A 72,089-nucleotide genomic window follows, 5' to 3' on the forward strand; every position below is an offset into this window, starting at 1 on the left:
GTCCGTAGAAAATTTCATTACTTTATGGCCAATAGTTTGATTTTTAAAGCGGAAATCAGGGGCCTAGAGCCAGTGAAACATCCTGTACATGCAATCTGTGGCTTGTTTCAAAATGTTCACATTTATTAATTTTGAAATAATAACTGAAACCAGTTAGTTTTTCTACTTATTTAACTTATTTCGTCCTTTGTTACATTGGGAAGATAATTTATAGGAAATTTAGAGAAGTACATAAAAGAAACAGTCACATAAGGAATGTTATTTTCAAAAAAAATATATAAAATGTTACACATAACGTACGGGTTAGAATATTATAATAATTAATGGATCCCAGTGGATTTTTTTCAAATACCATATTGATTAGAAATACAGGGTGTCCCAGTTAAAAGTAGCCCGGCTTCGATCAACAGTTGCATGCCAAGGATCATGAAAAGACATTAAGTGTGTGTACTTGCTGATTACAGAAGATTCTGAAAATGATGGCCTGGAGAGTCAAAACACATCTTGGGGCGCCTGAACATATTCTGCTGTACCTTATGCAATTCTCTTCACTTTGCTCACAGAGCCACTTCTGCATCAACTGTTGAAAGTATCGTATTGATGGAACACTTCTGCCAGGAAACGTGATGCTGAAGAAAACAACACCTGAAGTATTGTTCACTTGCCTTAAGGAAAGAATTTAACATTTCTGCAGTCTGCAACTGCAATGCAAGATGTGTCAACGTTGCGGAAAAGGGGGGGGGGGGGGTGCGGGACGGGAAATTTTTTTAAATCCCGACATTCGGGTCTGGAAATTTTCGAAATTTCCCGAAGATCTGGAAATCTCGAATACTACACGTCATTTTCACCGCAAGTGATTATTTTTGCATTTCTGGAATAAGAATTAACAATTTCCGATAAGTTCCAGAAACGTACAATGCGGAAAACTTTGAGAAATAACGACTATTTTTCCGGATAAGTCGGGAAGCCATTTCCCGAAGTCGGGATCGGGACGGGATTTTTTTTCCGATCCCGACCCCGACTTTTCGCGATCCCGCACACCCCTATTGCGCAATAATCATACGCAAAGGGAATCTGAGCGCGAGGAAAGTGCAACTGACCGGCGAGTAAGCTTTGCACCTTTGCACAATAAAATGTTATTTTCCAACATTGAAAAACGTCCCTACGTTTTCCCTCATTTGGCAAAATCTGTCCTTACGCCGGCAAAATATAGTGAACAGTCCCTATGCGTAGGGACATGTCCCTACGGTTGGCATCACTGACAAAGGCCTCCACAATGGAAATTCTTTCTTGCAATGAATACTCCATGCCTACACCCAGTGTTGCCACAATCTGAGGGGACAATTACCCTATCCAAGGGGCAAAATTTACCTTCTCAGACAACTTTTTCCCTTCACCTATAATAATAATAATAATAATAATAATAATAATAATAAATGGCAGCAGCACCAGTAGCAGTAATTATTATTATTAATAATAATATTACTGTCCTCCTCCGTAGCCGAGCGGGTTAAGGCGTTCACTCGTCATCAGATCGTTCGCTGCGGGACGGCGTAGGTTCGAATCCGGCTCTGGTCGGAATTTTTTCGGCCTACGTATAGGGCCGGTGGCAACCCACCATCGTGAGGAAATTGGGGAGCTCCGAATGAGTGAGCGGTAACCAGGTCGAGAAGACCTACAACGGCTGGGGGTTTGTCGGGCTGACCACCCGTCACCCCAATACTGGTCTAAGATCTCCACGCTATAACAGGTGACGGAGGAACAGTGTGGGAGGGAGACCAGCAGTCGGTAGGTAAGCCAAGGCTCAAGGGCTGTCGCGCTATGGGTTATTATTAATAATATTATTATTGGTGGTGCTTGTGGTAATAGTAGTAGCAGTAGTATTTCCGTTGGTCTATGTTCGTATGAACAAAAAATGTTCAACTTTTGACATGTCAGCTTCATTGCTTCCTGGCCAGATGTCAGGTTTAAATCGTGGAAAGGAATCCATGAAATCGTTAATGTTCATCGTTGCAGAAAAGCAACGTACAATAAACTTAACAAAAATATAAATAGATTCAAAGGACCAGCAATAAGAAAGAACAGAAAATAAATAAATAAAATAATGTGAATATGCAACTGTAAACTAAACTGCAATATTGTAAAGTCAGATGTCTTAAAATTTCCCTTAAATTGTGTTATATTCCAACGAAATTCCCTTTTGGCTAAAAATCCGGTAAGAATTTCCCTGCAAAAGGGAAATTTCCCTTCATGTGGCAACACTGCCTCCACCTCAACCATCTCTGCTCCACTGAATGACTTCAAACACGGCAGACAGGTCCTGTGCCCGGCGCCACTTGTGCGACGCTAGTGCCTGATTGTGTGCTGCTAGAGAAGGGATTTTAAGGTGCAGCAACTTTCCAAAAATATAGCTGTTTTCATACCGATCATTTGAGAGATGTATTTTAGGACATCTTTGTTGCACCTTTTCGCGAAAATAGCACATGTATCCCCTTTTTACCCCATCTTTGATGCTTTAGCACCTTTTCCCTTCCTTTTGTTTCACGTTTTGTTAAAAGAATTGGACAGAAAAATAAACGATTTTCACTCTTCTTGAACAGCTACATAAAATCATATAGTCTCATTTTGTAGAGCAGAACGAGAACTATAAAATTGTATAATATAATCATTGTAGCCCCAATAGTTCCCAAGCTAATGTAGCAAAACCCGCGAGAGAAAACACAAACTTTAACAAAACCTATTTGGCAGATCCAAAGTTCTCTCTTCGGTCCGCGCGCAACCACAGTTCTCTATGCGGTCCGCGCTAATTATATACAGAAGGCGCAGAAAGAGAGAGCATTGAATAAAGGCATTTTAACAGCACCTCTTCGTGCACCTTTTTGAAAACATTTTCAGAACCTTCTTTTCCCTTTCCTGGCCTTAATTTTGCGCCTTGAAATCCTTTCCCTACTGATGACCTTCAGTACATACCCCGGTTCACGGTTCACGTTACAATGGACTATTCCATTATACTGGTGCAATATAGCCGTCATTTGCCTCATAGACAAATGTCCTTGATGCGGGGTACTTTTAACTGGGACACCCAGTAATTGCGAACTAGTAATTTGATCCGGATGCACACGATACCCTACACGCACGCCTCCTAAACACAAGACTAGCCTTTTGACGTCATCGAAAATTTTATCAAGGCCCGTAGCATCCCGAAGGCCTTGGTTAGGGAATAGGTGGTCATAGCGACTTTTACAATTTTTCTCTCTTAATCTATTTCTCTATCTCTCTATTTTCCTTCCTTCTTCCTCGATCATTTCTTTATTCCACAGCTCTCTTCCCCTTTCTCTTCGTGTGTTTCTCTGTCTCTCCCATTCTGAAATGTAATTCCACCCCTTCTCCCTCTTTAACCCCTGCACGCGGGTGCTTCGTGCTCTTGGTTCTCACATATACTCTGTCCGGGGTATCTCTGGAGCGCACAAACGAAATCAAGCCTCTGCGCAAGTAGTGACTCAAGAGAGCTTGACCAATGAATACGTGAGAGGAAATGGGATTGCGTGGAGGGGGAAAAGGCGACTTCAGTGTGTACTGCTTCGCTCCGTTCACTTGGTTTCTCCACTCCTCTACCGGTATGCGCGGCATTGCTCCAGACATTCCCGGGATAGAGTATAGGCTCTTTGGGGGTGGGCAGGAAAGTAGGTTGAGACTATTTCTGGAAGCTGGAGCGAAGATGCCCGGGACAAAGTATACTTCTCTGACGCTAACTTATTACTTCTTGAACGAAAGCCAAATATTTTTTATGCCAATATATTTCTGAATTACTCACCGTGCAATGTCGAACACCAGGTTAATGAAGTGTGTTGGCTAGCACAAGACAACGCTAACGTTTCCAAGCAGAAAAACAAGCTATTGTGACGCCTGAATCCCTGTTACGTCACACATCAATATAATATTCTTCTGTCACCGTAGTATTATCGTAAATAAATAATAAATTGACGATTGCTAGAAGAACCGTAATCATTTTCAAACTGCGATAGATATTGACTTTAGTGTTCCTGACAAAAACAGGTAAACGTTATTGTAAACATATTAAATGTTAATGACTTCTATATATGAGATCCCCAATAGGGTATTGGCAAGCCTTGTAAACAAAGAATGTTGGACTTGATTTGATTTTTAAGTCCACTTTATGCACAGTAAGGCTAATCGGGACTTCACCTACAGTTTAAAGTGGGATCCGAACCACTATGTGCTTCCACTGGGTATCGAATCCTGGACCCCTTGATTACAAGGCGACGACGCTACCGAATTGAGCTTGAACCCCATCGAAGACACATGGAACGGTGGTACGAATTCGACTTTATGCTGGTGGACAACTCTTGATTAGACAATTTGAACATAACATGAACTTTAAAGAAGCACTTTGGGTGTTTCGGGATGTACACACGTGCACACGCAGATACATATTTTGCTTCCTAGTGTATTCGGTTATTGCCGACCTTCGTTGCAAAGTGGCTAGCATAGCACGCTACGATGCCAGTGATCCTGAGTTAGAACCACGTTCTGGGCATGGATGATCTTTGTGACTGTCCCTTCATCAATTTCATGACATCACTCATCTTCATCTTCGCCATTAGCCAAAAGCGCCAGAAAAGCGAAGTAAAATAAACCAAATAAATCAATGTATTCAGTTATTTTGCTTCCTCCCCTACTTCTTGGGCTGCCGTTCCGCTTGTGCAGTGTTAAGCGAGTAAAAACATCTCAAGGTCAAGATTAATTATGCAGTGTTAAGCAATTAAAAACATCTCAAGGTCAAGATTAATTATGCAGTGTTAAGCGAGTAGAAACATCTCAAGGTCAAGATTAATTATGCAGTGTTAAGCGATTAGAAACATCTTAAAGTCAAGATTATTTATGCAGTGTTTAGCGAGTTGAGACATCTTAAAGTCAAGATTATTTATGCAGTGTTTAGCGAGTTGAGACATCTCAAGAGGCCAAGATTCTATGTCTCAACTTGGAAAATATATCTCTACTATTCCTCCGAACACAGTGATCTAGATCCATTGTTACCAGTGGCATATTGCCCCGCACCTTTCGGTCTATGTAAAGGTCTCCTGGATTTCAATGGTTTATGTCACTCCCCTCATTCGGACTTTTGTGATTAACCTTACATTACATTATTTTCAATGCGTGTTGGAAAACGTATGTTGAATCTAATGTCGTCTTGTGTTGAGTTCTAACGTACAAGTACATTTGACATATTACAACAATGTAGTTCGGAAATAATACACTTCAAACACGATTCATATTTTAATCTTTCGCTCTTCAAGAAATTTCAACACATTTTTTCACAATAATTAATATAATCAACATCAATAACTTTAATCACAGCAAAGAGATGACATTCAGCGAACAACTCCCCACAATTCATTGCCCGAAATCACTCTCCGCCGCCATATTTCGGGCAAACAGATCAGATCATGCGTTGAAATAATAAATGTAACTTGGCGGGCACCCTGAAATTTTCAGGTCTATTAACATAGAAACGTTAAAGGGACTTTTGTTAACCTAGTAGGACCCGAGGAGCCAAGTAATTTTTATGATTTCACAAATGTAAAAGTTAGCAAAATAGTCCTGGCTGGATGCTATTTTTATGGGAAAGATAAATTTTCGGTTCCGCCCTCCTCCAAATTTAACCCCAAGTTCGACTCTGCCCCCCAAAGTTAAACCCCTAGTTCGACTCCCCCAAAGTTATGTCCCAATTACGCCCATGGTTGAAAATATGCGGTAAGCACTGTTCGTATGATCTTTGCCGAGCTGATTCAAGGTATGGTTATCATGATCATATGAGGAGGGCTCCCGCGTAGCCAAATGGCTAGCGCTCTCGCCTTTGGTGGGAGCTGTCCCGGGTTGGAATCCCTGTCGGAGCTACCAAAATTTAGGCGTTGACCAAGCGTCGTGATGAAAATTGGGGAACTACTTGAAAGAAAGAAAAAGCGGGCTCCGATCTCGAAAGCCAGAAAACAGCGGCGATGGGACTCGATGCGCTGACTCCTCGTCCCCCAAAGAAAAAGCCGCTGTGACAGGACCTCGCCCTTCGAGGGCTGTTGCAGTATGGAGTCTAGTTTTAGCCTAGACCATATGAGTAATGTGTACATGTAAAATATCTCGCAGTTCGATCTTGAAGTCGTGGACTAGAAGTAAAAGTCTATCGAATTGCACTTCGACTGCAGCGCCAAATATGATCAGTAGATAAAACTGAGGACACGTTGTTCACCATATACATCACATATCATTTAAAATGTTCTCACACATACATTTTCACACATAGAACAACTACAACCAACAACTTGCTTACTTTCTACCGCCTTGATTTCAAACAAATGAACACAGAGTTCACGAGTCCTGTACTCAAGCCTGCAACGATGTGTGATCCGTACTGTGGTCTCGATTGCTCGTTTAACGTCACTTCCGACAAGATCACACTACAAGTCTGCTCTTTGCACCTTTCGGACAGAGCGTATGTAGCACTTTTCGCAGCAAGATATTCGATACGGTGGGATCCATTAGTATCACCGTGCAACTTGTCCACGACTATTTTCATTCATTTTTCTCACATCCTGTGTTTTTAAGTGTTGGATTTTTGTGTATGATGGTGCAGAAGTTGTCAATAGCTTGTTTTGAGTTTTCTTTTCATTCTTGAAGCTCTTATTGGGTCAAATAAAGTGCACGAACATGGTGATGGACAATTTGCACGGTAATACGTTCCACTGCCACCACAGACTATTCCGTCAAACTGAAAGTTAGTTAAGATGAATTAACGATTATAAACAAAACAGAATCCGGTGCCTTTGTTTCTGACATTGAAATGGACCATTCGACCACTGCTGAGCGATTCAGGCTCATTTCAATTTTATGTTGAATATATGTGTATGTTTGTAAATTCTAAAGTTATACGAGTACGGACAACTAATTTAGTAATAAGATGTGTTTTATACAGCGTATATTGATACATTTGCAGGTTGAATTGTATCTTCTGTAAATACGCTGTATAAAGAAACAAACTGCCGGAGTACTATGTGAGGCGAGTGTTCAAAATGATGCAATATAATGTGATCCCCACAAGCAAGCCACTTTTTCCATATACACGCCCACATGCAAACACAAACACAATATTGCTAGAGAATAGGGATCGAATGATACATAATTCACACTGTGCTGTCTGTAGTGACAAGAGAGGAACAGACTGAAACAATGTCTGGCGTATGCAGCTACCGTATACTTCAAGAGGATATACAGGGTGTATCAAAAATAATCATCTGATTTAAAAATGCTATATTTAGGAAACCAATGGACATAGAACCTTGCAGTAAGTTGTAAAATACATGTTGGAAAATAAAGTTTTATTTACATAATGTTTACAATTGCTCTATATGTTTACCTCTGGATGCACAGCATACAACCACACAATAGTGAAATTCATCCCATACTTGAGGGGCATGTCTGGTGTTACTGCAGTCACTGCTGCTGTTATGCAGTTTTACAGCTCATCCACAGTTCTTAAAGGGAAGGGGAGACATATACGGTGTCTTTCATGAATCCCACACAAGAACAAATCACAGACAGTGAGATCTGGCGACCTCGGTGGCCAATGGTGTGAAGCCAAATCGGTAGGCTTCCTATGGCCTATCCATCGTTGAGGAAGCTCATTGTTAAATGAATGAACATCCAGGTGGCAGTGGTGGTGCAGTTGGAATATGAAAGGCATCAGAGTGTGCTTGTAATTGCGGGAGAAGCCAATTCTGCATTTCCAGATATGACTGGATAAAGGTGCAAAAGACATTCAGTTTGTCGCTCTTTCCCGAAAAAAGGTTTACGGTCTGTACTTCCTATTGTAAGTAAAACTTTATATTCCAACATGTATTTTACAACTTACTGCACGGTTCTATGTCCATTGGTTTCCTAAATATAGCATTTTTAAATCGGATGATTCTTTTTGATACACCCTGTATATCTTGCACACAAATTCAAGATGATAGATTTAGGACGACATGAGCCCCGTGTTGATTTCAGGAGTGTATTTGTTTAATTCATATTTAAAACTCATCTAGGCTAATAAAAAGGGCCAGAATTGACAATACCGGAAGCCTCTATAATTTGTATCCTACTTTTTATACTCACGAAATAATTAGTGGCGGTGGTTTATCTGATGTTCACATGTTAGAGTGAAGTGAAGAAATTAATTATTGAGCTGTAGGAGTTGTATAATAAGCTTCTTCATTTTGGCATTCATTCTCCGTATAGAAGTATGTAAACCATGTTTGTTGACATAAACAATTGACGATCGCAATCTGTTACGCTGTCTACAGCGTTGCAAGACTGTTGACTTGAAACTTGGAAATCAAGGATCGTGCAGGAATGGCGGAAGATAAGAGTAAGAAAGTTTTTAATGTATCACAGATCGTGAAATGGAGTATGGAGGAGGATGGACGAGGACTAATTATGATTCAACGTAAATATATATGCGAATTTCAAAGAGAATTCAACTTTTTTAAAATCATGTTTTCATTCGTATTCTTCAATGTTTTCATTAGAAGGGACTCTATAGAAAAAGGCGGGGCCGCTGTAGCGGTAGGGGGCGGTAGGTCAATTACCCCAGGGGCGGAACTCGGAATCGGGAGGCAATTAATACTACTTGTTTTCCAATTCCGATTCTTTCTTTACCTTAAATTTTACATTTATGGAATCCTTGATTCATAAACTTTCCGATGTATCAAACATAGTATTTTAAGAGGGATCGATTCGACATCTTCAAATCTTTGATTAAAAGTAGGTTTGGCAACAGTGCATCGAGCATACAAATTTGCTAGTTACGAAAATGTTACGTCTTCCGTGTAGAAACCTTGAAGATATAGTACTACTAAATTAAGATTTTTCAATCGGTAAGTGATCGCAAATTAGCAAATAGGTTAGTTTAGGTTATGTTATGTCGTGGTAATATCAAGAACATATATTTTTGGCTCCGAAACGTAAAATATTGCGATAGACATTGTTTTCGTGGAAAAATCCAGAGTTTGTGTTCGGATCAGGGAGAGCTAAATTTAACTTATTTCGAAATTTCCAGACGTGACCCTCAAATTTTAACTTCATATTCGTGATTAGAAGGTCTCATTTAGTGTGTACAGAAAATATTAACAAAATCGGAGAGTCTTCCGGTATTGTCAATTCGCTCCATCAAAAGATTTAAAGCCTCGTTCAAACTACATTTATAATAGTTTTTCTTGTATGTGCGCATTGATTCCATTGTTGAATTATTTCTCTTCTAGTCTACGGTTATTACAAGCATAAAAATACAGGTTTTCGTTGTGACGTTTCAGGAGAACACACGCTCCCTTCATCAGATATTTATTTTTAGTTTGACTAAAAATACAGTTATAACAATGGTTAACAATATTTGTTCACATCTATGGTAACTTACATCCAGTATGGAGTTTTCTTTTCCACAAGTGGAGTAAGCCACCACCTTTAAAATTTAATGTAACAGAAAACATCAACAAACTCTGTGAAAGCAATGATGATTTTGAATTGCCTGATGATATTTGGGATTCATAATTTTTAAATGATAAATAATGTGATCAAAATTTTTATCTGAAATAAACATAAAACAGACTGCTTGTTTTCACAGTTAAGTTGCTATATTACAACAATATAACATTGATAACATCCATTGTGTAACTAATTCTTTTTTGTTTAAAAAATTGTTAACCATTGTTATAACTGTATTTTTAGTTAAACTAAAATTAAATGTCTGATGAAGGGAGCGTGTGTTCTCCTGAAACGTCACAACGAAAAACTATGTTTTTATACTTGTATTAACCGTAGACTACGATAGAAATAATTCTACAGTGTGTATAGAAAATATTTCTAACAAAAACTAAACGCAGGAACAACTTGAAAACACATCGTTACACTCATAAACAATCCTTGTCCGCATCACTATATGAAGCCATAGGCTTTAGATTCAAAATCATGAATGAGACAGGGATATGCCATTGCCCATCCTCTATCCCATCAGCCCATCATCATCGTCGCGGTTAATCAAGTAAGTACACAAGCATCGCATAATGAACAAAATTGAAATAGAGACAAGTCTTTACAGACTAGATGATCCATATTTTATCTGTGTGTTTTCCCATCGACTCAAATCCAGGTACACACAGATGTAGTTTTCAACTTATGCTTCGAAAAACTCTACGCCATCTCTCCTTCTCTTTCCATACGTCACTGAATTTTATTTTATGTCCACAAAAATATTGTAAATTCCTCCTGGAGTTACCTCATTTCTACAACGCGAATAAATTTCTTGGCGTCAGTTTTGGCAGCAAGCCTAGAATCAGGCCAGCAGCTAGAATTGATCTCCAGACGGAGGCCCCTCACGGGTTTGTAAACCTAGTCAATTTTCTAAGAGATTAACAGTATTAATTGAAGGTAATTTATGTGTGTGGGGGTGTGATTTAAGTTTAACTATAAAACATAAGTATCTGCCTATAAAATACACAGTTTAGAAATATCATCCACATACTACAGTTTTTTCTAAGACGTCTCTTGAAGTGTTAATTGCCTTCTGCTGAGATCATCCCTTACTGCACACTCTATACCACCTTTGATGATAACAGATATTTATATTATACAAGATAAACTGTACAATATTCAATCATAGTGCCTACCGCACATTCCACCCGAAGCATCCTTTCATTAGCAAAAAAGCTGTTGACCATTGACGCAGATGTGGAAGGAATGTGGATGATATTAAAACCACAAATTTCTTTCTAAAAGGAAGGCAGCAACGGGGGCAGCGAAGGTACAGAAAAAGAAGCTCTTCTATGAAAGAACTTTGTAAAGTCTGGAGAATCTTCTAAATACTTGCAGCTACTTAGGCTTCAGCTCATAAACAAGATGAGCAAATGTAACAGTTGCTGTTCATATTCTGTAAATTTATCTTTCACCATGTTGCGAGCAAAATAATATATACTGTCTACAATTTCACTCTTCACTGCAAATAAATTATACAAAATAGTTTTACCTAACGTCAGTGGGGCTGTGCCACAGGGAGCCCAGCCCCCCATGGCCCATTTCTGGCTTTGGGCTGCCTAGAATGCCTGTAGTTACTCTGTTGGGGAGAGAGAGCACACACGTTTTTCCTGAAATGAACTAGGCAAGGGAAGAATCTTCGCAGCTACGTCATTGAGAAAGGTGCTCAGCAACATGCGCAATAGTCTCCTAGCGCATGCGCAGATTGAGAAAAGCGTCAAGTACTCAAGTTGTAGAAGCCTCCTCACATCCAGTGCACATAAGGCATGGCCACAAATGTTGCCAAAGTTATCCATCTGTATTCAGTTCAGGAAATAATATCAGAAAACTCAAAAACTCTCTTAATCATCCTCTTAGATTCCATTGTTAATCAGCTTACTTTCTATTTCATGATGAATTCTGATTAATAGAAACTTCACAGTATTTTCACTCTTCCTGTTTGCCTGCCAGAAACCCTTCCCACTTCTTGTCCATGTTAGTCAGATGGTTATTCCAGTAGTAAGCGTTGAAGACCATGAAAGCCAGGGGGAACACGAAGAGTGAAATGGCATCAAGACATCCTTCTCGACGTAGGATATTGCCGAAAGCACGGCGCCATCTTCCACACACATTGGCACATCTCCATCTCTTTTGGGATATTTTCTTCTGCAACTAAAAGAAAAGAAAAGAAATGAGAAAATTGAGACCTCTGAATCATATAACAGTTAGCTTGTAACCAAGATAGGAACAGACAAAACTTGTATTGTTGTGACAATAGGTAGGTTGGTTAGTTTTCATCTGCAATGATACGTTGGTACTTACTATTGCATTCAAATAATTGAATTGTGTACTGGTTAATGAAGATATTTTGAGCCAATGATACATCAAGTTTCTTTCAAGCACCGAATATGGCTTGAGCATAATTCTGCTTAACGTTTTTACAAAATAATAATAATAGGAAAATTAATAAACTATATGATTTCTCAGAGAAATATCTGACCACACCTGCAAATTGAAGAACTCTGAACTCTAACGCGCCAAGTGTTATTGTAATTTTAGCTTCATACCATAAACAAAATCTTCAAGGCAGCAGCACAATTCTTAAACTCATAAATTCGGATAAGCGGCAGAATAAACTCACAGATGAGGAGAGACATAACGGTTTTTGATCAGGAATCAAGAACTTGAAGAATTCCTATAGTCGGGAAACAACAAAGTATCAAACTTTAATTATTTCCAAGGCTGCGAAATTTAAATCCTTCGGTACTTTCCAACATCTCAGAATTTAGGACAGTTTTAATATCTCTCAATGTGTTCCCAAGTATAAGACCGCAATGACAGTGTTATATCTTATATCTATGCCAAAATTCCTTTGTTCGAATAGTGTGTTCCAAGCATCTGTTTCATCTTTCACCATTTCGGTTCGTATTAACATAGAGGCAAAACCAGTTTAAAACTTCAGTACTAGACTTTCCATCTTCTCATGTGCCTCATCTTACTTTTTTGAGGAAAACGAGGACAAATGGTAATCCCTAAGCTCCACTAAGCACGTGACTACCCAAGCACCCTAAGAGATAAGAGAAAGTGAATATTTGCATAGCTGAAATGTTCTCTAATTTGTTCCCAAAAATTACAAGAAGTAGTAAGCAGATAAACCTTAGAAGGAATTTAATTTTCATTTGCACTAGTTCATGAAGTACTTTCGAGCTTCAGTTTGCAAATTCTTCCGGAAATTCAAAAGTGAATACAAAATACTTGTATCATCTTATCAGGCCCAACAACCATAAGTAGTGTATATTAGTTGTTTCAAAGTAGTACTTGGCAGGTATCCTCTTTTTTTATCAATTGAATATCATTTTTTGACATATTTTGACAATTTTTTGTCGATGTTTTAGCGTTTAGCAATGTTTTTAGTACAATTTTCACTATACTCATTTTTCCCCCACTCGTACTTGGTAGGTATTCTTTTTTTTTATCAATTGAATATCACTTTTTGATATATTTTGACAATTTTTTGTCGATGTTTTAGCGTTTAGCAATGTTTTTAGTACAATTTTCACTATACTCATTTTTCCCCCACTTGTACTTGGTAGGTATATTATGATCTTACGTGATACAACTTAACCTATCCTTTTTTTACGATTATTTAATTTTTTTTACGATCCTAAGTGATATAACTTAACCTATCATTTTTTTTATTTATGCACTGTTTGAACGTCATCATTTGAGGATCATATTTTGTAGGTATTTTTTTTTATCAATCGAATATAAGTTTTTGACATATTTTGACAATTTTTTGTCGATGTTATAGCGTTTAGCGATGTTTTAGTACAAATTTTCGCTGCACTTATTTTTTCTATTTATACTTGGTAGGTATATCACGATCTTACGTGATACAACTTAACCTATCTTTTTTTTTTTTACGATTTTTTAATTTTTTTTACGATCCTAAGTGATATAACTTAACCTATCATTTTTTTTTATTTACGCACCGAACTAACCTACAAGGGACTCTGTTTGTTTTAATATTTCAGTATTATAAGGTTTTCACAAATTTTATATAACCTAAAATGTGTTGGATGTTGATTTTTAGTATGTGGCAATTTTTTATGAATTTTAAAACTGCTCCGTGACCCTCTCGTTCTTCACGTCGTAGGCGAAGGACTTCTCTGCAATCAGGATGACACTGCATAGGGTATCCTCGGGCAAGGCATCGTGGAACTCGCAAACACCCACTCTACAAAAATTCTACTATATGATTTTTCACTGGCTAAGCTAACCTACAAATAGGAATTGGCAGCACTGACTTATAAACCCACTGGGTCTTCTTGGCATGTTTTTTCATGATGTGTTGCCAGGCTATTGAGCATCTTGGCGTATACAATGTATATATTTTGAGAGGGGGGTTATAGTTTTTTATGCTGTACGAATACTAAAAACTTGACAGTGACAACCAACAGAGTAAATAAACCTACATGCAGAAACTAACAACACTAGTTTCTGACAGTGAATTTGAAATAAAATATTAAACAAAATACATGAGTAAGCACTGTGATTACAAATAATACCAGTGTTATGCCCCCCCCCCCAACTCCAACTGGGCAACTGGGAAAATAATTGTACAACAATTTGTACCTAATTGTACAATACTTGTACCTAATTGTACAACATATACACAGACATAAAAAGAGAGCCTTCCCGCAACTTACTTCATGTACAATTTAATATGATTTTACAACTGTGAAAAGAAAGCATATGTGTTCTGTATGCACACATTCATTCTTATTTTTCGAAGTTGAATGAAATCACGTGTTTTTACGCTCTCGTAATACTGACCTTGCCCCAGTGATTTTAAATTGCTTCCATCCGCTTTTTTTTTTCCTGTGTTATTTCCGCATGCACGCAACATTCGCTTTCAATAGAATAGGAGTGTTAGTTTAGCAGGTTTTGAGTTTACAATTTATTAAATTAAACAATAATTTATGTAAGAATATACTTGTACTTACCGAACACAAAATAATAAAAAGCACATGTGAATCTTTGCGTGTGTTCATGTTATATGACGACTGAGTAAAAAAATAATGTTGACTCCCCGAAAGATAAAAGTTCCTGGTTCGACATCAGATGCATGCAAATTTTATGTTTTGCTCTCCAAAATCTTGATTTTTATGTTTGTGCTATTTGTCATACAGCAGAGGAGAAGAGGGGAGAGGGGAGGGGAGGGGGTACTATTAGCGCCATCTATTAGCAAACAATAGAAATAAAAAGTAGGGTCAAACTTTTTCAACACCCAAAAATTTTAAACGTCCTCGCGTAGTAATACGATCTAGCTGAAGATGTTTGAAGGAGTACTCTTAGTCGACGAAGCTAATTGCTAGGGCCCATATATTGCTAAAATGTTCTTTAATTTACATATTTCTCATACCGCCATATGTTGTTCTAGTTGACTTCTTCCAAAAAAATGCTAATTAGCGAGAGTTAATTAAGCAAGGCAAGTAAAAGAAGCAAATAGGACAATATGTGGTGGCGTGGAAATATGTAAAAATTCGACTCGATTCGAATTAAAATTGGGGGATATTTTGCATTTTTTCCTATAATGTACAAAACATTTACCGTACATAATTTTTTCTATTTACAACAGTATAAAATAAGAGGAATGTGTGACAATATCCATATTAATTAGGAAGGTATGTTGTATGCTAGGTTAGCTAATTGTGTCACTGTATAGAGGAAAGATGGAAAAAGAGAGCTCTACGGAAACTAACGCTCTTAACAATATTGTATGCCCCGTGAAAATTATATATAAATAAGGATAAGCGTATTATCTGCTTTCATGTCAGATTTTCCCGAGCTGTGAGCTGTAGTGTTTAGGCGACAAGCGGCTCGCTCAAATATAATACCGTTGACAATATTGTACGCCCCGTGAAAATTATATATAAATAAGGATAAGCGTATTATCTGCTTTCATGTCAGATTTTCCCGACCTGTGAGCTGTAGTGTTTAGGCGACAAGCGGCTCGCTCAAATATAATACCGTTGACAATATTGTACGCCCCGTGAAAATTATATATAAATAAGGATAAGCGTATTATCTGCTTTCATGTCAGATTTTCCCGACCTGTGAGCTGTAGTGTTTAGGCGACAAGCGGCTCGCTCAAATATAATACCGTTGACAATATTGTACGCCCCGTGAAAATTATATATAAATAAGGATAAGCGTATTATCTGCTTTCATGTCAGATTTTCCCGACCTGTGAGCTGTAGTGTTTAGGCGACAAGCGGCTCGCTCAAATATAATACCGTTGACAATATTGTACGCCCCGTGAAAATTATATATAAATAAGGATAAGCGTATTATCTGCTTTCATGTCAGATTTTCCCGACCTGTGAGCTGTAGTGTTTAGGCGACAAGCGACCTGCTCAAATATAATACCGTTGACAATATTGTACGCCCCGTGAAAATTATATATAAATAAGGATAAGCGTATTATCTGCTTTCATGTCAGATTTTCCCGACCTGTGAGCTGTAGTGTTTAGGCGACAAGCGACCTGCTCAAATATAATACCGTTGATAATATTGTACGCCCGTGAAAATTATATATAAATAAGGATAAGCGTATTATCTGCTTTCATGTCAGATTTTCCCGACCTGTGAGCTGTAGTGTTTAGGCGACAAGCGGCTCGCTCAAATATAATACCGTTGACAATATTGTACGCCCCGTGAAAATTATATATAAATAAGGATAAGCGTATTATCTGCTTTCATGTCAGATTTTCCCGACCTGTGAGCTGTAGTGTTTAGGCGACAAGCGGCTCGCTCAAATATAATACCGTTGACAATATTGTACGCCCCGTGAAAATTATATATAAATAAGGATAAGCGTATTATCTGCTTTCATGTCAGATTTTCCCGACCTGTGAGCTGTAGTGTTTAGGCGACAAGCGACCTGCTCAAATATAATACCGTTGACAATATTGTACGCCCCGTGAAAATTATATATAAATAAGGATAAGCGTATTATCTGCTTTCATGTCAGATTTTCCCGACCTGTGAGCTGTAGTGTTTAGGCGACAAGCGACCTGCTCAAATATAATACCGTTGATAATATTGTACGCCCGTGAAAATTATATATAAATAAGACTTAAGCGTATTATCTGCTTTCATGTCAGATTTTCTCAACCTGTGAGCTGTAGTGTTTACGTGACAAGCGACCTGCTCAAATATGACGCTCTTGATAATATTGTACGCCCGTGAAAATTATATATAAATAAGACTTAAGCGTATTATCTGCTTTCATGTCAGATTTTCTCAACCTGTGAGCTGTAGTGTTTACGTGACAAGCGACCTGTTCAAATATGATACCGTTGACAATATATTGTACGTATATTGTATTGTATAGGAGACTAGAAGCATATAATTTGGCGAAAAAAAAAAAACCCAAAGTAAGGTCATAGAAAATAGTTAAAAAAAAAGTGAGCAATTATATTTTGCATTGCACAGCATTTGGTATTAAATAACATACCCCCAAAAAATCTCTGCATTATGTGTTCTGAAAAAAATTGCCCTACGTGCCAAATTACTGTGTCAAGTAAACATTTTCAAAAGGCACTGTCGTACTTGTGTGCCGGGAAAACGAATATGTGCGACCAAACTGTGCTCTAAGTGTGGAAACAATTTTTCTATTGACTACTTCAAGCGACACCAGCTTACTTGCAAGAGCACTGGAACATCTCTACCGCAACCTTCCAAGCGAAAGGTAGAAGTAACCTCCCTCGATGCATCGCCACCTACCAAATGCGTCAAGCTGACGAAGAAAGCAGACCGAATTGCGTTTGAGCATTTATTAGAAGACTTTAACATAACATCAGACAGCTTCTGCGATGTGCGTAGTTTTCTGGAGAGCGAGCGAGCTAAGATAATATCCATCCTCAACGATGCATTGGCTACATACTCCACTAAATTCTATGCCGTGCTATGCTGCAAGTATAAGAAACTGTCTGATGAAATACTGGTATTTTTTCACAATGGCTCGGGATATGATTTCCATCACTTGGTTACACATCTAGGGTACGACAATGCGAGAATCAATGTCCTGGCGCAGAACGAGGAGCATTATATTAGCATCAGCAAGTGGGTGCCGATCCCCAACTCAAGCAACAGCATCGAGCCTCGGTTCCTCGACTCTCTGAGGTTCCTCCAGGCAAGCATCGATGCTCTTGCTGGGAAGCTCAGAGACGACCAACTAGCCATTACTACATCAAGTTTCCCGAACTTAGATGTCGCACTTATCAGACGTAAAGGGGTCTACCCCTACGAATACGTCACAGACCCTTCCAAGTTCGAAGAAGAGTTGCTGCCTCCCCAGGATAAGTTCTACAGCCAGTTGAGAGGTTCAGGTATTACCGACGAGGAGTACAAGCATGCTCAGTCTATGTGGGTCGAGTTGGGTTGCCGAACTTTCGGTGATTACCACGATGCATACCTGAAGCTTGATGTGACGCTTCTAGCATGTGCGACGTTTGTTGTGGTGGGATCATTGGGGGAAATGTGATTCTCCCAATATGTCATCTGACTTACTAGCATATGCGATACGAAGAACAGGTGTGTATGTGACTTACTAGGATTAGGCTCATGGTAATGAGGTCCTAGTAGCTGAAACGTTGTTGGGGTATTTTGCAATTTTTTTCAAATATGAACACGTTAAACTGGACTGTCTCGGATTTTGAGTTTTGTATTCGCCCCCCGAGAAAATTCTATATAAAATAACATACCTGAAAATTATATTCACAGTAGATTCATTTTTTTGAGTTTTGTAATTACCCCAAGAAATTCTATATAAAATAACATACCTGAAAATTGTATTTACAGTAGATTGAATTCTTGAGTTTTTGTATTCGCACACAAGAAATTCTATATAAATAACATACCTGAAATTCTATTTACAGTAGATTGAATTTTTGAGTTTTGTAATCACTCCAAGAAATTTTATATAAAATAACATACCTGAAAATTGTGTCGCTATATACTAGATTTTTTGATTTCTGTGATTTTGGAGAAAGCAATGGCATCCACCACCAGTTTTAATCGTAAAAATGATAAAACTGAATGTGTTACTTGTGGGAAGCTAATGTTAAGGAACAATTTATCGGCACACAGGGCAAGATGTAGCAAAACAGGTTCGAGAATTAATCGTTTGTTACCTTCTAAGCCCTGTGCTCGATGCGGAAAGATGTTCAGCATTACAAATTTAAGTAAACATCTCAAAATTTGCAAACCATCGACCGAACAAGGAACATCGAAAAGGAAAATCGATAATTTAGAAACGGAAGCTTCCACTTCCAAGCAAATTAAATTATCTAATAAATGCAAACCAATTAGATCTGCATTTAACGACCAACTCCAGGATTTTTCAATTAAGTCAGAACCAGGTCGTGACATCCTTAGTTTCTTGGATGAAACGAAAACATCTGTACTAAATATTTTAAAAGATAAACTTGAAAACAACTCTATAAAAGTATACGTTGTTCTGTTTTCTGAATACGAGAAAGTTGATGGCACAACGAGTATTTTTTATCATCGTACAAAAAACCAGACACTTTATTTTGCTGACGTCGAAAATTTGGACAACTTCTATTATAAAGTTACCAACGAGCTGGTTAAGAAACATGACGATTTCGAGGCTAAAGGGTCGGGATGGTCTCTGTGTGGAAGTCCTCACACGTTAACCGTTTACGTGAACCGATTCTCGCCTCTTCGCGCTTCCAGCTACGTTCCTCTTCCACCGAACATTCAACACAAGAGGGCTGTGTTAAATATACAGAACAGCGATAACAAGTGTTTCCTCTGGTGTGTGTTGGCTGCACTGCACCGGATTCATTGGTCAAATAATCCAGAACAGGTTTCTAATTACAAGCAATATGAGACCGACTTTGAAAGTGTAATGTCTGGCATCGAATACCCGGTGACATTGTCGGATATAACAAAGTTCGAAAATCGTGCCGGAAAACGCATCGCTATTAATGTATATTCCTTCACGTCAGATAAATATCTCGTGCATCCCGTCAGGATAAGCGATATCGACGATGACGATGCTCGTGTGATTAATCTCCTTCTCATTTCAAACGAGGATGTTCATCACTACACGCTAATTCGTTCACTATCACGTTTGGTCAGAAGTCAATCAACCAAGCATGCAAACAACATCGAAGTTTGTCCGAGATGCCTAACCACGTTCGACGATCAAAAACAACTCGATTATCGAAAATACACCGGACGTCAAATTGCTATCGAGAAACTTGTCAAACATAAAATTTACTGCGGCGACAACAGACCGGCTAGAATGTTGATGCCCGAAACGAACGAAGTCGAAGAATTCAAAATGCACAAGGCATTGTTGGAACATCCTGCAATCATCGTCGCAGATTTCGAGGCGTTCCTCAAACCACTCTCCTACTGCGAACCGGATCCCGAAATTTCCTCCACAACGCCGTACCAGCTTCATCAACCTAATAGTTTCGGCTATGTTGTTGTGCGACGTGATAAAATAAATGAAGCATATATATACCGCGGGCCAAATGTAATCGAACACTTCCTGGAAAAAATGGTGGAGGAGGTTGAGGTAATTGGTAGCGTACTGCTTACATCAAAACCGATGGCACCTTTAACTGAAAATGAACTTCAAAATTACAATTCCACTGAGGTGTGTCCGGTATGTGATCAAAGTTTCACTGATGAGAACAAAAAAATATTCCACCACGATCATTTCAGCGGAAACTACATAGGTGGAATTTGCAACACGTGCAATCTTAAAATCCAGAAACCTAAATTCATCCCCATATTCTTTCACAACGGAAGCGGATATGATTTTCACCACCTGGTGAGACATCTTGGCTACGATCCGAAACGTATAGGTGTCTTGGCCGAGAATGAAGAACGCTACATTAGTCTCAGCAAGCAAGTGTCGATTCCGGGAACGAAAAATACAATCGAGATGCGCTTCCTGGATTCGTATAGATTTCTCTCTGCAAGTCTGGATGCTTTAGCGAACAAACTCACCGACGATCAATTTAAAATAACTGGAGCTAGTTTTCCCAACGTAGACATAGAACTCGTTAGACGTAAAGGGGTTTATCCTTACGAATATGTCAGTGATGGTTCTAAATTTAACGACGACGCTCTTCCACTTCCAAGAGAATTTTACAGCAGACTCAGAGAGAAAGGAATCACGGACGAAGAATACCAACACGCGCAACTCATGTGGGAGAAATTAGAATGTAGGACACTCGGAGACTACCACGACGCATACTTAAAATTAGACGTGACGATACTCGCGGATGTTTTTCAAGCGTTCAGGAAAACGGCAACGAATATTTACAAATTAGATCCAGCGTATTTCTACAGTCTACCGGGATTAGCGTGGTCGGCAATGTTATTCCAGACAAAGGTCAAGCTGGAACTGATATCGGACGTTGACATGTTGCTATTCATCGAAAGAGGGATACGAGGTGGAATGGTGCAATGCGTACAGAGACATGCAAAAGCTAATAACGTACACATGAAAGAAGATTACGATTCAAATCGAGCATCGAATTACATCTTCTACGCCGACGTTAATAATCTCTACGGACATGCCATGGTTCAGAAACTTCCTTACGGGGGATTCGAATGGTTAGATCCCACTTCGATAGACATTATTCATTTCGACGATGGCGAGTGTGGTTTCTTCGCAGAGGTAGATCTCCAATTCTCCGACCACCAGCACGACACGTTTTCGGATTTGCCTCCGACTCCCGAAATCAAATGTCCACCCGACTCAGTTCAAGACAAGCTTTTGTTAACATTGGACCCTAAACAGAGATACGTCGTCCACTACAAGAATCTCCGGTTTTTGATTGGGAAGGGTGTTCAGATAGTAAATGTTAGAAGAATACTAAAGTTTAAACATTCCACGTGGTTAAGACCTTACATAGAAACTAACACACAACATAGAACAGCTGCTACTTCCGATTTAGACAAGGATTTTTTTAAATTAATGAACAATGCGGTGTACGGAAAGACCATGGAGAATGTTAGAAAGCACGTAGACGTGAAATTAATTTCCGATAAGAATAAATGTCGGAAGTGGATAGCCGATCCTAGATTCAAGTCGAGAAAAATTTACAACGAGAATTTGGCACTTTTCAATCTACATATAAAATTGATGAAATTCAGAAAACCAATTTACGTTGGCGCAACGGTTCTCGACTTGTCGAAACTTTACATGTTCGAATTTCATTATGACGTGATGAAACCCTTCTACAATGATAAAATATCACTTTTGTACACGGACACCGACAGCTTTATTTACAGCATACAAACACCTAACCTATACGAAGACATAAAAAATCCTTCCATGCTTGAGTATTTCGATACTTCTGCATACCCTCAACCCAACAGATTTGGAATTCCATCCCTCAACAAAAAAGTCCTAGGTAAACTGAAAGATGAATGTAACGGTGATATTATTGTTGAGTTCGCGGGTTTGCGTTCGAAGATGTACGCCATGAGAACAGAGAGTAGCGTCACGAAGAAAGCAAAAGGTGTGGGCAAAAATACGGTGGAGAACAAACTCACCTTCCACGATTACATCGATTGCCTTTACTCACAATCGACGATACTAAGCATAGAACAAAGAATCCAAAGTGTAGACCACGTGATTACAACAAACAAAGTTAGGAAAGTAGCATTAGATCCGCATGACGATAAAAGATGTATTTTGTCTTGTGGAATCCACACGTTGCCTTGGGGACACTATCGTTTAGAAATTAGTAAAAATTGTAGGCAATGCAAATGAAAAAAAATGAACTTAAATAACTATAACTAAAATAAAAAAAATTAACTATCTCACATACACAATAAATAACTAGCAAGGACAATGAATCACTTTGGTTTCCGAAAGCAAACAATGGAGACTGTACACCGCACGGCAGATCATGAATTTCTACCTTCCATGTTAACTAAACTCAACGGTCTGTTGATCAATCAATTTTCGGAACGCTGACGATTTCGGATTCGCGACGATCGACGTGACGAGAAAACCCAACGACGGAAAATACAGAAATAAAATCAACGACTTTCTAAACGTTGCAACGTTGTGAGAATAAATAACCAGCATGCCTATGAATTTGTTCGGTTTCAAAAAACAGATCATTATGGAAACCATACCAGATCATGAAGTCTTACCTTCCGTGTTACCTAAACTCAACGGTCTGTTGATCATTCACCTCAACAGCATTTGGACGAAACTGAATGACGATGTGGGCAAGATGTTTTATGTTTTTAATAACAATTTACATTTCTACGAAATTCCGATCGACGGGAAACTTCAAATCACCGTGAATCCGGAAAACGCAGGCGAAATCAAAATTTCTACCGGCAAGAACATTTTTCGAATCAAGCACGACAAGATGCTTTCTAACATTACGTACGATGTGTCTGCAGGAGATTATTTTTACATAGAACTCCTCGGAGATTACGACAAACTTATTCCTCTTTTTGTAGAATTACGAATCGTCTATCCTATTATAAATAACCGTTAACAAAATGCCTAACGACATTTTCGGCAACACCAAGCGTGTAGACCACGCAGAAGAGATTCTCATGTTGGACATTCGAGTTAAGAAGTTGAGGACCGATTTGATCGCTTTGCAGGAAACCTTAAACAAAAGTTTAGAGTCGGAAATCGCTACGCTCCAAACGCAATGTCTCGACCCCATTCTGAAAATCGATTCCGAACTGAAAACGCTCATAAAAAATTATGTCGACGTACCTTCTTACGACAGCGTTCAAAATATACAGTTGAGCGTGGATTCGCTTCAAAATGATTTGGCCAAATTACAGCAATTTCAATCGAAAAATGAAGATTTGGAAAAATTGAAACTCGAAATCGAAGAACGAACTTCCGCAATAGAAAAGAATTTCTCAGAACTTCAAACCGTGGTGAACGATATTGATGTAGAACGCTTGCATGTCGTTGTTTCCAAATTACAAGAAGAATTCACCAGCACGTTGGAAGAAATTAAATCCAAGTTGCAGACTTTGGAAGATACAATGACGAACCTACCATCGTCGGACGAACTGCAGGTCATCGGTAAAAGCGTCGCGAACATAAAAATTCAATTGGAGGCCTATCGAGATTTCGAACACATTCAAACCACCATCGCTACGCTTCAGGCGTCCTTGGAATTGATCAACGAAGAAATTAAAAATATTCACGCTGAAGCGAGAGCGTTGACGAGCATTCAAGACACGTTGAGCACGGTTCAGCAGAAGATCGAATATTTAGAAAATTTGAACGTCGAAACGAATCTCGCTCATTTTCATCACGTACTCGACAACATACAGGGTGACTTGGAATCGTTACGGACGAGCGTGCCTTCGAGCGAAGATTTGGAAAAATTGAAAACGGCGGTGACGGCACTATCCGAATCGAGCGACATCAAAAGTTCATTGAGCGATCTCGAGAGTAAAGTGGCCAATCTCCCCACCTCCAAAGAATTGCACGCTTTGAAAAGAAACATATCTCGAATGCTGAAACGACTAGAAACGGAAACGGCGAACGTGGAACAGATTCGAGACGAAATTAGTTCGCTGGTGTCGACGCTGCCCACTTCGCAGAGCGTAGCCGACCTTCACACGCAGTTTACAGAGATGCGAAGCATCGTGAACGATCTTACCGAGAAGAGCTCAAAATTGAATCAAGTCGAGAACCTTCAGAACATTGTCGTCAACATCAGAGATCAAGTCGGAGTGCTGGAATCCACGCAGGAATCGACGCTGGCTTCTTTCGGCGCCAAGTTGCAAGAACTCAACGAAAACTACAAGCAGTTGAACGTGGAAGTGAAAATCAAACCGTCGTTTTCTGCCGTAACGGATACCATAGTCGAGCATTTGCTGCCCATCGAAAATAAACTCGGACAAGTTCACAGTAATCTGCTCGGCGTCGACACTAAATTCGCTAAACTGCATTTTCTGCAAGCCATCGAAATCAACAGCATACCCAATCAACAGAGAATCTCCACGTTCGTCGAAGGTAACAAACTGTACATGTTGCATCCTTATCATCCGTACTACAAGTTTCTCCTCGATGGCACGATTCAGATAAACGAATTTTCGTACTGGTCTCACGGTAGAAAAGCTAGCGTTCCCACCATGACTTTGATATCGAATCGTGGTGTCCAGAAAGCAGGAAACATTCCTCTGGCGCGTTGGAACGAAACGCGCAACATATATGAAATACACGAAGACGAAGATCTCACCGTTTTCGACGTGAGTGCCGGCGATAAGCTGATCATTCAAAACACGAGCGAAGTGCCACCCTCTTTGAATCCCATCACGCTTGTGCTTCTCTTGAAACGTAATCTCTAAGAAAATGTCTAGGCAAGCCATCGTCGAAGAATTGCATAAACCTGCACGCCGCAACTACGAACGTTTGGCTGTGGTAACCAAGGGCATCGACGACCTCTGGCAAAGTGACCTCGTGGAGATGAGTAGCGGCAATTTGAAAAACGTGCATAAATTGAACAAGGGCAACAAGTACCTCCTCACCGTCATAGACACGTTTTCGAAATTCGCATGGGCTCTACCTTTGAAGGCGAAAACGGGAACGTGCGTCACGGAAGCATTCAAATTAATTTTTCGCGAAAGCGGCGGGAGACAACCACGGTTTCTGCAAACGGACAACGGTAAAGAATTTTACAACGCCGTATTCCAAAAGTTTATTCAAAAACACAAGATTCGACATTATTCGAGCTTCAGTCACATCAAAGCCAGCATCGTGGAAAGATTCAATCGAACCTTGAAAACACACATGTGGAAACGATTCACGCTTCGGGGAAATTACAAATGGGTCGACATCCTGCCGGAACTCGTCGACACCTATAATGATACTGTACACAGAACGATAGGCATGAAGCCAGCCGACGTTACCAAGTCCGACGAGCAGCGTTTAATTTCTACAGTTTACTGTCCAAAGTACACACCCACGACAAAAAAAGCTAAATACAAAATTAGAGACCAGGTGAGGATCAGCAAATTCAAACGCACCTTCGAGAAGGGGTTCACAAAAAATTGGAGCACGGAACTTTTTACGGTGGTTCGAGTTTTACCTGGAAACCGACACACGTATATAATAAAAGATAGTAGCGGCGAGATTTTGAAAGGAAGATTTTACGAAGAGGAACTCTCTAAAACGAAACACCCCGACACGTACCTCATCGAGAAAGTATTGCGTAGGAAAGGTGACAAACTGTGTGTCAAATGGCTGGGACTTCCGGAAAAGAGTTGGATCGACGCGGACGAAGTGATCTTGTGAGTACGTGGAACGTGGTGAAGCGTCTACCGGATCCGGAAAGTCAAACGAAGAAAAAGAACGGCGAGTTGCTTCCCGACAGCATCCGCTGTCTGATCGTAGGTCCTTCGGGGTGTGGGAAAACGACACTGCTCGTGGACAATTTTCTCCTCGCACCGAATTGGTTAAATTGGAAGAACAGGCACCTGTACGTGTTCTCGAAAAGTTTGGAGCAATCCAAATACCAGCAACTGATGATACTGTACGATGGTCTGGACATTGCAACGTTCGCCTCGGAAATAAAACCACTCGACGATTGTCGTGAAAATTCAGTCGTTGTGTTCGACGACGCCATCCTGGAAAATCAAAATGAAATTCGCAACTTTTTCACGCAAGGTCGTCACAAAGGAATGGATTGTTTTTACCTGGCTCAAACGTTTTCCAAAATTCCAAAACAGTTAGTGCGCGACAACGCCAATTTCATATGTTTGTTTCGTCAAGATCACACCAACCTCAAGCACGCGTACGATGACTACGTAGGCGGAGACATGAACTACAATCAATTTTCGGAAGGCTGCTCTACTTGCTGGAACGGTGACGATTTCGGATTCGCGACGATCGACATGACGAGGAAACCCAACGATGGAAAATACAGAAACAAAATCAACGACTTTCTAAACGTTGCAACGTTGTGAGAAACGACGTATATAAATAACGTCATGACGAAACGAAAAATCGAAGACGAAAATCTCAAGCTTCGCGATTACCTCGCGAAACGCTTCAAAGGTTGGAAATCCGAGAATCGCGGATTCTACGAAGAGAAGAAACGTCAGGATCAACCCGTGATCGATGCCATCAGCAGTCTAGGTAAAGAAATTAAAAGTGTCACGGAACAAAATAAAAATTTGATTAATGAACTCGTACCGCTCGCAGCTAAAAATTACGCCGTACCCACACCCATTTCGAGCATTCCTTCGACGCCGTTCGAACTGAAGGATGCACCGGCACGACGTCGAGCCATAGGCAGCACGTCGTCGTCTTCGGATAAAATCGAGTTGGGACCTTTGGCACGAGACTACCTGAGCACGGGGAAATTCGACAAGGATGAAGTGTTCGGATTGTATTCCAGCATGGAAACCAGCGAAGGCGGCGGTGTGGTGTGGAAGATTGGGAAATCGAAGGTGACCTTCGAAGGCAACGACATTAAAGTCAATTTAGGCGACAAGGATAGTTGGAACAGGTATCCGGGTACGGTGGGACTGTGGGAACTCGTTGCCAAAAAGCAGCCGAAAGATTACACCGACGAAGATTACCAAAGTTACAAGGAAATTCTGATCATGACGGATGCCTTGTACCAGAACAACAACGCCTCGCAGAATAGGGTGAAATCGAGCAGCGGCGAGAAGTACAGGAATCTCATCAAACCGATTTGGAACCAGGTCAAAACAGGCAGCGGCGTCAAACGCTACAACACGTTACCCAAAGAATTCGTTTGGGTGGACGACGTTAGGAAACTCGTGGACCGATTGTTGGTGATAGCCGGCGAAGAGAATGCAGGCAACCGTAATTTCTACAACGAGAAGGTTGGCATCGTGGACATGATCAGCACGAAACTTTCCAACTTCATCGTGAACGACGACAAGGGTATAGGTTACCTGATCAAAATCATCAACACGCTGCCTCCGAAATTTTGGAACGTGGCCGAAGGAAAGGGACTCGTGAACGACATCATCAACAAGTTACCTTTCGAGATGCATTTACCTGGCTACCAGTACTGCGGGCCGGGTACCAAACTCGAGAAAAGATTGGAGAGAGGAGACAAGGGTGTGAATCCGTTGGACGCGGCATGCAAAGATCACGACATCGCTTACAACACCACGCAGACGGATCTGGATGCACGTCACGAAGCAGACAAAAAATTGGAACATGCAGCTTTCGAAAGGTTCGTGAGCAGAGACGCATCGCTGGGTGAACGGGTCGCCGCACTGGGTACCACCATCGCCATGAACACGAAACAAAAATTGGGGTGGGGTATATAAATAACATACCGTAAAAAAAAAACTTGATATATAAATAACACACATCGTAAAAAAATAATCTTCGGTATATATAAATAACACACATCGTGAAAAAAAAAGCAATTAAATTTCTCTCTAACACTCTGACAACTGAAAAAATGAGCGATCTCCAAGCATTAAAACAAATGCTAAATTTGTCAGTCGAGTATGTAAAAATTCAGGAATTGGAAGTCGACAAACCTTACACGATAACTTCCGGTTCAATCGTTTCCACCCAGTATGGCCCCAAGGTACGCCTGTTGCTCAACGCACAATACAGTCTATTTTTACCGGATCGATACGCTAACATGTTATCGGACGAGAAGCTATCTATTTTAATCGAGAACAAAACTCGAATCGTGTACAAGGGGACAAAGGAACTTCTTGGCAAGAAAACGAAGCACGTAATAGAATTTGTGTAACGACTGCGAGGCCGTGAAAATATATAAATAACATACCGTAAAAAAACTACACAAAAAAAATCTCAGAATATATATATAAATAACATACCGTGAAAATAACACATAGAGCATCAACATGAAGCCCAAGGGTGTCGTGTACCAGATACCATACTCCAATCTTAAAAATCTAGGTGCCCTCGATGGGTTACTCACCAAGAAACAACGCGAGAAGAAACGTTCTTGCTTGTCGAAAGGACATGGAATGAAATTGCTGCTCAGCACACCTCAATTGAAAAGATTGCAGCGTTCGCGGAAACAGCAAAAAATCGGAGGTTTCATATTCAGCATCCCGGCCATCCTGGCAGCATTGGGGGCCGTTGGAAGTTTGGCCGGCGGAAGTGCCGCCATCGCGAAAACCGTCATCGACTCGAAGAAGAACAAGGCGGAATTGGAAGAACAGAAACGTCACAACCTGGCCATGGAGAAGAAAAAGGGGAAGGGCGTGATGAGAAAGTTTAAAAAAAAGAAACAGAAGCACTCACCAACCGAGACATTGAATCTCTGATCGAACCGTTACAAATCAAACACTTCAGAGGAGTTTTCATGTCCGACTCGTTACCTTCAACCGCTAAAAAAAAAGAATGCGGAGTAGTCAACTTGGACGATCAAGAAAATCCAGGCACGCATTGGATATGTTACTACAAAAATGATGATAAAGCATTCGTTTTCGATTCTTTCGGAGGTGTTCCACCTACAAATTTAGTTCATTATCTGAAAACGAACAAAACCTCCATATACTACAACGACGAACGCATTCAAGATTTCGGAGACGTGAACTGCGGTCATCTCTGCCTCTCCGTGCTCGCGTTTCTCTCTAAAATAAATAACCCTACGATCGAGGATTTCCAGAAAGCATTGTGGAACCTCAAACAGCATCACTAGGATGGGCGTGTTCCATCTCACGAGCGAATCTTCAATCTTGAAACTCACGCTGCACGACGACATTGTCTATCCTAAATCCGTGGCTCTGCGTGCATTCTACAGCATGTACCTCATACCTAACGTCACCCAGCACAACAACAAAATTAGCGTCGGAAGCGAACACATCGTCGTCACGCCAGGTCAATACAATCTTTCCACTTTGCAAGCTCAATTACCCAAAGGCACATATCTTTCTCAAAATTCGGTCACGCACAGAGTGGAAATCCTATCCGCGACGGAGACCGTGGACCTGGGCACCATGGGAGAACTTTTAGGTTTCGAGAACAACACAAAACTCGAAGCTGGCATCAAGCACGTAGCAACCAACATTCCTAAATTTTTGGCCATAGAGACTCTGAACGTACACTGCAACGTGGCGGAAGGTATGATCACGAAATCTTCGGACGGATTGTTAGGAAGTCACAAGCAGACGGGAATCATAGCCACTTTCAAACCAAGTTCCGAGTTCATGGAACCGATCATCTACACGCCCTCTTCGCCGATCTATTTTCCAGTATGTCGCAACCGCATAGACGACATAGAGTTGGTGGTGACGAACGAGAAAGGAGACGTGGTGGATTTCGCAGGTGCCACTACGACGGCCATCGTGGAGATCAACGTATAATAAATAACCATACATGTAAAATGGAGCAAATCGAAAGTTACGAATTGCAATCTTTCCCTCCCAACCGTCGCACGTTCGCCAATCTCAACGAGGCGAACAGGGAGATCGAATACGACGTGGACGTAGGCGATGGGTTCGTTCATCCTCACAGAGCGGACCTCTACCTTCAATTCGACGTGGTGAAGAAGGAAAGCGGAGACGCGTTTCCCGCAGCAGCAAACTTGATACTCGTGGACAACTTCGTGCCTCACCTGTTCTCGCAGGTGGAGGTGAGGAAACACAACACCGTCATCGACAGAATAGATTATCCAGGCATCACGTCGACGGCAGTGGGAACGTTGAAATTATCCAAAACGGACGCAGCGTACTACCAGGCCGGGGGATTCGAAGCCGGGAGCAAAATATCGACGAAAAGTCACACGGTGCTCTTTCCCATGCGTCTGCTGCCAGGTTTCTTCTCGGACTACAAGGAGATCATATGGAAGGGAGGACTGAGGGTCACATTTCGAAGAGCGGCCAACGACAACGACGCACTGATGCGATACGCTACTTTAGGTCCGGACGGCACCACGCCGATAGCCAACACTTTACCCGAAGCGGCGAAATGCGTCATCCGGAGCATGGAATTGAGAATGCCGGTGGTGGAATACGAAACGAACTACGCTCTCAAGTACAAAGCGGAGATCTTGAAAAGTCCGCAGGTGTTGATTCACTTTCACGGTTACCAGTGCGTGCAGAAGATGGCGTCGGGAAGTCACATGGAATTCGACGTGACGACGCAGTTCAACAACATACAGTTCGACATGCCAGATTTCGTCGTAGTGCTTTTTCAGACCGGGCGCGATAACAATCAGGAGAAAGATTCCAGCAAGTTCGACGACTGCAAAATCAAGAACGTTTATCTGAAGAATGGACGTAACGAAGTGTTCCCGCGCGAGAATTACAACCTCGACGTGACCAAAAACGATTACCTCAAACTTTACGAAGCGTTTTCGGCTTACAAACGCGTGACCGAGGGAAGCGTGGACATGTACTACACGCCCAGCGAATTCAAAGCCCGGAGACCCATGACCGTCATCAACACATCTAAGAGGAAGAAGGTTGTGGTCAACGATCGAACCAACATCAAGGTCGTCTGCGAGTTCCACGATGCCTTGCCCGAGGATACCCTATGCAGTGTCATCCTGATTGCAGAGAAGTCCTTCGCCTACGACGTGAAGAACGAGAGGGTCACGGAGCAGTTTTAAAATTCATAAAAAATTGCCACATACTAAAAATCAACATCCAACACATTTTAGGTTATATAAAATTTGTGAAAACCTTATAATACTGAAATATTAAAACAAACAGAGTCCCTTGTAGGTTAGTTCGATGCGTAAATAAAAAAAAATAATAGGTTAAGTTATATCACTTAGGATCGTAAAAAAAATTAAATAATCGTAAAAAAAAAAAAATAGGTTAAGTTGTATCACGTAAGATCGTGATATACCTACCAAGTATAAATAGAAAAAATAAGTGCAGCGAAAATTTGTACTAAAACATCGCTAAACGCTATAACATCGACAAAAAATTGTCAAAATATGTCAAAAACTTATATTCGATTGATAAAAAAAAATACCTACAAAATATGATCCTCAAATGATGACGTTCAAACAGTGCATAAATAAAAAAAATGCTAGGTTAAGTTATATCACTTAGGATCGTAAAAAAAATTAAATAATCGTAAAAAAAGGATAGGTTAAGTTGTATCACGTAAGATCATAATATACCTACCAAGTACAAGTGGGGGAAAAATAAGTATAGTGAAAATTTGTACTAAAAACATTGCTAAACGCTAAAACATCGACAAAAAATTGTCAAAATATATCAAAAAGTGATATTCAATTGATAAAAAAAGAGGATACCTACCAAGTACGAGTGGGGGAAAAATGAGTATAGTGAAAATTGTACTAAAAACATTGCTAAACGCTAAAACATCGACAAAAAATTGTCAAAATATGTCAAAAAGTGATATTCAATTGATAAAAAAAGAGGATACCTGCCAAGTACTACTTTGAAACAACTAATATACACTACTACCATAATTACTTTTTCCTCTGTACGAAGTAAGCAGCAGCCGCATTTCATGGGGGGAACGAAGGCTGGTGCTTCAACTACCCTTTAGGACCACCAACTCTAAACATGCATATCGGCCATAGAGGAATGGAGGAGGAACTTACCATAGGTTTAACCACCAGAGGCATCGCGAATACCATCTCCGAATTCTTTTTGTTCTTCACCGTCTTATACCTTACTCCTAGGAGGATGACTGCATACTCCAGCAGGGCTGCCACCACAAAACACATGCACACCATTAGCCACACCTCCACTGGCTTCACGGAGAAGGACTGCTGAAGTTTCTGCCTGTTGGAGTATATGGAAAGTACACAAAGCTTAAATTGTCTGTTGCATTATGACAAGTACTAGGTAACTAGGGAATATATACTTTATTTTCCTGGTAGTGGAAATGGAAATCACATTTCAATGGTTGTGTACACAGTTCACAGCTTTCCTGTTGTACGCAACATGGGCATTACAAGTGTTAATTCTGATCGTTGTCTTTAACATTCAACACACGAAATTTGCATCGTGGCATTTTTGACAATATGCGAGCGATAGAAAATGTGAAGGTTTAGTTGAGCGTGAAACTCAGGTTTATTCTGAGGCATCATGGGATTTCTGTTGCTATTTCTTCAGCTTTTGTGAACTGCCTGCAGGGGGACAAAGTACACTGAAGTATAAGTTGCAGTTGCAAAAGCAATCACTGAAAATTTCACAACTCGCTGTACTTGCCTATGGAAGACTGAAACATTTAACAAACATCGACCATCTTTGCGATGAACATGGTGATGAAAATGAAGTACCAAATATAATTTTAAATAAACTAGAAGTGGACGGAGCGGAAGTTAAAAGTGTATGCTTCGAGGAAGACAAGAATCAAATTATTAGAATCGTAAGGAAATTTGTGAAAAGTATGCTTAATGAAATGGAGCAAAAGCTTAAAGACAAGGACGTGAAAGTGATAGATCTAAGTCCATAATTTGAATGTTTTAGAACATTTCAAGAGTTCAGTGAAAATGACTGCAAAGAACTGTCCCTGAAGATAGGACTTTAAAATGTTGACGCGGTTATTGCAGACTTGTGTTCTTTTCAATCCGTTGCTCCTAATAAATCAGAGGAATCATCTCCTGCTTTTGGCTCTTTCATATTAACGGTTGATATTGGGTATGAAGCTATAAGGGCACTCGCTGAATGTGCACGGTGCATTTCCGTTTCCCCTGAGTAAGAGTCAGGTAAGAGTAAGGTCATTCATCACCATGAATAGGGTAATGATAAAAATAAGAAATATGATGAGTCGGAATACGATTCATGCTAGTGTGAAGGTGTTAACTGTAGGAGACGATAGTTTCATTGATGATGTCTTCCACAGATATGCTGTAAAAAGTCTTTACGCATTGGTTTGCTGTAAATGTAAGTTATTGCATGTTTAACATTATTTCATGAGTCTCATAATCTCATTCTTAATTTGATAGTTAATTATACCTAATTATATTTATTCATATAATTACACGTGAGACGTTAATTTATGCTTACCTGAGCGAGCTGAACATGGTGACGAGCGTCAGCAGGGAGGTGACCATGAGAGCCACCCTCCCGGGAACCTTGTCGGAGTCGATGATGAAGCTACACCAAGAGATGATGACCAGCAAACCGCTCGGAAAATACGTCATGAGGAGGTGAGTGGACAAGTTCCGGCGCAGGTAAACGGTGAGGTACAGTCTTTGAGGCATGTACACTGAAATTTGTGAAAATATCCATAACAGTTTGATGTTCACTTGTTCTTTTATGTTTAAATCATAAAATTTATGTAATATATCTACACACATACACACACACACACAGTCCTGAAACTTTTCTGACAAAGGTTGTATATATATACACACACAACCTTTGTCAGAAAAGTTTGAGGACTGATTTTTTTATTCTTTACCTGTGATATTCAAACACAAGAAATGGGTGTTATTCAGTCACCTGATATGTGTTCTGAATAGAAATGGCCTTGAAAGTGTTTCCATATAAACACACTAGGAGGCAGCGCTGTGCTTAGCAGCCCCCTGTTTGGCTTGTTGGCGCATTTAGTTGGAAGTTATACAAGTGTCGTGATGGACGTGCATTTCGAGCAGAGAGTTAACATTAAGTTTTGTGTTAAGCTGGAAAACCCCTAGTGAAACATGGAATATGATACAACAAGCATTTGGTGACAAGACATCATCGAGAAGCCGTATTTTTGAATGAAACAAAAGGTTTCGGAAGGGCAGAGATTCAGTGCAAGATGATCCAAAGACAATGTTCATCCCACTTTTTCATGCGAAAGGTTTGGTGCACCATGAATATCTGCCGGAAGGATAAACGATAAACAAAAACCTTTATATTGACGTCCTGAAACATCAAGCAATTCTGCGGCGCCGTCCTGATTTGTGAGCATCTGAGCAGTGGTTCTTATTGCACGACAATGCAAGGCCACATACTGCTTAATCAGTCCAGAAATATCTGGGCAAGCATCGTATCTCTGCTCTACTACATCCCCCATATTTACCCGACCAGTTACCTTGTGATTTTTTTTGTCTCCCCGTGTGCAAACACCACTGAAAGGGAAGCGTCATGAAGATATTGGTAGCAATCGAAACGGTTTTGTGATAAATGTGCTGAGAAGCATCCTAGAAGAAGCTTTCCCTGCTTGCTTCCATGACCTCCAGAAACGATGGCAGCTGTGTATAGATAGCAGAGGGGACTATTTTGACAAAACCTAGGACCATTAGTTCCTAAGTTGAATAAATTATTTTCTACTAGCTCAGTCCTGGAACTTTTCTGACAAAGGTTTTATGTGTGTGTGTATATATATACACACACACGAACATAAGAGCGTCCGCCTAGCCAAATGGTTAGCGTCATCGCCTTTGTTGTGGTTCAATTCCCGCTCGAAGTTCCAAATTTTCGGTGTGGACCTCTTCTCGTGAGGACCATTGGGGAGCTACTTGAGATGAACAAGTAGCGGCTCTGATCTCGGAAGAAAAAGAAAGATAAAGAAGAAAAAAGCGCCGATGAAACTCGACGCGCTGGCACCGAAGGTAAAATCACTTGGCCAGCTCTGGCCCTTATATGGCTGTTCCGCTATGGAGCTTATATATAAGAAAACTGATGAAATTAAGGAGACCACCATCGTAAGATATTTTATGGAATGAAATTTTTATATTCGGCATTAATATTTTATTAGTCAATTTTAATGAAATGAAATTATGACCAGCGGATAAATCTATAGGTTATGAAGTAACCACCATCTAAACCTTTTTTGATATTTGTCCAGTGTTTGTGTTAAGTGAATTAATGCAAAATGTTTGATATTCTAATTGTTAGAGTTATGAAGTAACCTAACGCATTATCAAACTTGCAAGAGCGATGTAATGGCAATTTGTTAATTGCATTACCTTGATGACTTGAGAGCTGGAGGATTTATTTTCAAGAACGAAATATGCTGCGTTGTGTTGTTCTTATCTTGCGTATGGAATGTTATGCTGGGAAAACATGACGCGCATAGAACTGATTTGATACTTGTGTCAACAGTTAAATGTGCTTATTGCACATTCTGCGGACTGGCTTCACAATTTTAAATTTATTTCCCTTTTCTTCCGCGGAACGTAACGGGTTATCGCTTTTTTTGAGTAGCTTATCCAGCTCTGCGAATGCATACCTTTCCACTTTATGAAAGCCTTCATGGTCATATGCAATGCACACAGAACGACTTGAATATAATCTTACTTTACATATTCACGATCTATTAACAAAGCCAAAAGTAAATCTTTGTAGATTGTCCTCACATTATCTCGCCCTTCAAAATCGGCCTGCTTGTTGTAGGTGAGTCCCCTCCCCTCGCCTCTCACCATCGGGGTGCTTGTTGTAAGTAATTCCCCTCGTCGTTTACCATTGGGGTGCTTGTTGTATGTGAGACCCATCGCCTCTCACCATCAGGGTGCATTTTGTAGGTGAGTCCTCTCGCCTGTCACCAACGGGGTGCTTGTTGTAGGTGAGTCCCTCGCCTCTCACCATCTTGGTGCATGTTGTAGGTGAGTCCCCTCGCCTCTCACCATTGGGGTGCTTGTTGTATGTGAGACCCATCGCCTCTCACCAACAGGGTGCATTTTGTAGGTGAGTCCTCTCGCCTGTCACCAACGGGGTGCTTGTTGTAGGTGAGTTCCCTCGCCGATTATCATCGAGGTGCTTTTTGTAGGTGCGTCCCTCGCCTCTCACCATCTTGGTGCATTTTGTAGGTGAGTCCCCTCGCCTCTCACCATTGGGGTGCTTGTTGTAGGTGAGTCCCTCGCCTCTCACCATTGGGGTGCTTGTTGTATGTGAGACCCATCGCCTCTCACCAACAGGGTGCATTTTGTAGGTGAGTCCTCTCGCCTGTCACCAACGGGGTGCTTGTTGTAGGTGAGTTCCCTCGCCGATTATCATCGAGGTGCTTTTTGTAGGTGCGTCCCTCGCCTCTCACCATCTTGGTGCATTTTGTAGGTGAGTCCCCTCGCCTCTCACCATTGGGGTGCTTGTTGTAGGTGAGTCCCTCGCCTCTCACCATTGGGGTGCTTGTTGTATGTGAGACCCATCGCCTCTCACCAACATGGTGCATTTTGTAGGTGAGTCCTCTCGCCTGTCACCAACGGGGTGCTTGTTGTAGGTGAGTCCACTCGCCTCTCACCATCTTGGTGCATGTTGTAGGTGAGTCCACTCGCCTCTGACTCTCAAGGTGCATGTTGTAGGTGAGTCCCGTCAAAGTTCACGATCGGGGTGCTTGTTGTAGGTGAGTCCCCTCGGCCTTCAAAATCGGACTGCTTGTTGTAGGTGAGTCCCTCGCCTCTCACCATCGAGGTGAATGTTGTAGGTGATTCCCCTCGCCTCTCACCATCGAGGTGCTTGTTGTAAGTAATTCCCCTCGTCGTTTACCATCGGGGTGCTTGTTGTAGGTGAGTCTCCTCGCCTCTCACCATCTTGGTGCATGTTGTAGGTGAGTCCCCTTGCCTCTCACCATCGGGGTGCATGTTGTAGGTCAGTCCCATCGCGGTTCACCATCGGGGTGCTTGTTGTAGGTGAGTCCCTCGCCTCTCACCATTGGGGTGCTTGTTGTATGTGAGACCCATCGCCTCTCACCAGCAGGGTGCATTTTGTAGGTGAGTCCTCTCGCCTGTCACCAACGGGGTGCTTGTTGTAGGTGAGTCCACTCGCCTCTCACCATCGGGGTGCTTGTTGTAGGTGAGTTCCCTCGCCGATTATCATCGAGGTGCTTTTTGTAGGTGCGTCCCTCGCCTCTCACCATCTTGGTGCATGTTGTAGGTGAGTCCCCTCGCCCTTCAAAATCGGGCTGCTTGTTGTAGGTGAGTCCCCTAGCCTCTCACCATCGGGGTGCTTGTTGTAGGTGAGTCCCTCGCCTCTGACCATTGGTGTGCTTGTTGTAAGTAATTCCCCTCGTCGTTTACCATCGGGGTGCTTGTTGTAGGTCAGTCTCCTCGCCTCTCACCATCGGGGTGCTTGTTGTAGGTGAGTCCCCTCGCCTCTCACCATTCGGTGTTCTCGCCAACCTCAATTCATTTCCTGCTCAAATTTGTATCCCCCCTTTTCTTGGCACAGTCCCACCCGAAGATACAACATAGGAAACATTCTGTAACATCTCCAGACTAATTGCATTTGACACTGTACGAATCCTGTCTTTCAATTCCTCGATATCGTTGGCTTTGGTTTCAAAAACTTTGCTTTTCAAGTATCCCCAGTAGAAGAAATCAAGAGGTGACAAATCGGGTGACCTCGGTGGCCACTATATGGTGCCCCTTCTACCAATCCACCTGTCAGGGAAAACGTTGTTCAGCACATTGCGAACAATTAAGGCAAGATGAACTTGAGCTCCATCTTGTTGATACCAAACATTCGAGAATGCATCCCCAACGATAGTTGGTATTTCAGGTATTATCTCATTGGTCAACAAATTTACGTACTTTTCAGATGTCAAATTGCCATCAATGAAGTATGGCCCGATAATACGATTACACAATATTCCAGTCCAAACGTTAATTTTTTGCGGGTACTATGTACGATGCTCCCTCATCCAGTGGGGATTCTCTGTGGCCCAATACCTCATGTTATGCCGGTTGACAGATCCGCTCAACTCAAAGGTAGCTTCATCGGAGAAACAAGTCCCCCCCGTCGATTATTTCTGTCGAATCTTAGCATCATTTCCTCGCAGTATTCAAGTCTACGATCATAGTCGTCTCCGATGAGTTCTTGCACTAGTTTTATTTTGTACGGATGATACCGATGCGACTTCACAGTTCTAAGGATAGATGTTTTACTTACTTCGGGTTGTTGAGTTACTTTTCGACTCGAAGTATGTGCGTTTTCTTGAAAATGAATTGGAACTTCCAAAGATCTCTCGGCGTTTGTGCGGTTTTAGGTCTTCCACATCGTGGTTCATCCCTGACTGCTCCAGTTCTTTCGAAGCGATCAACGGTTCGATGACCAGTAGATTGTGAAATAGGTGCACGATTCGGGAACGTATCGTTGAATAACTGCGCAACATCTCCGTATGATCGTTCCCTATCACCAAACCCCCGCTTCATGAGAACTGTTATCCTTTCCCTCTCTGACAATGCCATCGTTGACAGAATACGAACAGTAATGGATTTTCTATTTTTTCGTAGACCTATTAATACTCCAGTACGATTCCCCCCTCCCACCTTCGTGAGTTGAAAAGAATGCACACAGGGTTACTGAAACTAAATTTGACCGCCGACTTTCACATTCTGTAAGATCTCACCTCTTACACAACGATCGCCTTAAGCAAGCGACCTTCACCGTGGTAGATTACAGGCAGCCCCTCACGCTGAACCTACCTGGTGGCACGATGAGCAAGCCCACTGTGTGTGTATCGTTGTTGGTTTGGAACTGCTCACGCAGTGAATTGCCGACGCACGTCAAGGTAATCGCATTCCCTCATAGAGTCGCCAGATGCCAGACCAGTCGCCTTCGAGCGGCCCTATGGGAGCGCGGAAGAAAAACAAATCGGGCTGTGACGTAAACAATGAAAAATTCAGACGTTTATGCTTTTCGACGTTGGGAACAGAGAAAAGGCGGTGGTGAGCGGGCATTTAAGTTCCGGTCACTCACCTAAATAAGCACCCCGATGGGAACAAAATACTACTACGTCCGCGTCGTCGTTCCTGGGTTACGCGAAGGGGGTGGGGAATCAAGTGTGATATCATTGAATAGCTTTCTTTCACTTATTAATTACGTGCTTTTTCGTTTTCCGATTCGATATGTATTTCTCACGATATTTGACCATTCCGGGACTTTTTGACCACCCGGTAAAAATATTAGAATACAAAAGTAGAATAGCATTCTCGAATAGTTTTAGGTTTTTGTATATTTTACCCCACATTCTTTTCAAAAGCTTTTAAAGGTATATTTACAAGAATATTTGTCTAGATTTTGTTACAGAAAAAGCCTTAGTCTAATGATAAGCAGATTTTCTTCTCAGTTTTGTAATTGTCGTCTTCGTGATGTGGTGTGCGTATTCACATACTGAATTTTCATTGAAACAATAAATAAGAAATACATAGTGTACACCGAGGGATCGTGTGTACATATATATACATGTATATAATTGAGAAACAATAAACATGCAACATCTTTCTAAGAACATGCGCATTGAACTTGCTTGCTTCTATTTTCCACTGACACATCTGAACAACCATCGGGTACAAGTCGAATTCCATCTCGCAGATTAGTTCGAGAGAACAACTGAAACAAGGGACGGGAATCGTTGGAGCCTTCCTTTTACACAATATAGTCACAATAGAGTATACAAATGTGGAATTTTCATAACTAGTTACAATGTAAAGACTTTAAACATTATTTAGTTAGGCTGGCGAGTTTTAATGTATAAGGGTTGCCCAAATGAAAGTGAGACGTGTTTTTTTCTGTAATGATTTATTGGTGGAATATATGAACATACAAGAAGTAAAGGTGATCCATGGGTGACATATCCTCTACACATAGTCACCTTGTCTGTTCAATCAAGTGTCCTAGCGCGTCACAAGGGCATGGATACCCTGAGTGAAGATCGTCCGTGGTTGACTGCGGAACCAATCTTCAATGGCGTCAAGAACCTCAGCATCGTTGCCGAACCGGCGGAACTTCAGATATTTATTAGTAGCCCGAAGATGTGGTAGTCGCAGGGCGAGAGATCGGGTCGGTAGGGAGGATGGTCGAGGACTTGCCAGCGGAAACGCTGCAGCAGATCACGGCAAACCTGTGCAACATGAGGGCGTACGTAGTTGTGTAACAGAAGAACCCCATTGGGGCCGACTTCAGTTTGTTTAGGGTAGTGCAGTATGTGGTTGAGTTGACAGTCTCACCTGCCTCCAGGCAATCCAAAAGCAATAAGCCCTCGTCGATGAGAAAAGTGAACATCTCTTTTCCAGCTCTGATGGAGGAATGAGTCTTTTTTGGGCGTGGTGAGTTGGGATGCCATCGATCTGCTGCGGCGTTTCCGCTGGGAAGTCCTCGACCATCATCCCTACCGACCTGATATCTCGCCCTGCGACTACCACTTCTTCGGACCACTACAAAACATCTGAAGGGCCGCCGGTTCGCCAACGATGCTGAGGTTCTTGACGCTGTTGAAGGTTGGTTCCGCAGTCAAGCACGGACGTTCTTTGCTCAGAGTATCCATACCCTTGTGACGCGCTGGGACACATGTTTGAACAGACAAGGTGACTTATGTGTAGAGGATATGTCACCCATGGACTACTTTTACTTCCTGTATGTTCATATATTCCAACCAATAAATCATTACAGAGAAAAACCAAGAGTTTCACTTTCATTTGGGTAAAACCCTTATAGTTTTGAGTTTTCCTACAAACCTAGACACAAAAACAATTATGAAACATCGCAAACGTGTACGTTTTTGAAAAGGTCGACAAATATGGAATACCAGCAGCATTTGTGACAGTTAAATAAAATGAGACGAATAGTTTATCTGTTCATTGACAAACCATTTTGTTCAAATGTTACAAAGTATAACACAGAATTTTAAAAAAAATTGAATGACAATTCACTAATTCATTTGAAAAATTCATACACACTCCGTCGGAATAAAAATGGTCAAGTACCCCCTTCGCCACGACACTGTAATAGCAAAGAGGGTAGAGAAAGAAAAATACATATTTAAAATATTATTGGCAAATATTAAAAATTCACTGCAAGATGCCGCTATGTTACAAAGGAAAAAAATGAAGGTTTAAATTACCTCACTCGGTAAACAATGTGAACATTCCTACCAGGCTCCGCACGAATGTACATTATCCTTGTGTCGCCCATACCGTTGTTGGTGTACTTCAGTTCTTTCATAGGCATAAATGTAATCCTGGGCAACCATATTTTATCCATGATTTCAGGTGGGGTGTATGCAAAGCTGTAGCCCGTACGAGGCATAATGTAGCCCGTGGTGCGTACGCCATTATCATCCCATTCAGCTCCCATAACACCGTTCAGCGTTATCGCCTGAGAGACAGAAAATGAATGAAGCAGGGTGAATAAGTAGTGTAAACTTGTTTCAAAGTAGCACTTTGTAGGTATGCATTTGTAGCCTCTTTTTTTTATCAATTGAATATCAGTTTTTGACATATTTTCACAATTGTTTGTCGATGTTTTAGCGTTTAGCGATGTTTTAGTAAAATTTCCCTTTTTTCCCACTCGTACTTAGTAGGTATGCATTTGTAGCCTCTTTTTTTTATCAATTGAATATCAGTTTTTGACATATTTTGACAATTTTTTGTCGATGTTTTAGCGTTTAGCGATGTTTTAGTAAAATTTCCCTTTTTTCCCACTCGCACTTGGTAGGTATGCATTTGTATCCTCTTTTTTTATCAATTGAATATCAGTTTTTGAAATATTTTGACAATTGTTTGTCGATGTTTTAGCGTTTAGCGATGTTTTAGTAAAATTTCCCTTTTTTCCCACCTCGCACTTGGTAGGTATATCACGATCTTACGTAATATAACTTAACCTATTCATTTTATTACATGCTAAACTACACGAGAGCCTCTACGTGCTTTGACCTACTTAGAGAGTAGGTGGAACCGTACGTTCTGGACACGTCCTTTGACCTACTTTTTATTTTACGACGTTTTACGGACTAAACTAACCTACAATGAGAGAAAAATGGACAGAAAAAGCTCTGGCATCACTTTTTAAGCTATTCTTTACCTCCTGCAAATTTTGCTCTTATGCTAACTCGTCCTTTGACCTACTTTTGAAATGACTTACGACATTTTCCTATAAGGAGGCTGTCTCCTCTTACTGTAAGGTCCCTTAGTGTAATCTACTACGACCTGCTAATAGGCTTCTGCTCTCAGTGTAATCCGTTTTACGGACTAAACTAACCTACAATGAGAGAAAAGTGGACAGAAGCAGCTCTGGCATCATTTTTTTAGCTATTTTTTACCTCCTGCAAATTTTGCTCTTATGCTAACTCGTCCTTTGACCTACTTTTGAAATAACTTAAGACATTTTCCTATAAGGCTGCTGTCTCCTCTTACTGTAAGGTTCCTCAGTGTAATCTACCACGACCTTGGTCTCAGCGTAATCTGCCACGATGTGTTTTTTTTTTAAACTCATGTGTGATCTTCTACAATGTGTGCCCTCCCCCTGCTACGACCTAAACGGGACACCTCTCTCCTACGATGTTTTTGGGCCCCCTCTCCTCCTGCTACGATGTTTTTCTCCTCATGATGCAAAAAAAAAAAAATTATATTGTAGCGACTGTGCTGTGTGAAGGGCACATGTTCAGTGAACAAATAGGAGAGTGGGAGAGTATAAGCAAGCGCCCCCTCAATTTTTTTTTTTTTTTTTTTTTTTTTTTAAGAAATTCGATTTGTCAAGTTAGTTTTTTGATCCTAAAAAACACTCTGCAAACCTATTGGAGTGCTTTGGGTGTGTTTTAGATTAAAAATTTTGTAATTGGGATTGTAGAAAAGCCATTCTTGCTTGTTGGCGATATTTTTAAAACTGCTCCGTGACCCTCTCGTTCTTCACGTCGTACGCGAAAGACTTCTCGGCGATCAGGATGACGCTGCACACGGTGCCCTCGGGCAGCGCGTCGTGGAACTCGCAGACGACCTTGATGTTGGTGCGATCATTGACCACAACCTGCTTCCGCTTCGTCGTGTTGATGACGAACATGGGTCTGTGGGTTTTGAATTCGCTGGGCGTGTAGTACATGTCCACGCTTCCCTCGGTCACGCGTTTGTAAGAGGTGTAAGCTTCGTAAAGTTTGAGGTAATCGTCTTTGGTCATGTCGAGGTTGTAATTCTCGCGCGGGAACACTTCGTTGCGTCCATTCTTCAGATAAACGTTCTTGATCTTGCAGTCGTCGAATTTGCTGGAATCCTTTTCCTGATTCTTGTCCCTCCCGGTCTGAAAAAGTACAATGACGAAGTCTGGCATGTCGAACTGTATGTTGTTGAACTGAGTCGTCACGTCGAATTCCATGTGACTTCCCGACGCTAACTTCTGCACGCACTGGTAACCGTGAAAGTGAATCGGCACCTGTGGACTTTTCAAGATCTCCGCTTTGTACTTGAGGGCGTAGTTCGTCTCGTATTCCAACACCGGCATTCTCAACTCCATGCTCCGGATGACGCACTTGGCTGCTTCGGGTAAAGTGTTGGGTAGCGGCGTGCCGTCGGCGTTCAAGTTGGTGTATCGCATCAGTGCGTCGTTGTCGTTGGCCGCTCTTCGAAAGCTGATCCTCAGTCCTCCCTTCCACATGATCTCCTTGTAGTCCGAGAAGAATCCCGGAAGCAGACGCATGGGAAAGAGCACCGTGTGACTTCTCGTCGATATTTTCGTCCCCGCTTCGAAACCTCCCGCCTGATAGTATGCTGCGTCCGTTTTGGATAATTTCAATGTTCCCACTGCCGTCGACGTGATGCCTGGATAATCGATTCTGTCGATGACGGTGTTGTGTTTCCTCACCTCCACCTGCGAGAACAGGTGAGGCACGAAGTTGTCCACGAGTATCAAATTTGCTGCTGCTGGGGGAAACGCGTCTCCGCTTTCTTTCTTCACCACGTCGAATTGAAGCTAGAGGTCCGCTCTGTGAGGATGAACGAACCCGTCGCCTACGTCCACGTCATATTCGATCTCCCGGTTCGCTTCGTTCAAATTTGCGAACGTGCGACGGTTCGGAGGGAAAGATTGCAACTCGTAACTTTCGATTTGCTCCCTTTTTTTTCACTATGTGTGTTATTTATTATACGTTGATCTCCACGATGGCAGTGGTCGTTGCACCTGCGAAATCCACCACCTCTCCTTTCTCGTTCGTCACCACCAACTCTATGTTGTCTATGCGGTTGCGACATACTGGAAAATAGATCGGCGAAGAAGGTGTGTAGATGATCGGTTCCATGAATTCGGAACTGGCTTTGAAAGTGGCGATGATTCCCGTCTGCTTGTGACTTCCTAACAATCCGTCCGAGGATTTCGTGATTATTCCTTCCGCCACGTTTCAGTGAACGTTCAGAGTCTCTATGGCTAAGAATTTAGGAATATTGGTTGCTACGTGCTTGATGCCACCTTCGAGTTTTGGGTGGTTGTTCTCAAAACCTAAAAGTTCTCCCATGGTGCCAAGGTCCACGGTCTCCGTCGCCGATAGGATTTCGACTCTGTGCGTGACCGAATTTTGAGAAAGGTACGTGCCTTTGGGTAATTGAGCTTGCAAAGTGGAAAGATTGTATTGGCCTGGTGTGACGACGATATGTTCGCTTCCGACGCTAATTTTGTTGTTGTGCTGAGTGACGTTAGGTATGAGGTACATGCTGTAGAATGCACGCAGAGCTACGGATTTAGGATAGACGATGTCGTCGTGCAGCGTGAGTTTCAAGATCGAAGATTCGCTCGTGAGATGGAACACGCCCATCGTGTTTAAGGTTCCACAATGCTTTCTGGAAATCTTTGATCGTAGGGTTATTTATTTTAGAGAGAAACGCGAGCACGGAGAGACAGAGATGACCGCAGTTCACGTCTCCGAAATTTTGAATGCGTTCGTCGTTGTAGTATATATAGGTTTTGTTCGTTTTCAGATAATGAACTAAATTTGTAGGTGGAACACCTCCGAAAGAATCGAAAACGAATGCTTTATCATTTTTGTGGTAACATATCCAATGCGTGCCTGGAATTTCTTGACTGTCCAAGTTGACTACTCCACATTCTCTTTTTTTAACGGTTGAAGGTAACGAGTCGGACATGAAAACGCCTCTGAAGTGTTTGATTTGTAATGGTTTGATCAGAGATTTAATGTCTCGGTTGGTGAGTGCTGTTTCTTTTTTTTAAACTTCCTCATGACCCCCTTCCCCTTCTTATCCATGGCCAGGTTGTGACGTTTCTGTTCTTCCAATTCCGCCTTGTTCTTCTTCGAGTCGATCACGGTTTTCGCGATGGCAGCGCTACCCCCAGCCAAACTTCCAACGGCCCCCAATGCTGCCAGGATGGCCGGGATGCTGAATATGAAACCTCCGATCTTTTGCTGTTTCCGCGAACGCTGCAAGCGTCTCAATTGTGGAGTGCTGAGAAGTAATTTCATTCCATGTCCTTTGGTCAAGCAAGAACGTTTCTTCTCGCGTTGTTTCTTGGTGAGTAACCCATCGAGGGCACCTAGATTTTTCAGATTCGAATATGGTATCTGGTACACGACACCCTTGGGCTTCATGTTTTTTTTCACGGTATGTTATTTATATATATATGTTCTGAGGATTTTTTTTGTTTCCCTCTCTAGTGTATTTTTTTTTCAAGGTATGTTATTTTATATACTCCGCGCAAGCGTTACACAAATTCTATTACGTGCTTCGTTTTCTTACCAAGAAGTTCCTTTGTCCCCTTGTACACGATTCGAGTTTTGTTCTCGATTAAAATAGATAGCTTCTCGTCGGAAAACATGTTAGCGTATCGATCTGGTAAAAATAGACTGTATTGTCCGTTGAGCAACAGACGCACCTTGGGACCATACTGGGTAGAAACAATTGAACCGGAAGTTATCGTGTAAGGTTTGCCGACTTCCAATTCCTGAATTTTTACATACTCGACTGACAAATTTAGCATTTGTGTTAATGCTTGGAGGTCACTCATTTTTTCAGTCATATCGAAGGAGAAATTTCAGGGTGTTATAGAAATTTATTTTTTTCACAATGTGTGTTATTTATATATACCGAAGATTATTTTTTTCACGATGTGTGTTATTTATATATCAAGTTTTTTTTTGACTTGTACATTTTTTGACATGTATATTATTATTAGTAGAGGAGCCAGGCCGGTTCACAGCCCGAAAATGGCGCTCGGTGGCGCTCGCAGTGTTACCAACTCCTCACTTGAAAAAATCACCAAGGTTTTTGTTTTTGGGTCTAACCTAACCTCAAGCAAGGAGCTGGCAACACTGCTTGAGGCTTTTCTCGCAGTGTGGCCAACTCCTCACTTGAAAAAATCACCAAGGTTTGTTTTTGGGTCTAACCTAACCTCAAGCAAGGAGCTGGCAATACTGCTTGAGGCTTGTCTTGGAGTATTGCCAACATCTTACTTGAAAAGTCACTATGGTTTTTATTTGGTCTAACCTAACCTAAAGCAAGGAGCTGGCAATACTGCTTGAGGCTTGTCTTGGAGTATTGCCAACATCTTACTTGAAAAGTCACCAAGGTTTTTGTTTTTGGGTCTAACCTAACTTAAGCAAGGAGCTGGCAATACTGCTTGTGGCTTTACAGTGCATAAAGCAATTTGCCAACCTACTGGTACTTTTGCCATAGCTTTTTACAAAAAAAAAAGAGAGAAGAGAGAGAGGGAAGAGTTAAACAACCGATAGTGTTGCTAATATTTACCTACAGCTTTTTTTACTTGGCAAGGGCTTAGCCAAATTTATATACTGGCGTAACATACACTGGGCAAGAGAGCCGGCAACAAATATATACTGCCGTAAAAGAGAGAGAGGGATGGATGGATGGTAGCACAGTATGTGTGTGCGTGTGTGTGTGTATAATATGTAGCATTATTAACTAGAGTGTGTTGGCAACTCGCTTATAACTAAAAAAATAGAGATGCCAATGTTGCTGTAAGATAAAGAGAGAGACTAAGCTGGCAACAGTGGTGAGCGAATACGTATTATTTCCAAGTCCCGAGCGCCAATGTATATCGTGATTTTTGCAAACCTCTCTCGCGGCAACGATGTGCCACACATACACGTACGTACTTCTTTTTATTTTCGTATTTTCATCTACTGAAGTGACTGAAGGGCAAGCTGAAAATCTGTAGTCAACTCAACCATGTAAAAACTTTGGGTGGGTGACTGCGGGAAGCCATCAATCACAGCCTATCTACAATTTTCATCGACTGTTGGGGGTGACTGAGAGGATAAGCTGAAAATCTGTGGTCAACTCAACCGTGTTGTGTGGAAACTTGGGCGGGTAACTACGGGAAACCATCAATCACACAACAGGAAGCTGTCAATCGCCTGGGTGCGACTGCAGGAAGCTGTCCATCGAGTTGATGGTATCATTACTCGACAAAAATCAAGATTATTTGTTACTGCCGGAAACTGTGCAAATTCTCAGCTTTTGCGACGGCTATGTGATTGACAGCTTCCTGCAGTCGCACCCAGGCTGTGCGATGAACTCAACGATATTTTTTTCCTGGATTGCACTAAAGGGCACACAAGATTCAAATCTACTGGGTGACTACAGGAAGCAATCACTCACACAGCTGTCATAAATTCTGCACGAAACAAGTTCTACTTGTTTCCGGCAGAATACAGCTGGGCGTCAACGATATTTTTTCTAGGAAAGGGCGTTCACGCATAGCTCGAACCAACCTTGAAAGTTTAGCTGCCGGCAGGTATAAGTTTCTATTAGAAACCTCGCGCACATCAGTTGCAGTCGAGTATTGCTACTGGGTAGTTGCATAAAAGTGTACGCTATACCAAGTGTAATATCAAGTGTAATAGAAACCGAATTAGTTTGGTCTGTCAGGTGAGTACTATATTAGCATAAGTTATACGCACACAAGTCGCTTGACCAGCTATAAAACTAAAATTTACACAATTATACTACTGTTTCGTGTGTGTTAAATTGCTAGCAGCTTTTTATAAATAAATTTTATTTTTTTTTGTTATTTTTTTTACATGTGTGTGTGTTAATAATAATTGCAAGTGGCGTTAGTGAACAGAAAGTGTTGTCTTCATTAAACAACGAAATTATGCTAAACAAAAAAATATGAGCATATATAACATGCGCTTGAAAAAAAAAACTATTCTTCATCGCGAATAACATAAAAGCGAGGTAACAATCGGAGGGAGAGGGGCAATGATTATGATCATGTTAGTTTACTTATAGTGGATAGTATTGACGCGTGTACACTGGGTTGGATTTGTTATTTTAAGTCTATTTTATGCACAGTAAGGCTAATCGGGACTGGGCCTACAGTTTCAAGAACCATTTGTGCGGGTATCGAACTTTTGATTACAATGCTATTGCTGTGCCATTGCAGAGGCTAGTAGAAGTACTGATTGATTTGATGTTTTAAATCCACTTTATGCACGTAAGGCTAATCGGGACTGGGCCTACAGTTTTAAGAACCACTTGCACGGATATCAAACTTTTAATTGCAAAACTATTGCAGTGCCATTGCAGAGGCTAGTGGAAGTACTGATTGATTTGATGTTTTAAATCCACTTTATGCACGTAAGGCTAATCGGGACTGGGCCTACAGTTTTAAGAACCACTTGCACGGATATCAAACTTTTAATTGCAAAACTATTGCAGTGCCATTGCAGAGGCTAGTGGAAGTACTGATAGATTTGATGTTTTAAATCCACTTTATGCACGTAAGGCTAATCGGGACTGGGCCTACAGTTTTAAGAACCACTTGCACGGATATCGAACTTTCAATTACAAAACTATTACAGTACTATTGCAGAGGCTAGTGGAAGTACTGATAGATTTAATGTTTTAAGTCCACTTTATGCACGTAAGGTTAATCGGGACTGGACCTAGAGTTTCAAAAACCATTTATACGGATATCAAACTTTCAATTACAAAACTATTACAGTACTATTGCAGAGACTAGTGGAAGTACTGATAGATTTGATGTTTTAAGTCTATTTTATGCACGTAAGGTTAATCGGGACTGGACCTACAGTTTCAAGAACCACTTGTACGGGTATCAAATTTTTGATTACAATGCTACCACTACACCATTGCAAAGACTAATGGAAGTACATAGTTATTCGAATCTAATTTATTTAAAATATTTAGTTTTTTTTTCTTTTTATGCAGGCTTATTGATTTTTAAACCTAATGTTAAATAAAATCCGACAATTATATCCAAATATACTTATGGCCACAACGAGCATTCGCAAAAATGGCTTGAGATTTTTTTTGCTACGTAAACAAAATGGTCGACATGCCAAATATGAACAGGCTATATAGATTTGAGAGATGGATAGGAAAAAATTAATTAAAATTTAATTTCATGATTACAACACGAACTTAATGATTGATTGATTGATTGATTTAGTTTATTTTAACTTCGCATTTTGTGCCTCTTGGCTAATTTGCGAAGATGGGGATGAGTGATGAAATTGATGAAAATGGATATTCACAAACAACCATACCTGACCGGGATTTGAACCCGGGGAACCCTTGGCGTTGTAGCGCGATGTGCTAACCACTCGGCCACGGGGTCGGGCAAGTACTGGTATATACATAAACCAAAGTTACATGGTTCTAGCCCCCATAGGAGCCGAGAAAATCAATGTCTTGGAAAACGTCTTAAGACAAATATCTTAATCTTTAAGAAAGTCGACTTCCGGTATCTCAAGATGTTACTTCCGGTCTGTCAAGAAAATTTTCTTAAGACAATTATCTTAAGACGTTTTCCAAGACATTGATTTTCTCGGCTCCTAATTGAACTAGGATGATGATTTTAGGTTTGTTGGATAGGATTTGACGAAAACTATTCAACTAGCAAATAAAATCGATTCCACCCCCTCAAGTTTCGAAAATATAGACAATTTTTTTTTATTTTTTGAGAAACTTGATTTGCTGGCTTAATTTTTACCCTATTTCGAAAATTTTAATGACATTTGATAAAAAATTGAATGTACTCTACAACCTATTGGAAACATAATGATTAGTGCTTACTGTTTTCGAGTTATTTTAAATTTAAATTTCAAGATGTAATTTCTAAGTTGTTTTGTAACTCGTAAACTATAGGTCGTAGAAAACCCATTCTTGTTTTATCTGCTATTGCCCGACAAATACTATAAACACAAATAATGTTTATTGTTTGATTTAAAAAATGGAGATCGAAAATAACTTTGTTTTCTGAAAATAAAAAAAAATGTGTGTATGGAAAAAAAAAATACGATTGTATAAGTTTTTATGATGTATGTTTGCATGTAAAAATAAGTATACCTGAAAGTTTTAGAATTTCAAAATAGCTATATATATATTTGCTATTATATCAGCCAAAACAATAGAATATATATAAACAAAAACATTTTCATAGTTTCACGCCTCTACTAGAATAGTCGAAAAATATACTAATTGGCAATAAAATCTGAAGAAAATTCGTGTCTAGCAAAAATAAGCTAAATAGAATTACACATGCATACAATATTTATTGTGTTTTTTCTATCTACAATCATATTTTTCTTATATATATATTTTTATTTTTTTTATAGAGTTGATTAAAGCATATATTTGAGGAAGGCAACATCGCCCATATATAAATAAACATACCCCGAAAAAATGCGCTCCATGAAAAGTTGCCCTGTGTGCGAAAAAACTATATCAAGCGAACATTTTGCAAGACATTGTCGCACCTGCGCGCCAGGCAAGCATTTGGCTGCCACCGAATTATGTTCTGGATGCAATAAACACATCACAATTGCGTATGCCAAAAAACATAAGCTTACTTGTTTAAGCAAAAGTACATCTGGGGCTCAACCGTCGACCAGCTCAACCAAGAGGAAGGCAGAAGCAGCCTCCATCAATGCACCACCCGCCAAACGCGTCAAGCCTGCGATAAAAGCAGACCAGTCTGCTTTCCAGCGTTCGTTAGAGGACTTTCCTTTTATTTCGGAGGGCTCATGCGACGTGCGTAGCTTTTTGGAGAACGTGCAAGCGCAAATTATTTCCGTCCTCGGCGATGCGCTTGCAACGCACTCCACTAAATTCTACGCATCGCTATGTTGCTGGTACAAGAAGCCGTCTGATGAAATTTACAGCTTCTGCCACAACACCAAGGCGAAGACGTTGCATCTGGCGGATGTCGAAAACCTAGAGGTAATCTACAACAAGTTTGTCGAGGAGCTGCTGGCAAAGCAAGAGGAGCATGAAGCTAAGGGTTCGGGGGGTTCGCTGTGTGGCGAGCCTCACGAACTGCGCGTCAAACTTTCCAAGTTTATGCCTCTCTCCGCCTCCAGCTACGTCCCCTTACCATCTGCTATTGAGGATAAAAAGGCCATCCTGAATATTCAGAACAGTGACGCCAAGTGCTTCATATGGTGTGTGCTTGCAGCGTTACACCCTGTCCACTGGAAAAACCACCCATACCGAGTTAACCACTACATGCAGTACGAGCCAGAGCTGGAAGATGTGATGGCTGGGATTGACTACCCGGTGGAGGTCTCGGACATTCGCAAGTTCGAGGCTCGTACACACAACCCTCGGTTGGCCATCAACGTTTATGGCCTCACCGACAAAAATGTGGTATACCCTATCCGGGTGAGCGACGTAGACGACGACGGTGCGCAGGAAATTCACCTTCTGCTCATCAAGGACGAGACCCATCACCACTACACCCTCATTCGCTCGCTCTCTCGGCTTGTTTCGAGCCAAACAAGCAAACACGAACACCACAAAGAAGTTTGTCGCAGGTGCTTGTCAATGTTCGACGGACGAGATCAACGCAGTTACCAACACATCAGAGGTCCCAACATCGCTGCCGAGAAGCTCGCTAACCACAAGCTCTCCTGCAATGCCAACAAGCCTAGGGTGACAGTCTTGCCCAAACCTGGTACCATGATGCGTTTCAAAATGCACGGTGCCATGGTAGAGCACCCCGCCATCGTCATCGCAGATTTCGAAGCCTTCCTCAAACCCCTGTCCACTTGCGATCCCGATCCCGAAGTTTCCTCCACCACCCCTTACCAACTCCACGAGGCATCCAGTTTCGCCTACGTTGTGGTGCGACGAGACCAGCATATTGCCCCCAAGCCCTACGTGTACCGTGGTCCCGATGCAGCCAAACACTTCCTCGAGAGGATGGTTGTCGAGGCCATCGAGATAGGGAAGGTGCTGTTGGCCCCCAAGTCTATGCTCCCACTGTCCCCCGACGATCAACGTAGACACGACGAGGCCATCGCTTGCCCTGTCTGCGTCGAGGAGTACACCGCCAACAACTGTAAAGTCCGACACCACGATCACTTTAATGGTAGGTATGTTGGTCCTTGGTGTAGCGATTGCAATCGCTTGGCCCGGGACCCGTGCTTCATCCCTGTGTTTTTTCACAATGGCTCGGGATACGACTTCCACCATCTGGTGCCTCACTTTGGGTACGACGACATGCGAATCAACGTTCTGGCGCAGAACGAGGAGCGTTACATCAGTGTGAGCAAATGGGCTCGAATCCCAGGATTAGACTCTACCGTCGAGCTTCGCTTCCTCGACTCCCTGAGGTTCCTCCCGGCAAGCCTCGATGCTCTCGCGGGGAAGCTTAGCGACGAGAAAATGCTCATCACCTCTGCGAATTTTCCGAACTTGGACGCCGGTCTCTTCAGGCGTAAGGGGGTCTACCCCTACGAATACGTCACCGACTCTACCAAGTTTGCGGAGACGTCGCTTCCTCCTCGAGCAAACTTCTATAGCAAGCTGCGAGGCTCGGGCATCTCTGAGGATGACTATAACCATGCTCAGTCCATGTGGCGCGAGCTGGATTGCCAAAATCTCGGGGACTACCACGATGCGTACCTCAAACTTGATGTGACGCTCCTCGCCGACGTGTTCCAGGCGTTTCGTGCAACTGCGAAGACCATCTACAAGCTGGACCCTGCATACTTCTACAGTCTTCCCGGACTGGCATGGTCGGCCATGCTTCTGGTGACGAAAATTAAGCTTGAGCTTCTTTCGGACGTGGACATGATGCTGTTTGTGGAACGTGCCAAGCGGGGTGGAATGGTCCAGGTGTCGCAACGGCACGCGCGCGCCAACAACCATCACATGGCTACCGGCTACGACCCCTCACAACCGTCAAGCTACATCATGTACACGGACGTCAATAACCTCTACGGGCACTCCATGATGCAGCCACTCCCCTTTAGAGGGTTCAAGTGGGCTGATCCTTCCGAATTCGACATCGAAAGCTTCGACGATTCGGAACATGGGTTTTTTGCCGAGGTGGACCTTGAGTTCTCCGAGGAGCTGCAGGATTCGTTCTGCGATCTTCCCCCTGCACCCGAGTTCAAGTGTCCACCCGATTCCAACCAGAAGAAGCTCGTCATGGATTTCGAACCCAAGAAGAATTACGTCCTGCACTACCAGAATCTCCGGTGGTTGATGCAGCGAGGGGTCACAGTCCACGCAGTTCACCACATCCTCAAGTTCGAGCATTCTCCATGGTTGAAGCCATACATCGAGCTCAACACCGAACATCGTACAGCCGCCACTTCTGATTTCGATCGCGATTTCTTCAAGTTAATGAACAATGCGGTGTTTGGGAAAACTATGGAGAATGTGCGAAATCATGTAGATGTGAGGCTAATATCAAACAAAGCACAATGTCGCAGGCTCGTAGCAAACCCGTTATTCAAATCGAGGACTATTTATAATGAGCAGCTTGCTCTGGTGCATATGAGGATGAACAAGGTGATGCTCAACAAGCCAATTTATGTTGGTGCCTCAGTATTAGACCTGAGCAAACTGCACATGTTTCAAATATATTATGAGATACTACGCCAGCACTATAACGACAATATCAACCTACTCTACACGGACACGGACAGCTTGGTGTACCACGTTCGCACAGCCGACGCATACGGGGATATAGCCACAGCTCAATCTTTCATTGAGCTTTTCGACACCTCGGGCTATCCCCAGCCGAACCAGTACGGAATCCTGGCTCACAACAAAAAGGTGCCTGGCAAACTCAAAGACGAGAAGGACGGAGACGTGATTCTCGAGTTTGCAGGTCTTCGTGCCAAGGCCTATACCATCAAAGCCGAGGGCAGTGTTACCAAGACGGCCAAGGGTGTCGGCAGACAGGTGGTTCGGGAGCATCTCACATTCGAGGACTTCGTGGATTGCCTCAAGACCGGGTCGTCGGTTCTAAGAGCAGAACAGCGTATCCAGAGTGTCGACCATGTGTTAACCACCAACAAAGTGAGGAAGATTGCCCTGGATCCCAACGACGACAAGAGGTGCGTCCTCCAATGTGGAATCCACACACTGCCGTGGGGGCACTATCGCTTAGCAGAAAGCAAAACCTGCAACATATGCCCTTCAACAGAAGATTCATAAAAACAAAAACAAACAAAAAAAAACAAAACAAAAAAAAAAACAAAAAAAAAACACTGACAGTCATTACAAAAAACTTTGACCGTATTTTAAATAACCAGCATAATATGAATCTCTTTGGTTTCCGAAAACAAAGCAACATGGAGACTGTACACCACACGACGACAGATCATGAATTTCTACCTTCCATGTTAACTAAACTCAGCGGTCTACTGATTGTTCACCTTAACAGCATTTGGACGAAATTGGATGACGATGTGGGCAAGATGTTTTACGTCTTCAACAACAATTTACATTTTTACAAAATTCCGATCGATGGAAAACTTCAAATCACCGTGAATCCGGAAAACGTAGGCGAAATCAAAATATCTACCGGCAAGAACATTTTTCGAATCAAGCACGACAAGATGCTTTCTAACATTACGTACGATGTTTCTGCAGGAGATTACCTGTACGTCGAACTCCTCGGAGATTACGACAAACTTGTTCCTCTCTTCGTAGAATTGCGAATCGTCTATCCTATTATAAATAACCATTAACCAAAATGCCTAACGACATTTTCGGCAACACTAAGCGTGTAGACCATGCAGAAGAGATTCTTATGTTGGATGTCCGAATTAAAAAGTTGAGGAGCGATTTGATCGCTTTGCAGGAGACCTTAAACAAAAGTTTAGAGTCGGAGATCGCTACGCTCCAAACGCAATGTCTCGACCCTATTTTGAAAATCGATTCCGAACTGAAAACGCTCATAAAAAATTATGTGGACGTACCTTCTTACGACAACGTTCAAAATATACAGTTGAGCGTGGATAAGCTTCAAAATGATTTGGCCAAATTACAGCAATTTCAATCGAAAAATGAAGATTTGGAAAAATTGAAACTCGAAATCGAAGAACGAACTTTCGCAATAGAAAAGAATTTTTCTGAACTTCAAACCGTTGTGAAGGATATTGATGTAGAACGTTTGCATGTTGTTGTTTCCAAATTACAAGAAGAATTCGCGGGCACATTGGAAGAAATTAAATCCAAGTTGCAGATTTTGGAAGATACCATGACGAACCTACCATCGTCGGACGAACTGCAGGTCATCGGCAAAAGCGTCGCGAACATAAAAATTCAATTGGAAGCCTATCAAGATTTCGAACACATTCAAACCACCATCGCCACGCTTCAGGCGTCTCTGGAGTTGATCAACGAAGAAATTAAAAATATTCATGCTGAAGCAAGCGCGTTGACGAGCATTCAAGACACGTTAAGCACGGTCCAGCAGAAGATGGAATATTTGGAAAATTTGAACGTCGAATCGAACCTTGCTCATTTTCATCACGCGCTGGACAACATACAGGCCGACTTGGAATCGTTACGGACGAGCGTACCTTCGAGCGAAGATTTGGAAAAATTGAAAACAGCCGTGACGGCACTATCCGAATCGAGCGACATCAAAAGTTCGTTGAGCGATCTCGAGAGTAGGGTAGCCAATCTCCCCACCTCCAAAGAATTGCACGCTTTGAAAAGAAACATATCACGTATGCTGAAACGACTGGAAACGGAAACGGCGAACGTGGAACAGATTCGAGACGAACTTGCTTCGCTAGTGTCGACGTTGCCCACTTCGCAGAGCGTCGCCGACCTTCACACGCAGTTTACCGAGATGCGAAGCATCGTGAACGATCTTGCCGAGAAAAATTCGAAATTGAATCAAGTCGAGAACCTTCAGAGTATTGTCGTCAACATCAGAGATCAAGTTGGAGTGCTGGAATCCACGCAGGAATCGACGCTGGCCTCTTTCGGTGGCAAGCTGCAAGAGCTCAACGAAAACTACAAGCAGTTGAACGTGTAAGTGAAAATCAAACCGTCATTTTCTACAGTAACGAATACCATAGCCGAACATTTGTTGCCCTTACAAAATACACTGGGACAGCTTCACAGCAACCTCGTTAGCGTCGATACTAAATTCGCCAAACTGCATTCTCTGCAAGCCATCGAAATCAACAGCGTACCCAATCAACAGAGAATCTCCACGTTCGTCGAAGGTAACAAACTGTACATGTTGCATCCTTATCATCCGTACTACAAGTTTCTCCTCGATGGCACGATTCAGATAAATGAATTTTCGTACTGGTCTCACGGCAGAAAAGCTAGCGTTCCCACCATGACCCTGATATCGAATCGCGGTGTCCAGAAAGCAGGAAACATTCCTCTGGCACGTTGGAACGAAACGCGCAACATATATGAAATACACGAAGACGAAGATCTTACCCTTTTTGACGTGAGTGCCGGCGATAAGCTGATCATTCAAAACACGAGCGAGGTGCCACCTTCTTTGAATCCCATCACGCTGGTGCTTCTCTTCAAACGTAATCTCTAAAAATGTCTAGGCAAGCCATCGTCGAAGAATTGCATAAACCTGCACGCCGCAACTACGAACGTTTGGCGGTGGTGACCAAGGGAATCGACGACCTCTGGCAAAGTGACCTCGTGGAGATGAGCAGCGGCAATTTGAAAAACGTACATAAATTGAACAAGAGCAACAAGTACCTTCTCACCGTCATAGACACGTTTTCGAAATTCGCATGGGCTCTACCTTTGAAGGCCAAAACGGGGACGTGCGTCACGGAAGCATTCAAAACAATTTTTCGCGAAAGCGGCAGACGGCCACGGTTTTTGCAAACAGACAACGGTAAAGAATTTTACAACGCCGTATTCCAAAAGTTTATTCAAAAACATGACATTCGGCATTATTCGACCTTCAGTCACATCAAAGCCAGCATCGTGGAAAGATTTAATCGAACCTTGAAAACACACATGTGGAAACGATTCACGCTTCGGGGAAATTACAAATGGGTCGACATACTGCCGGAACTCGTCGACACTTATAATAATACAGTACACAGAACCATAGGCATGAAGCCAGCTGACGTTACGAAATCCGACGAGCAGCGTTTAATTTCTACAGTTTACTGTCCAAAGTACACTCCCGCGACTACCAAGAAGTCAAAATTCAAAATTGGAGACCAGGTGAGGATCAGCAAATTCAAACGCACCTTCGAGAAGGGGTTCACAAAAAATTGGAGTACGGAACTTTTTACGGTGGTTCGAGTTTTACCCGGAAACCGGCACACGTATATAATAAAAGATAGTAGCGACGAGATTTTGAAAGGAAGATTTTACGAAGAGGAACTCTCTAAAACGAAACACCCCGACACGTACCTCATCGAGAAAGTATTGCGTAGAAAAGGTGACAAACTATTGGTGAAATGGCTGGGGCTTCCGGAAAAGAGTTGGATCGACGCGAACGAAGTGATTCTATGAGTGCGTGGAATGTCGTGAAACGTCTACCTGATTCGGAAAGTCAAACGAAAAAAAAGAACGGCGAGTTGCTTCCCGACAGCATCCGTTGTCTAATCGTAGGCCCTTCAGGGTGTGGGAAAACGACACTGCTCGTGGACAATTTTCTCCTCGCACCGAATTGGTTAGATTGGAAGAACAGGTACCTCTACGTATTTTCGAAAAGTCTCGAACAAGCGAAATACCAGCAACTGATAAAACTGTACGATGGTCTGGACATTGCAACTTTCGCATCTGAAATAAAACCACTCGACGATTGTCGTGAAAATTCAGTCGTTGTGTTCGACGATGTCATCCTGGAAAATCAAAATGAAATTCGCAACTTTTTCACGCAAGGTCGTCACAAAGGAATGGATTGCTTCTTCCTAGCTCAAACGTTTTCCAAAATTCCAAAACAGTTAGTACGCGACAACGCTAATTTCATATGTTTGTTTCGTCAAGATCACACCAACCTCAAGCACGCGTACGATGACTACGTAGGCGGAGACATGAACTACAATCAATTTTCGGAACGCTGCTGCTCCCACTGTTGGAACAGTGACGATTTCGGATTCGCAACGATCGACATGACGAGGAAACCCAACGACGGAAAATACAGAAACAAAATCAACGACTTTCTAAACGTTGCAACGTTGTGAGAAACGACGTGTATAAATAACGTTATGGCGAAACGAAAAATCGAAGACGAAAATCTCAAGTTGCGAAACTACCTCGCGAAACGCTTCAAAGGTTGGAAATCCGAGAATCGCGGATTCTACGAAGAGAAGAAACGTCAAGATCAACCTGTGATCGACGCCATCAGCGATCTAGGTAAAGAAATTAAAGGCGTCACAGAACAAAATAAAAATTTGATCAACGAACTCGTACCACTTGCAGCTAAAAGTTACACCGTACTCACGCCCATTTCGAGCATTCCTTCGACGCCGTTCGAACTGAAGGACGTACCGGCACGACGTCAAGCCATAAGCAGCACGTCGTCGGATAAAATCGAGTTGGGACCTTTGGCACGAGACTACCTGAGCACGGGCAAGTTCGACAAGGATGAAGTGTTCGGATTGTATCCAAGCATGGAAACCAACGAGGGTGTGGTTTGGAAGATTGGGAAATCGAAGGTGACCTTCGAAGGCAACGACATTAAAGTCAATTTAGGCGATAAGAATAGCTGGAACAGGTATCCGGGTACGGTGGGACTGTGGGAACTCGTTGCCAAAAAGCAGCCGAAGGATTACACCGAAGAAGATTACCAGAGTTACAAGGAAATTTTGATCATGACGGATGCCTTGTACCAGAACAACGACGCCTCGCAGAATAGGGTGAAATCGAGCAGCGGCGAGAAGTACAGAAATCTCATCAAACCGATTTGGAACCAGGTGAAAACAGGCAGCGGCGTCAAACTCTACAACACGTTACCCAAAGAATTCGTTTGGGTGGACGACGTGCGCAAGCTCATAGACAGGTTGTTGGTTATTGCAGGAGAGGAGAATGCAGGCAATCGTAATTTCTACAACGAGAAGGTTGGCATCGTGGACATGATCAGCACAAAACTTTCCAACTTCATCGTAAACGACGACAAGGGCATAGGTTACCTCATTAAAATCATCAACACGCTGCCTCCGAGATTCTGGAACGTGGCCGAAGGAAAGGGTCTCGTGAACGACATCATCAACAAGTTACCTTTCGAGATGCATTTACCTGGCTACCAGTACTACGGACCAGGTACCAAACTCGAGAAAAGATTGGAGAGAGGAGACAAGGGTGTGAATCTGTTGGACGCCGCATGCAAAGATCACGACATCGCTTACAACACCACTCGCTCCGATCTGGATGCACGTCACGAAGCAGACAGAAAGTTAGAGCACGCAGCTTTCGAAAGATTCGTTAGCAGAGACGCTTCGCTGGGAGAAAGAGTTGCAGCACTGGGCACCACCATCGCCATGAACACGAAACAAAAACTTGGATGGGGTGTGTAGAAATAAAAAAAATTCTCGAACCGTGAAAAAAATTTCTTCGGTATATAAATAACACTACGTAAAAAAAAACTCCAGTTGTGTTTGCCATTTATAAAATGAGTAAACAATCACTAGACGCCCAAGCATTAAAACAAATGCTAAATTCATCAGTCGGATATGTAAAAATTCAGGAATTAGAAGTGGACAAACCTTACACGATAACTTCCGGTTCAATTGTTTCTACCCAGTATGGCCCCAAGGCGCGTCTGTTGCTCAACGCACAATACAGTCTATTTTTACCAGATCGATACGCTAACATGTTATCCGACGAGAAGCTAGCTATTTTAATCGAGAACAAAACTCAAATCGTGTACAAGGGTACAAAGGAACTTCTTGGTAAGAAAACAAAGCATGTAATAGAATTTGTGTAACGGCTCTGCGCGGAGTATATTCTTGAAAAAAAAATTACACGGAACAAAAAAAATTTCAGAACATTTATATATAAATAACATACCAAAAAAAATTACACAAAACAAAAAAAATCTCAGAACATATATATAAATAACATACCGTGAAGATAGCATATAGAGCATCATCATGAAGCCCAAGGGTGTCGTGTACCAGATACCATACTCCAATCTGAAAAATCTAGGTGCCCTCGATGGGTTACTCACCAAGAAACAACGCGAGAAGAAACGTTCTTGCTTGACGAAAGGACACGGAATGAAATTACTTCTCAGCACACCTCAATTGAGACGCTTGCAGCGTTCGCGAAAACAGCAAAAGATCGGAGGTTTCATATTCAGCATCCCGGCCATCCTGGCAGCATTAGGGGCCGTTGGAAGTTTGGCCGGCGGTAGCGCCGCCATCGCAAAAACCGTCATCGACTCGAAGAAGAACAAGGCCGAGTTGGAAGAACAGAAACGTCACAACCTGGCTATGGAGAAGAAGGGGAAAGGTATAACCAAAAAACAAAAAAGCAACCTCGATGCTTTGAAGAAATATAAAAAAAAGAAGAAGCCCTGTCCAACTTCGATATTGAATCTCTGATCGAACTGTTGGGAATAAAAAACTTCAGGGGTGTTTTCATGTCCGATTCTCTACCCTCTGCTGTGAAGAAAAGGGAGTATGGCGTGGTCAACCTGGACAGTTACAAAAATCCTGGTACACATTGGATATGCTACCTCAAAATTGACGATAACAATGCATTTGTTTTCGATTCGTTCGGTGGCACACCACCTGCCAGGTTGGTGAAGTATCTCAGTGTTGCCAACCTCTACTACAATGACAAACGCATCCAGGGTTTCACCGATGTTAACTGCGGTCACCTATGCCTTTCCGTTCTCGCATACATGTCTAAAATAAATAACCCCTCGGTGGAACATTTTCAGAAAGCATTGTGGAACCTAAAACACGATGGGCGTGTTCCATCTCACGAGCGAATCTTCAATCTTGAAACTCACGCTGCACGACGACATCGTCTATCCTAAATCCGTGGCTCTGCGTGCATTCTACAGCATGTACCTCATACCTAACGTCACGCAGCACAACAACAAAATTAGCGTCGGAAGCGAACACATTGTCGTCACGCCAGGCCAATACAATCTTTCCACTTTGCAAGCTCAATTACCCAAAGGCACGTACCTTTCTCAAAATTCGGTCACGCACAGAGTGGAAATCCTATCGGCGACGGAAACCATAAACCTGGGTACCATGGGAGAACTTTTAGGTTTCGAGAACAACACCAAACTCGAAGCTGGCATCAAACACACGGCAACCAACATTCCTAAATTTCTAGCCATAGAAACTCTAAACGTTCACTGCAACGTGGCGGAAGGCATGATCACGAAATCCTCGAACGGATTGTTAGGAAGTCACAAGCAGACAGGAATCATAGCCACGTTCAAACCCAGTTCCGAATTCATGGAACCGATCATCTACACGCCCTCTTCGCCGATCTATTTTCCAGTATGCCGCAACCGCATAGACGACATAGAGTTGGTGGTGACGAACGAGAAAGGAGACGTGGTGGATTTCGCAGGTGCAACGACCACTGCCATCGTGGAGATCAACATATAATAAATAACACACATAGTGAAAATGGAGCAAATCGAAAGTTACGAATTGCAATCTTTTCCTCCCAACCGTCGCACGTTCGCCAATTTGAACGAAGCGAACAGGGAGATCGAATACGACGTGGACGTAGGGGATGGGTTCGTTCATCCTCACAGAGCGGACCTCTACCTTCAATTCGACGTGGTGAAGAAGGAAAGCGGAGACGCGTTTCCGCCCAATGCAAATTTGATACTCGTTGACAACTTCGTGCCTCACCTGTTCTCGCAGGTGGAGGTGAGGAAACACAACACCGTCATAGACAGAATAGACTATCCAGGCATCACGTCGACGGCAGTGGGAACATTGAAATTATCCAAAACAGACGCAGCATACTACCAGGCGGGAGGTTTCGAAGCAGGGACCAAAATATCGACGACAAGTCACACGGCGCTCTTTCCCATGCGTCTGCTGCCGGGATTCTTCTCGGACTACAAGGAGATCATGTGGAAGGGAGGATTGCGCGTCACTTTTCGAAGAGCAGCCAACGACAACAACGCACTGATGCGATACACCAACTTGAACGCCGACAGCACGCCGATAGCCAACACATTACCCGAAGCAGCCAAGTGCGTCATCCGGAGCATGGAATTGAGAATGCCGATCGTGGAATACGAAACGAACTACGCCCTCAAGTACAAAGCGGAGATCTTGAAGAGTCCGCAGGTGCCGATTCACTTTCACGGTTACCAGTGTGTGCAGAAGATAGCGTCGGGAAGTCACATGGAATTCGACGTGACGACACAGTTCAACAACATACAGTTCGACATGCCAGATTTCGTCGTAGTGCTTTTTCAGACCGGGCGCGATAACAACCAGGAAAAAGATTCCAGCAAGTTCGACAACTGCAAGATCAAGAATGTTTATCTGAAAAATGGACGCAACGAAGTTTTCCCGCGCGAGAATTACAACCTCGACATGACCAAAGACGATTACCTCAAACTTTACGAAGCTTACACCTCTTTCAAACGTGTGACCGAGGGAAGCATGGACATGTACTACACGCCCAGCGAATTCAAAACCCGCAGACCCATGTTCGTCATCAATACCACGAAAAGGAAGCAGGTGGTGGTCAACGATCGAACCAACATCAAGATCGTCTGCGAGTTCAACAGTCCGTTGCCCGAGGATACCGTATGCAGTGTCATCCTGGTCGCCGAGAAGTCCTTCGTCCACGACGTGAAGAACGAGAGGGTCACAGAGCAGTTTTAACAAGTTTTTAACCTCTTTTCTCGCACAATAAGAAATTTCTGTACTAGCACAATCAGTTTCAATAGCACAATACGAAAATTTCACTAGTTCAAAATCAGTTACAATATTAATTTCATCAGTTATGAATTACAATATCATCAGTTTTTGCACTATAGCACAAGACAATCAGAATTTTTGCACAAAAATTTTGTTGTTGTTGTTTTTACATGAGAAAATTAACAATAAAATTCTTTTTTATCGTTTCAGATGCTGTCGAACATCAAAAAACACATACACATACACACACACTAGAAAAAAAAAACATGCAACTTTATTTGTAACACACACATACATTCTCCATCTTCATCAAAAAATATTATAATAAACATAATTATTATTATCTATATCTCACAAAACTCTATATCCAAAAATATTACAACATCATAATAACACTAGAGTCGTTAGTACACGTTGCATGCATTACGGAGGTCCTCTGTAGGGTTTCATGGAAGTTTGGGGAAAAAAAAAACACGTGAAACTCTACAGAGGTGTGGTTATCTAGAGCCGCAGCCATTAGAACCTTTTTGGGTTGGGCACCACGCACCCTGGCGGGGTTAGGGGCCAGGCATCCTAAAAATAACAATTATTATTTGTTTGTTTGCGCCACAATACTGAAATAAAAAGAAGTACGTACGTGTATGTGTGGCACATCGTTGCCGCGAGAGAGGTTTGCAAAAATCACGATATACATTGGCGCTCGGGACTTGGAAATAATACGTATTCGCTCACCACTGTTGCCAGCTTAGTCTCTCTCTTTATCTTACAGCAACATTGGCATCTCTATTTTTTTAGTTATAAGCGAGTTGCCAACACACTCTAGTTAATAATGCTACATATTATACACACACACACGCACACACATACTGTGCTACCATCCATCCATCCCTCTCTCTCTTTTACGGCAGTATATATTTGTTGCCGGCTCTCTTGCCCAGTGTATGTTACGCCAGTATATAAATTTGGCTAAGCCCTTGCCAAGTAAAAAAAAGCTGTAGGTAAATATTAGCAACACTATCGGTTGTTTAACTCTTCCCTCTCTCTCTTCTCTCTTTTTTTTTTGTAAAAAGCTATGGCAAAAGTACCAGTAGGTTGGCAAATTGCTTTATGCACTGTAAAGCCACAAGCAGTATTGCCAGCTCCTTGCTTAAGTTAGGTTAGACCCAAAAACAAAAACCTTGGTGACTTTTCAAGTAAGATGTTGGCAATACTCCAAGACAAGCCTCAAGCAGTATTGCCAGCTCCTTGCTTTAGGTTAGGTTAGACCAAATAAAAACCATAGTGACTTTTCAAGTAAGATGTTGGCAATACTCCAAGACAAGCCTCAAGCAGTATTGCCTGCTCCTTGCTTGAGGTTAGGTTAGACCCAAAAACAAACCTTGGTGATTTTTTCAAGTGAGGAGTTGGCCACACTGCGAGAAAAGCCTCAAGCAGTGTTGCCAGCTCCTTGCCTGAGGTTAGGTTAGACCCAAAAACAAAAACCTTGGTGATTTTTTCAAGTGAGTAGTTGGTAACACTGCGAGCGCCACCGAGCGCCATTTTCGGGCTGTGAACCGGCCTGGCTCCTCTACTATTATTATTTTTTTCACGGAGGAAGAAAGTCCGTGCTTCTGAAAGCGCGATGATGTGCGTAATAATATCTTCAGTCTCCTGTTTAGACTTGCGCCAATCATCCGTGTATCGTCTTCTCCCCTGCCTCGCCTCGTGCAGTTCGTCCATCGTATTGTTTAATTTTTTCCCTGCGGCCGAAAGAAGAGTGTCGAGATCACCGCACATCATGCCACTGATCTCCCGAAGATAATCCTTGACAGCCATTTCACAAGGGATACGAAATTCCGGCCTTGATCTCGCTATGATTAAAAGTTTCCCTACATCTCCGTTTACTGCGTGTTTGAATATTTTACATAACAGTTCGTGCGGTAAGTCGGTTATACAAGACATGTTTTTTTACTGTATGTTATTTATTTACACACCCCACCCAAATTTTTGTTTCGTGCTCATGGCGATGGTGGTGCCCAATGCTGCAACTCTTTCTCCCAACGATGCGTCTCTGCTGACAAATCTTTCGAAAGCGGCATGTTCCAATTTCTTGTCTGCTTCGTGATGTACATCCAGATCGGTGCGAGTGTTGTTGTAAGCGATGTCGTGATCTTTGCATGCCACGTCCAACGGATTCACACCCTTGTCTCCTCTCTCCAATCTTTTCTCGAGTTTGGTACCCGGTCCGCAGTACTGGTAGCCAGGTAAATGCATCTCGAAAGGTAACTTGTTGATGATGTCGTTCACGAGTCCCTTTCCTTCGGCCACGTTCCAGAATCTCGGAGGCAGCGTGTTGATGATTTTGATCAGGTAACCTATGCCCTTGTCGTCGTTCACGATGAAGTTGGAAAGTTTCGTGCTGATCATGTCCACGATGCCAACCTTCTCGTTGTAGAAATTACGATTGCCTGCATTCTCTTCGCCGGCTATCACTAACAATCGGTCCACGAGCTTCCTCACGTCGTCCACCCAAACGAATTCTTTGGGTAACGTGTTGTAGCGTTTGACGCCGCTTCCGCTCTTCACCTCGTTCCAAATCGGTTTGATGAGATTCCTGTACTTCTCACCGCTGCTCGATTTCACCCTATTCTGCGAGGCATCGTTGTTCTGGTACATGGCATCCGTCATGATTAGAATTTCCCTGTAACTCTGGTAATCTTCGTCGGTGTAATCTTTCGGCTGCTTTTTGGCAACGAGTTCCCACAGTCCCACCGTACCCGGATACCTGGCCTAAATTAACTTTAATGTCGTTGCCTTTGACATGCTTCGTTGCTTTCGATTTCCCAATCTTCCACACCACGTCACCCTCGTTGGTTTCCATGCTCGGATACAATCCGAACACTTCATCCTTTGCGAATTTCCCCGTGCTCAGGTAATCTCGTGCAAAAGGTCCCAACTCGATCTTATCCGAAGACGACGACGTGCTACCTATGGCTTGACGTCGTGGTACGTCCTTCAGTTCGAACGGCGTCGAAGGAATGCTCGAAATGGGCGTGGGTACAGTGTAACTTTTAGCTACGAGTGGTACGAGTTCGTTGATCAAATTTTTATTTTGTTCCTTGACACTTTTAATTTCTTTACCTAGACCGCTGATGGCGTCGATAACAGGTTGATCCTGACGTTTCTTCTCTTCGTAGGATCCGCGATTCTCGGATTTCCAACCTTTGAAGCGTTTCACGAGGTATTCCCGCAACTTGAGATTTTCGTCTTCTTGAAATTGACGTTTTGACATTTTTCTATATACGTCGAAACGTTTCTGAAACGTCGAATTCTCAGCCTATACGTTCGGTTCTCCTAGTTTTCTTGCCGTCACCCTCTTGAGACTATCCACTTTTCTAACACTCACTTTTTGTTTGTAATGGTTATTTATATATGCTTGTCAGACGTTTGAAAAAAAAATTCAAAATTTTATTTTTTTAGATTCTCACGACCTTTTGATTTTTTTTTTGGGATTTTCTTCTCGTTGCAAATCTGAAATTTTCCTCTTGTTAGCTTCAGGGTGATTAATATACTCTGAGACGTCTAGATAAACGTTTATTTTATTCCTATACTTTCCATGGTTTGCCTTTCGAGTCATGTCAATGGTCACGAATCCGAAATCGTCACTGTTCCAACAGTGGGAGCAGAATTTAGAAAATAGATTGTAATTCATGTCAGCCCCTACGTAATCATCGTGTGCGTGTTTTAAATTGGTGTGGTCTTGTCGAAACAAGCAAATAAAATTAGCATTATCGCGTAGCAGTTGTTTCGGAACCTTGGAAAAAGTTTGTGCCAGGTAGAAACAATCCATTCCTTTGTGACGACCTCGAGTGAAAAAATTACGAATCTCGTTTTGATTTTCCAGGATCATGTCGTCGAACACCACAACGGAATTCTCGAGACAATCGTCCAGTGGATTGATTTCAGATGCGAAAGTTGCAATGCCCAGTCCCTCGTACAGTTTCATCAGTTGCTGGAAAGTCGGTTGTTCGAGACTTTTCGAAAATACGTAGAGGTGTCTGTTTTCCCAGTCTAACCAATTGGGTGCGAGGATAAAATTATCAATGAGCAGTGTCGTCTTCCCGCACCCCGAAGGTCCTACGATCAGACATCGTATGCTATCGGGGAGCAATTCGCCGTTCCTTTTCTTCGTTTGACTTTCCGAATCAGGTAAACGTTTCACAACATTCCACGTACTCATAGAATCACTTCGTTCGAATCGATCCAACTTGTTTCCGGAAGTCCCAGCCATTTCACCAAAAGTTTGTCACCTCTCTTACGCAAAACTTTTTCGATAAGGTACGTGTCGGGGTATTTAGTTTTCGAGAGTTCCTCCTCGTAGAAGCGGTCCAATAAAATTTCACCGCCACTGTCCTTTATTATATACGTGTGACGGTTCCCGGGTAAAACTCGAACCACGGTAAAAAGTTCCGTGCTCCAATTTCGTGTGAAACCCCTGTCGAACGTTCGCTTCAATTTACTGACCCTCACCTGGTCTCCAATTTTGTATTTAGGTTTTTTTGTCGTTGGTGTGTAATTTGGACAGTAAACTGTAGATTAAGCGCTGCTCGTCGGACTTCGTAACGTCAGCTGGCTTCATGCCTATCGTTCTGTGCACCGTGTGATTATAGTCGTTAACGAGTTCCGGAAGAATGGTGACCCACTTGTAGCTTCCCTGAAGCGTGAAGCGTGACCACATGCGCGATTTCAGAGTGCGATTAAATCTTTCCACGATGCTGGCTTTGACGTCACTGAAGGTCGAGTAATGTTGAACGTCGTGTTTCCGAATAAACTTTTGGAATACGGCATCGTAGAATTCCTTCCCGTTGTCCGTGTGCAGAAACCGAGGTCGTCTGCCGCTTTCGCGAAAAATTAATTTGAATGCTTCCGTGACGCATGTTCCCGTTTTCGCCTTCAAAGGTAGAGCCCATGCGAATTTCGAAAATGTGTCTATGACGGTGAGGAGGTACTTGTTGCCCTTGTTCAATTTATGTACATTTTTTAATTTGCCGCTACTCATCTCCACGAGGTCACTTTCCCAGAGGTCATCGATGCCCTTGGTTACCACCGCTAAACGTTCGTAGTTGCGGCGTGCAGGTTTATGCAATTCTTCGACGATGGCTTGCCTAGACATTTTTTTTTAGAGATTACGTTTGAAGAGAAGCACGAGCGTGATGGGATTCAAAGAGGGTGGTACCTCACCTGTGTTTTGAATGATCAGCTTATCGCCGGCACTCACGTCGAAAACGGTAAGATCTTCGTCTTCGTGTATTTCATATATGTTGCGCGTTTCGTTCCAACGTGCCAGAGGAATGTTTCCTGCTTTCTGGACACCACGATTCGATATCAACGTCATGGTGGGGACGCTAGCTTTTCTGCCGTGAGACCAGTACGAAAATTCGTTTATCTGAATCGTGCCATCGAGGAGAAACTTGTAGTATGGATGATAAGGATGTAACATGTACAGTTTGTTACCTTCGACGAACGTGGAGATTCTCTGTTGATTGGGAACGCTGTTGATTTCGATGGCTTGCAAGGTGAACAATTTGGCGATTTTAGTGTCGACGCTGAGCAGATTACTGTGAACGTGTCCAAGTTTATTTTCAATGGGCAGCAAATGCTGGACTATGGTATCCGTTACGGCAGAAAATGACGGTTTGATTTTCACTTCCACGTTCAACTGCTTGTAGTTTTCGTTGAGTTCTTGCAACTTGGCACCGAAAGAGGCCAGCGTCGATTCCTGCGTGGATTCCAACACTCCAACTTGATCTCTGATGTTGACGACAATGTACTGAAGGTTCTCAACTTGATTCAATTTCGAACTTTTCTCGGTAAGATCGTTCACGATGCTTCGCATCTCGGTAAACTGCGTGTGAAGATCCGTGACGCTCTGCGAAGTGGGCAACGTCGACACCAGCGAAGTAATTTCATCTCGAATCTGTTCCACGTTTGCCGTTTCCGTTTCTAGTCGTTTCAGCATTCGAGATATGTTCCTTTTCAAAGCGTGTAATTCTTTGGAGGTGGGTAGATTTGCCACCGTACTCTCGAGATCGCTCAACGAACTTTTGATGTCGCTCGAATCGGATAATGCCGTCACCGCCGTTTTCAATTTTTCCAAATCTTCCTTCGAAGGCACGCTCGTCCGTAACGATTCCAAGTCACCCTGTATGTTGTCGAGTACGTGATGAAAATGAGCAAGGTTCGATTCCACGTTCAAATTTTCTAAATATTCGATCTTCTGCTGAACCGTGCTTAACGTGTCTTGAATGCTCGTCAACGCGCTTCCTTGAGCGTGAATATTTTTAATTTCTTCGTTGATCAACTCCAAGGACGCCTGAAGCGTAGCGATGGTGGTTTGAATGTGTTCGAAATCTTGATAAGCCTCCAATTGAATTTTTATGTTCGCAACGCTTTTACCGATGACCTGCAGTTCGTCTGACGATGGTAGGTTCGTCATTGTATCTTCCAAAGTCTGTAACTTGGATTTAATTTCTTCCAACGTGCTGGTGAATTCTTCTTGTAATTTAGAAACGACGACATGCAAGCGTTCTACATCGATATCGTTCACGACGGTTTGAAGTTCAGAGAAATTCTTTTCGATTGCGGAAGACAATCTCCTGCTGAAACATCGTACGCCATGTTAGAAAGCACCTTGTCGTGCTTCATTCGAAAAATGTTCTTGCCGGTAGAAATTTTGAGTTTTCGCCCTTCGTTCTCCGGATTCACGGTGATCCGAAGTTTCCCGTCGATCGGAATCTCGTAAAAATGTAAATTGTTATTGAAGACATAAAAAATCTTGCCCACATCATCGTCCAATTTTGTCCAAATACTGTTGAGATGAATAATCAGTAGACCGTTGAGTTTAGATAACACGGAAGGTAGATCTGTCGTCGTGCGGTGTACAGTCTCCATTGTTTGCTTTCGGAAACCAAAGAGATTCATTGTCCTTGCTATTTATTTATTGTGTATGTGATAATTTGAGACAGTTTAAGTTTATTTTTTTTCATTTGCATTGACTACAATTTTTACTAATTTCTAAACGATAGTGTCCCCAAGGCAACGTGTGGATTCCACAAGACAAAATACATCTTTTATCGTCATGCGGATCTAATGCTACTTTCCTAACTTTGTTTGTTGTAATCACATGGTCTACACTTTGGATTCTTTGTTCTATACTTAGTATCGTCGATTGTGAGTAAAGGCAATCGATGTAATCGTGGAAGGTGAGTTTGTTCTCCACCGTATTCTTGCACACACCTTTTGCTTTCTTCGTGACGCTACTTTCTGTTCTCATGGCATACATTTTCGAACGCAAACCCGCGAACTCGACAATAATATCACCGTTACATTCATCTTTCAGTTTACCTAGAACTTTTTTGTTGAGGGAAGGAATCCCAAATCTGTTGGGTTGAGGATATGCAGAAGTATCGAAATACTCAAGCATGGAAGGATTTTTTATGTCTTCATAGAGGTTAGGTGTTTGTATGCTGTAAATGAAGCTGTCGGTGTCCGTGTACAAAAGTGATATCTTATCATTGAAGAAGGGGTTCATCACGTCGTAATGAAATTCGAACATGTAAAGTTTCGACAAGTCGAGAACCGTTGCGCCAAAGTAAATTGGTTTTCTGAATTTCATCAATTTTATATCTAGATTGAAAAGTGCCAAATTCTCGTTGTAAATTTTTCTCGACTTGAATCTAGGATCGGCCACCCACTTCATGCATTTATTTTTATCTGAAACCAATTTCACGTCTACGTGATTCCGCACGTTTTCCATAGTAGTTGTATTTGTGGTATTATAAACTCAGGAAAGTATGAACCCCCCTCAAGCAGATTTACCTACACTTAAAACAAGCTCAACATGCCCATATGAGCTTTTTGCTCAAGTGTGGAACCCTGTCTAATCCAAGATTTTTGTAAAAATGCCCTCGGGAATTTTCTCAGAAAGTATGAACCCCCTCAGATTGATTTGCCTATACTTACAAAAGGCACTTCTGTGAGATTGTTGTGCATAAATTTGTTAAAAATAGGCCCCTCTTGATATTTTATGATATCTTAAGTATAGTAACTGCTATAGTGCCCTAGCATGTATAGATTTCAAAATTCTGTTAATATTGCATTTTTCAGAAAATTCTATTTATAGAACAGACATAAATCAGAGATTTACAGCTTAAGTATTGCATATATCAGGAAAATTATAGAGACTTGAAATGTAGAGAATCATGCCTAGAATATACCTACAAAATTTCAAGTCTCTAGTACTGATAGTTTTTGAAAAAATCTCAAATTAAAAAAATTATCGATTTTTTAACAAAACTTCTAAACAGCCTCTAGAGTTGAAATAACCAACCCCCATGCTCCTATCTTGAAAAATAGGCAAGTTATTCAAGATCTAGAGAACAACAAGATATTTTGAAAAATTTATAGAGATCAAAAAGTTGCATCTTGAAATGCCCATGAGAAATCACCAAGCCCCATGTCTCTAGGATTCATGGTTCCAGAGATAGTCAAAATTATTGTTAATATTGAATTTTTCAGAAAATTCTATTTATAGAACAGATATAAATCAGAGATTTACAGCTTAAATATTGCATATATAAGGAAAATTATAGAGACAAAAAGTGTAGAGAATTATACCTAGATTATACCTACAAAATTTCAAGTCTCCAGTACTGATAGTTTTTGAAAAAATCTCAAATTAAAAAAATTATCGATTTTTTAACAAAACTTCTAAACAGCCTCTAGAGTTGAAATAACCAACCCCCAT

General features: G+C 41.9%; 1 protein-coding gene and 1 long non-coding RNA gene across 2 annotated transcripts; both read right to left on the minus strand.

Moving 5' to 3' along the window:
- Positions 1-11,091: 11,091 nt before the first annotated feature.
- LOC145999381 (uncharacterized) lies at positions 11,092-32,247 on the minus strand. Its single transcript, XR_014443379.1, has 2 exons — positions 32,169-32,247; positions 11,092-11,730 (listed from the first exon to the last, which is right to left on the minus strand). It is a non-coding gene; the product is annotated as an uncharacterized LOC145999381 (long non-coding RNA).
- On the minus strand, positions 32,240-36,162 carry LOC145999745 (glycine receptor subunit beta-type 4-like). The gene is made up of 4 exons (XM_083137031.1): positions 36,003-36,162; positions 33,583-33,784; positions 32,301-32,352; positions 32,240-32,245 (listed from the first exon to the last, which is right to left on the minus strand). Exons 1-4 carry the CDS (start codon positions 36,160-36,162, stop codon positions 32,240-32,242), a joined length of 420 nt encoding a protein of 139 aa, XP_082993157.1.
- Between the last annotated feature and the right edge of the window lie 35,927 nt (positions 36,163-72,089).

This window comes from Lepisma saccharinum, chromosome 15, assembly GCF_977018435.1.
Source record: "Lepisma saccharinum chromosome 15, izLepSacc3.1, whole genome shotgun sequence".
Lineage (NCBI taxonomy): Eukaryota > Metazoa > Arthropoda > Insecta > Zygentoma > Lepismatidae > Lepisma > Lepisma saccharinum.

Coding starts and splice junctions, on each gene's coding strand:
- LOC145999745 (XM_083137031.1), bottom strand. CDS start 36,162: ATGGGTCTCACATACAACAAGCACCCCAATGGTGAGAGGCGAGGGGAC. Junction 33,785..36,002: donor ATGCACCCTGATGGTGAGAG/GCGATGGGTCTC, acceptor CACAAATTTCAG/TGTACATGCCTCAAAGACTG. Junction 32,353..33,582: donor ACCATGTTCAGCTCGCTCAG/GTAAGCATAAAT, acceptor ATACTCCAACAG/GCAGAAACTTCAGCAGTCCT.